The sequence below is a fragment of the Rutidosis leptorrhynchoides genome, chromosome 11 (assembly GCF_046630445.1).
Source record: "Rutidosis leptorrhynchoides isolate AG116_Rl617_1_P2 chromosome 11, CSIRO_AGI_Rlap_v1, whole genome shotgun sequence".
In the NCBI taxonomy this organism is placed as follows: domain Eukaryota; kingdom Viridiplantae; phylum Streptophyta; class Magnoliopsida; order Asterales; family Asteraceae; genus Rutidosis; species Rutidosis leptorrhynchoides.
The window spans coordinates 84,865,375-84,937,463 of NC_092343.1; the positions used below are offsets into that span (position 1 = coordinate 84,865,375).

The 72,089-nt window shown below is 35.2% G+C and overlaps 1 long non-coding RNA gene across 1 annotated transcript in view; it reads left to right on the forward strand.

Moving 5' to 3' along the window:
• The first annotated feature begins 71,619 nt into the window (after positions 1 to 71,619).
• Positions 71,620 to 72,089, forward strand: part of LOC139877753 (uncharacterized) — a 1,651-nt gene continuing 1,181 nt past the window's right edge. Inside the window, exon 1 of the long non-coding RNA XR_011768761.1 lies at positions 71,620 to 71,719. This is a non-coding gene — a long non-coding RNA (uncharacterized lncRNA). The remainder of the gene's footprint in view (positions 71,720 to 72,089) is intronic.

Consider the following 72,089-nt stretch of genomic DNA (forward strand, 5'->3'; position numbering starts at 1 on the left):
TTGACTTGACAATTCTTGAAGTTCAGAAGGCGCAAGACGATAAGGAGCACGTGCTACAGGAGCAGCGCCGGGAACAAGATCAATTTGAAATTCTACCGCGCGTTGCGGCGGAAGGCCAGGTAAGTCATCGGGAAACACCTCGGGAAAATCCCTGACAATATGAACGTCATCAACGTTCTTTACTTCCTTACTAGGATCAACAACATGAGCAAGGATAGCATGACAGCCCTTACGGAGATGTTTACGAACTTTCATACAGCTAATAAGGTTTAACTGTGTGCATTTCTTATCTCCAAAGACCATCAGTGGCTCTCCAATCACATCAGTAATACGAATAGCCTTATCATAACAGACGATCTCGGCACGGTTCGCGGACAACCAATCCATACCAATAACAATATCAAAACTACCAAGTTCAATCGGTATCAAATCTATCTCGAAATCCCTACCACCCAGATTAATGTTACACTTACGATGTACAGTCTTAGCAGTAAGTTCCTTACCATTAGCTACTTCAATAACATAAGTATTGTCTAAGAGAGTTAACGGCGTTTTGATTCTCGGACTTAATTTACTCGACACGAAACTTAAATCAGCCCCTGAATCAAATAGAACATAAACTGATAAATCGTTGACTGAAAACGTACCAGTAACAAGCTTAGGATCTTCCTCCGCATCCTTAGCATTAATGTTGAACGCTCGGCCGCGTGCAGTCTCTGCAGTCTTCTTGTTGGGACAAGCATCTCGGAAATGCCCCGGCTTCCCACACTCATAACAAACCCTTGGATTACCTCCATTATTCGATTTCCCACTACCGTTACCGTTACCACCTCTATTACCAACATTATTATTATTACCACCAGTCGCGGGAGTAGCAGACCCCGGCAAAAGCACTGTACAATCTTTAGCAATGTGCCCTTGCTTAGAGCACCTCTTACAAGTAACTGTGCAGTAACCATCATGAACTTTATAGCAACGAGGACACACACGCTGATTTCTGTTGTTAGCACCTGAGGTATCCTGTTTCTTCTGCTGATTTTGGTTTTGATTGCGGTTGTTATCCCACTTTCGTTTCCCATTATCAGCCTTCTTGACAACCTCCTCACTACTTTCAACAACTGTAGTCTTGCTTCTTCTCAACACCTTGTCATTAAGTTTGTGGGCCATAGACATAGCGGCCTCAATAGTCTGGGGTTCACTGGACTCAACCCCGTGTTCAATCTTCTCGGACAAACCATCAATGTAAGCCTCAATTTTGCGGTCCTCATCCGCATAAACCCTAGGACACAGTAAAGTTAACTCGAAAAACCTTCGTTCATAGGCATCTAACTCGGTGCCATGCATTTTCAAATTCTTGAGCTCAACCTCTAGCTTCTTAAGCTCACCCCGAGGTCTATAGCGGGTGATCAATCTTTCCTTAAAATCATTCCAGGCCAAACCATAAGCTACATCGCTTCCCAAACTACTAACCAGATTGTTCCACCATGTCAAGGCACTATCCTTGAGAGTGCAACTAGCGAAACTAACTTTGTCCTCTTCACGGACCCGACTGACCCTGAAAATAGATTCGATTTTCTCGAACCAACGAGTAAGCCCTATTGGTCCTTCCGTACCACTGAATTCTTGAGGTCGACCAGCCATAAAAGTTTTGTGGGAGCATCCCACGTTGTTGTTCGCATTGGCGTTAACATTAGCATTTGCTGCCATAGCAGCAGCAATTCCTTCATTGATCAGGCGTTGCATACGCGCTTCAGTGGACTCTCTTGGAGGCATGATCTTCAAAATAGAATAACACATCCGTTAGTACCAAGAATAATACTAGTGTCATAAAGGAATAGATCAAAACACGAAAAGACTAACCATTAAGATATTAGTCAACTAACACTATGAGTAATAACATGACAGTTATGATTGTTATAGAAATAACCATCACATGCATACATATTTTATGATAACATCATACAACATACATAGCACCTAACATACATGAACATATATTACGCATAATATAACATGCCAAGAGCCACAACATCAGAAATAAAACATGATAATGATAATAGATGTCATAAAAATAACCATCCATACATAATGAAAAATATACCATAACAAAATCTTAATAAAATCCTCGGCAAAACGCCGTACATAACCCAAAATGTATGTATAAAAAGGACATTAAGTCTGATGAAATAGATAATCAATATGAATAATCACATCACATTCGCTTAGAGCGGGTGTGATAAGCTGGTCCAGCATGAGTCTCAGCAGGATCCTCATACTTACGCAACTTCCCTTTCACAACATCCAACTCTTCCTTCAACACACGAACAGTGCTCTCGAGAGCCTCGAACTTAGCATTAACTTCTCGATCACGCTTGCGGTTCGCATCCTCAACCCTATGCTTGAAAGTGATAAAGTTACGCATGTCGGCACGGATCTCGTCCATAACTTCATTATGTGGCAAGGTGCGCAAACAATCACTAAGGGCGTTAATACGTGTCACCTCATTATAAGCCCGGTTCATATGAGTAATGGTAGAAAAATAGTAATGAACAGGATCATCGATCTCCGGTTGATTAGCACGACGTCTAGCAGGAGACGGTGGAGCAGGAGCAGCAACAGAGTTATCGCTCGAAGTCGACATCTGCAAACAGCAAAACCGCAAACCATATACCAAAAGATATGAAAGCTAATAATCTAACTTATACGAAATGAACTGCATAATAATGCTATAGCAAAATGGTCGGGCTGTAGACTAGACTCTAATGCACCCTAATAACCACGGGTTGACCACATTAAGACCGCCTAGTTCCCTACAACCAGAGCTCTGATACCACATGTGACGACCCCGTCAAAACACTTAACGGATCCGTCAGTTGGTCCCACAGCTTGATCGGACTTAAATGAATTAAATAAACAAAGTTGCATTCTTTTATTTCAAAATGTTCCCCAAAAAGGAAACAAACCAAATTAAGTAGTTTGAAAACCAACCAACCATAATATGAAACCAAAAGTTGACACAAAACATTGCCAACAATCCCACAATTTAAATTATCCAAAATAGAATGCAAACTTAAGTTTCATAAATAGTTTCATAAAATCTGCCCAAATGCATGCAGACTCTTCTAACGACAGCGGAAGCATCAAATAACTCAAGTACCTGTGAAAACATGCAAGTAAACTGTCAACACAAAGGTTGAGTGAATTATAGGTTTAAATAAATAAGTAAACTTTAGACCACAAGATTTAAAAATGTTAGAAAACATTAAACATTATTCCATTATCAATGAGCCACCTGGTAACCACTTAACCCTTTATTTACCCTTGCCAAACACAATAAAAATATACACTTGGACAGTGTATCTACAACAAATTACGAAGTACTAAACATTCCGATTATAAATTGCTAGCGCGACTAGCTCGAAATGGGGTTGTCAAACCCGATAGATCTATCCATAGGATTCGCGTTCACCGGTAGAAACCAATGATTACAGTTACCAGACTAGGGAATATTTTTGTCCAACTCACAATGAATAATTAAATTTAACTGTTACTTGTGTCTAAACGTAAATAAAAATCTGCATGTAATCACATCCCAAAAATATACTTTGAAAAGTATGTAAAAACGGGACTATAACTCACCTTAAATAGCAACTGAAGAAATCTCACAGACAAGCGAACAGCACGTAAAGTAAAGTGATCAAGAAAGATCACAACGCCGACCTATAAATAAAGCAGGTCGAAATAAATAACTAACTTAGGCCAAGTCTTAGTATGATAGCTATTGTACATGTTGCAAGTAGGCATAGAACATTACTCAGCAAGCATCGGTTTGATTGGAACAGCATAAGGACACACACTTTCTATTTTTAGAAAGTTTCTATTTTTAGCAGGTTTCCATTTTTGGAAAGTTTTCTATTTTAGGAAAGTTTCTATTTTTGGAAAGTTTCTATTTTTGGAAAGTTTCTATTTTTGGAAAGTTTCTATTTTTGGAAAGTTTCTATTTTTGGAAAGTTTCTATTTTTGGAAAGTTTCCAAATTTAGAAAGTTCTATTTTTAGAAAGTTTTGAAGTTAGGAAAGTTTCCTTATTTAGAAAGTCAACAGAAGTCAACTGAAAGTCAAAGTCAACCGAAAGTCAACTCAAAAGTCAACCTTGGTCAAACCTAGTCAACATTAATTTTAAAAGTGTAAGTTATAATAATAACATAGGTTATAATGTTATTTAAAGTCAAATGTGTATAATAATGTCTTAACATAAGTTTAATTAAATAAAATGAATTATTAAAGTTAATATAAGTTGAAATGTTATAATTAGTATAACATAAGTATTTAATTAATTAATTAAATATCAATCATAATATAAATGTTATTAATTTATAATAAATTTTAAATCATATCATAAGTATTATTAATTAATAATGAATTATTAATCATATCATAAGTTTCTAATTAAAATTATTAAATCATAAGTATTTAATAATTAAGTCATAATTAAATAATAATTAAGTCTTATAATAATTAAATAATTATTTAATCTTTATTATAAGTCTTATAATAATTTCTCATAATTAAATTTAATACTTATCATAAGTATTTTCCTTTAATAATAAAAGTATTACTAATCATAAGTTTAATTAAAATGTTAATTAAATTATAATTAATAATTAAATGATATAATAAATATTTATATCATAAGTTTTAAATAATAATAATTACTTCTTTTATCTTAAGTAATTAATTAATAATGAATTCCATAAATTTTATCATAAGTTTAATCATTAACCATAAGTTTTAAGTTTAAAAGTTCGCCGGGTCGTATCTTGAGCCCCGGGTGTCGGTTTCGGGCAAGCCACATATGTAACTTCACCTACTCAAACCACCCGACACATTTATGAACTCAAGAACACTCCAAGAACAGTCCCTAAGTCGTGCATATCAGCCATGACTTCAATTGGGAAATCATTTTACTCAAAACAGTAATTCGGGCAAAACGGGTGAACCGTGGCTCGGATTTAGGTGACCCGAACATGAATATTCATCTCACCATCAGTCCTAACCAAATGAGGCACCCTAAAGACACCAAGGATGGTCACAAAGTCGGACCCAACCTTGTTCATGCCAAGAACACCTTTCAATCTTTAACAAAAACCAAATTAAGCGTATCTAGGGCTCCGGGAATCGAAACGACATGAATCCGGAGTCTAAAATTAATGTCTTGATGAGAGGAACTCATTTATGTACTTTATTTTAACATTCATATCAGTTATAAAGTCAGAATATACGTTTCAAACTGCTGTCCAAAATTTACAAACCGAAAACATGAACAAACGAGTAATTCTACGCATCCAAACAACATTACAACAACTTATACATATCATACTAATCATATAACATCAAAATACAGAAAAATAAATAAAAATGGAAAGATCTAGGGTTAGGGTTTATACCCTAATCAAGAATCAAAGTATATAGATGTGTAGAGAACGAAGAGAGGAACACGATTATGCAAACGATTTAATGATCCAAGCTAGCTTTTTGATGAAGATGGTGGTTTATGGTGGTGATGGTGACGGCACAAAGGAGTGGGGAGAGGAGAAAAGAGAGCAAAAATGCAAGTATTAGGTTTAGGTTACAAATTTGTGAAATAAAAATGAAATAAGAAAAATGGAAAAGCAAGGGAGTGCTCCCCCTCCCTAATTCAGCCGAAAATTGCATGGGGGTGGGCCCCATGGGTCCATCTCACTCAAATGCTAAATTACTTGTGGCCCGAAAACCCGAACGAAGCCCGAAACGCGAAAACGCACTTACGCGATTTAAAATCCGGAAAGATAACGAACGCGCGACGAAAAATAAATATAAATACACCTACTAATAATATGACCTTAAAATATCATATTTAAAATATTTAGGATTTAAAAATCCCGAAAGCTCGACCGTTGGTTTAAAAACCGAAAAGATTCGCCGGATGGAAATCCGCGGAACGTAGAAACGTATAAATTAAAATATGAATACATATATTCACATAACACATAATAATTATTATATATATATTATTACAAAAATAATAATATAGGTCATGGAAATGACGTGGCACACTAACAGTTAACGGTCGTTAAATAATTAACGGAAAAAGATAACGGAAAAAGTAGGGTCGTGACAGTCGAGGACATCGCTAGGTGTACCACACGAAGAAGAGTAGTTGACAAGTAGATCAAGATACTTGAAGATGCGTGATGTGCCCCATAGTGAAGTGATTGTGAAGGATCCTGCTTTAGATCATTCATTCGGGAAGCCATTAGAAAAGCAATGTTGACCGGTATTGACTATTTTAGGCACCACATAGGTCCTAGTTCAATTACAGATAGATGATCGTCATCATCTTTGCGAAAGAAGATGTTGTGCCGAATGATTGCCTTCCATGTCTCAAATTCAAGTCGAACATCACTGTCAAGAAGGCCCTCTTGACAAAGTGTACTCAGTTTGAGATTTAAATTGAGAAAGAGAGACGTGAGTGCCCTTCGTGGAATGAAACGAGGTAGGAGTTGTATACGATTGTGGGTGGTATAGAATTCAACTCCTCTAGATGGCACTTTAAGGATTTTCCTGAATTGTTTGAGAGTCAAAAGATGTTCTTGATCAAACATTTTGAATTTCACTATGCGATTAGATGAGAATTCAAAGTTTGAGTAGAATTCTTTGACGAGAGTGGGAAAGACATGAGTCTCAGCCATGAGAAATGACTCCCATCCTACTTTAACAAACTCCTTTTGAGTAGTAGAATAGTCATAGAAGAATACTTCACATTCTTCTTTTATGAGTCTTGAATCATCACAGGATGTTTTCTTCATGTCATTTGAGATTTTATTGGTGACCCTAGAGACTTCAGATTTGAGTGATGCTTAGAGTTAGAGTATAGGAAAGGTTTAGAGGAACTCATTGCTTGCATGAAGTTCTTTGATGACCTTTCTTTAAAAAAAGGTGGAGAGGTAAATGACATTTCACCATTTTAGGAGATTGATTCATCTAAGATTTTCCAAATACAATTAATTATAATTGTATTTGGTCATTGTATGCAGAGAAATAGCATTAATTGAAAGTTATTTCACATTTATTGAGAATACCAAAGAAGTGTCAGTGGGTCTGTGGTTGACATCACGATCGACCGTGGTTCGACCGTGTAGGGTCTGTGGGAAGATTTTAAACAAACGATATCATACATTCACGACAATGTTTAAAATAAATGAAGTACGAATTACAAACCCAAATTAAACATGTTTTTAACACAAATCAATTTTCTCAATCACTTTCATCATCAGCATTTCCACTTGATCCACAAGTAAATGACCAACATCCCCTTCAGTAGCTTCTTCACCTTGGATTGTTTCTTTGTGCACTTGATTTGACTTTTGTAAATGTGATCAAGTTTACCACCAATATCCAAGTTGCTTACGGGATCAGCTGTTTCTTCCTCATCACTTTCTGAGATTACAATTGCCCTTCTACTTGACTCACTCGGACCTACTTCATCATCATTTTTCCTCTTTTTCGTAGATGAAGTTTTTGAGAGTCCCCCCTTAATGAAATCATAAGTGGGTCGATGAGTGTTTGGATGAGTGATTTCAAGGTGCTCGAATATTCTGTTAAGGTGCATTCCATAAGGGAGTCCTCAAGTGGTTTCAGTGATGAGATTGCTCATTCTTGAAGCCATTAGAAAAGCCATGTTAACAGGTCTCTTCTTTTCTAGGCACCATAGCAAGGCGACCTGAGTGGCATGAATGTTGGAATGATTTCCAACTTTGCAATACACATTGTAGCTGATCACACTACTCCACATATCATACTTGGATTTTAGATGTCTTCCCAACACACCTTTTATGGCAATCTCCTCTCGTGGAGCATCTTCCTTACACAAAGATCAAGAACTTCCTCTTCATTTGAAAGAAAGTATGGAAGATTACTTAGGTCTTGATAACGACTGTAGAATTCTTCACCCACTGATGATACTCCCATTATTTCACCAAAGTCCTTGAGGGAGTATGTGTGATTTTTGTTGAGAAGATAAAAGGAGATTATCCCATTCTCGAAGGTAAAGTTTGCGTAGAATTCTCGGATGAGGGTTGGATAGATTGGTCCATCAATAGTAAGAAAAGACTCCCACATGAGTGCGGAGAAAGCGGTCATAAGCTCAGGTAGTTGACCGTAGGCAACTCTTCTTCTTTCAGCAATCTTCCTGTCACTGAGGAATTGTACGTTGTATTTTAGTTTGGCATTCAACGTTTTTGGAGGATCGTATGTTTTCTTTCCTCTTGATTCCGCGTCTTTTGTTCTTGCCATTTCCTATACAAAAACACTTCAATTTAAATCAAAGTGAACGTATAAATGACACAATTGTGTAATCAATGTTTTGAAAACTTTAGCTAACACAAGTATGTTCTAGTGTTAACTTTCTTTACATTCTTATCCTCTTTTGGTAAGAGTGTGTTTGCAAATATATGAAGATGTGTTTTCACGATATCTATATAACAAAATGATTTGCAAACTTAGTTATTATCAATACCTAGTGTTTTGATGTTAACATTCTTCACATTCTCACCCTCTTTTGGTGATAATGCGTTTGCACTTTATATTATTGGTGTTTTTCATAATGTTCACATGGATTCATGTATTGCGAATTTGAGTTTCATCAATACACACTTATAAACTTGATTTTACATCAACACAAATATTTTGATGTTATCAATTTCTACATTATTACTATTCATTAGTGACAATGTGTTTAAATCATGTGAACAATGAACTTAAGAAAACCTAATCTAGTTGTATGATGAACCCTAGAATTCAAAGTCTTAAATTGATGTAATGTTAATCATGATTTCAAAGGTTTTTGAGGTTTTTATGAACACACTTGATTATTAGCATCAATTTGTGTGGGAATTTCGAATTAGGGTTTCTTCAAGCAATGTTTGAAGAATTCATCATACTAACACAACTGAACAATGAGAATTCATAGATTAATCTTAACGAGATTAAAGATTAAGGATGAGAATGAGCAGATTCGTTGGTGTGCGATTGAAGATCTTAAGCCGTGGAGGAGAGGGAAATAAAAAACAATTTTGAATAAATCACGGAATGAGGCTAGAACAAGGATAAAAAGGCCGTCAGAACTAGTGCGGTCGAACTACGATCAACCGTGGGTTGGGCCATGGATAATTATTGCAGTTGATCCTGCAACGGGTTAAATAACAAATATATGCACAAATATACATATATTTACCCTTATATTCATATAATCAGGTCAATGTTCAAATGGGAAAACAAACTAGTAGAAACTTACACGAACGAGTCGGGGTCCAAAGAAACAAACAAACCGACACACGACGCAAAACGGCAGCTACCGCCAACCACTAACAGCCACCGCTCTCCAGCAGCAGTAGTAGCCACCGCCGAAAGCAGCAGAAGCTGCTCAGCAGCAGCAAGAGCTGTGTAGCAGCAGCAGTAACATGTATAAATCATTATTCTGCTCTAAATCAAGCTAACAACATCAAAATATCAAGATTCAAGTCGCAATTGCATTTTTTACATTTCTAGCATAAAGCCTAATTTTTCATGAATCAAAAAACCAATTTAAAAGGACAAACCTGATTACATGAAGATGATGATGCATAAAATCTGATTTAGGTTTTGGAATACTTCAAAATCTTCAACCATTAAAGCTAGGGTTTATATTAGAGAAAAATCTAGAAGAAATGAGGAAGAAAAATGTGGTAGAGGAAAGAAAATAAGGAAATAGGTTGGTCACTACCATTTAAATGGGTATTAGAACCCTTACCCAATAACACATGGGTTTTTACCTATTTTCAGATATAAAACACACATCGCTAGGCGGCCAAACGGGGTCCAAATTTAATAAACAAATAAGTTCTGTGACCCTTGTCACAAAACAAACTCATTGGACTAACAATTAAATATAAACATGTAACAAATAATAATCACATAAAAATATAATTAAAATCACTTAAAGGACAAAAAGGTAAATTTCACCTTGGCCCGATTCCAGGATGTTACACCGGGTCCCCATTTAGTTACTAACTAGCGTGTAAATGGGTATTCGGGGTCCTCATTTACTTACGAACTATCAGGCATATGGTTTTTCCATGGGTATTCAAGTCTTTTTTTTGGGTATACGGGTCGCTAATCGGCTATACGGGCCAAGTAATCGGGTTTACGAGCCGGGTTGTCGGGTTTACGGGCCAGGTATACTGACTTGGGTCTTTTCTCGGGTATACGGGCCGGGTAATCGAATTTGTGTGTAAAATCATTCGTGGACCCGAACCTGCGCAAAAATTAAAAACCATCCTCGAACCCGAACCCGAACCCAAACCTGGGAACAGTTAGAAACCATTCACATACCCGACCCTAGACTCATTTACCAGGCCCGAAGCCGACCAAAAAATAACGGATTTTGGGTTTCCACATCGAATACGAATTTTTCCCATCCGTATGCTAGCTCAACAATTATCTATCATTACATTAAAAATACAAAATTTCATCACAAACATTATCTACCTACATAATGGTTCAAAAATAACAATAACAAGAATACTCAATCTTACGAATATAGTGGATATTCATTTCTCTATCACAAGATAAAAGAGAGTCGTTTCTCTGCCAAAGGATAGAGAAAGACTTTCCTCCCTTTATACGAGGGCATGGATACTACAAATGGCTTGAAGATAAACTTAATATAAAGTAAGATGAACTATCGAGGCATTGTCTGAGTGATATAAGCTCTGAGTTGGATCCCTAGTTGGTGCAGGTTCGAATTCAGGGGGAGGTTTTCTCAAGGATTCTGTTGTAGTAAATAAACGTGTATTTCCTATGCCACTCAGTTTAATTCAAAGCATACCGGCTACCCAATGCGGCGATGGTGTATGAAAAGTTTCCTCCCAACGTGTGTGTGAGTGACAAATGAAAGTATTCGATGTTAAAATAACCGTTAAAAAGTATAAAGTAAAATGAAAGAATGTATTTATTGCCCTTAATTGTGTGATGTTGTCACCCATGTTCTCTACACAACTCAACAATTAAAAAGATGAAAAGAATATAAGTAAACCAAGATAAGTTTTCATACGTAGTAAAGATCATACGTAGAGTTATCATTTTTGTTAGTGAAATTGAAAAGATAAGTTTAATAAGTTGGAGACTTGTTATTGGTGACGTGTTATATTTGTTATGGGTGACGTGTTATGTTTGACTTGGATAAGATATTTAATTTCATTGAATTATACTCCTAATATTTATATATTTATATGTGTCTGTAAAGAAGAATAAAATTAAAGTAGTGATATGATAACTTGTAACTAGGAAAAAAAGCGGGGTATTAAATAGAAACATACCTCTAGAAGCATGAGCTGTTACATAATAAATTCCATTCTATTTTATCACTTTACAAAACATAACCAAATAACGTGTGTTGGTAGAAATGATTATTAATTAATGTAATAAAAAACTTTATTAATTGGATTCAGATTTTTTTTTTTTTTTTTTTTTTTGAAAAGCAAGCAAAACATACATAGTAACAACCAAAGGAGAGTGTACATAACAAACAACAAAATTACACCTTGGGCACACACCTATACAAATGCCCAAAGCACCAACCGAAAATGTTTAAAACTCTATATCTATACATCAACCGTAGCTAATCAAAATAGATGCTTTAACCGACACCTGTTCTATCACTTGAACCGACAACATAGAATCCCGGATTTAAAACCAATTGGTGCCAATCCAAAGAGAGTTTTTTTGTTACGTTTAGAAAACCACCCGAAAGATATAGATTGCACCTCGGTTAAGATGTTTGGAGCAGTCCATTCTTTTTTTTTTTTTGGAAATTTTGTTATTTCTTGACCTCCAAAGCGTGTAGCAACTTACCCATTTGACCACTTCCCAAATAAACCTTCCATATTTTGAGTACGATGTGAAAACCATATCCTCGAAGAAAGGGTCAAGCGAAGGCAGTTTATCTTCCGGAACACTCCACCATCTCAGAAAACATTTCCAGAATTGTGACACCTTTGAACAGTTCGAAAATATGTGATCAACCGATTCGACCTCTTCCTCACAAAGTGGATAAAGTGTGCAATGTAGATCTATAACGCGTTTATCAAGTTCCACCAGCACCGGTAATCTCTTTTGTTTAGCCCTCCATGCAAATATTTCTACTTTTCGGGTTACCAGTTTGTTGCGCGCTGTTTCGATGTGGCTTTGCCCTGGATCCAATCTTTTGTCATCAATCATTGTCGATAGTTGCTTGGTTATGAAGACCCCCTCGCTTCCAAGATTCCATCTCCATTTATCCTGCGAATTAGCTTGAAATCTAAAGTCTTGTACCAACTTGGAGAGATCATCACAGTCGTTTATTGCCCTTCCCCTAAGACTTCTTGCTCCACTGCCAATTTAGCACCACCTCGCTTTCGATATGTTGTAATCTTTCTTGCACACTGATGTCTTTATTTGATTTAAGCGCATATAACCCTTTGAAGGCATCTTTTAATGGTAGGCTTCCAATCCAAATATCCCACCAAAATTTGACCAAGCTGCCATCTCCGATATCCCTTACAAAAGAATTGGTGAAAGCAATTTCATCGAGTCAATCTTGTAACCTGCTTTAACTATGCTAGTCCGCGTTGAACCTCCACAAGGAAAACGAAAATTGTTAGTGTCACCCAACCCCCCATCCGACCCATAGATACTTGAGATGATTTTGGTCCAAAAAGAATTAGGATTCAATTTGAACCTCCACCACCACTTACCAAGTAACGATAAGTTTTTTGCAACTAGAGAACCAATATTTAGACCCCCCCGACCCGTAGGGTAAAAGTACCCTATCCCATTTGACCCAAGAAAGTTTTCTCCCCGATCCCGACCCACCCCAAAAGAAATTGCACCTTATGGATTCGAGTAGCTTGATCAGACTAGCAGGCGTGCAGAACAAAGAAAAGAAATACAATGGCAAACTACTAAGCACCGATTTCACAAGAGTAAGCCATCCACCGAACGAGATAGTCTTTGCTTTCCAATCCGATAACCATTTTTTGAACTTGTCGATAACCGAAACGCATGAGCTGGCTCTATTCATATTTATACCTAAAGGTATTCCAAGGAAGGTAATTGGAAAGGAGCCAGAGGAGCAATTAAACCTAGCTACCATAGAATCAAGTTCTTCCTTAGAAACCCCGATGCCGATTAGTTTACTTTTTGAGAAGTTAACCTTGAGGCCCGACAGTTCTTCAAAACAGCTTAAGAGATTCATAACATTTTCCAGGTTTCTCCTATTCCACTCTCTGAAGAGTAACATGTCATCGGCGTATTGGAGATGGGAAACTGATATTTTATCTCGGCCAACCTAAATCCCTTTCAAAATACCAATATTCGCAGCCCGATGAGCAAGGATATTTAGTCCTTCGGCCGCGAAGATGAAAAGAAACGGTGAGATTGGGTCACCTTGTCTAACTCCTCTTTCCGGGGTGAATTCACACGTAGGGGACCCGTTTACCAATACAGAGACGGATGCCGAAGATAAACACGCTATAATCCACCTAACCCACTTTTTGCCAAAACCCAAGCTTTTCATTGTATCTACTATAAAGTCTCATTTAAGTCGATCAAATGCCTTTTTGAAATCCACTTTGAATAAGAATCCTCTTTTCTTTTCTCTTTTCAACTCGTCTATGATTTCATTTGCAATAAGTACCCCGTCTAGGATGTACCTGTCTTTCATGAAAGCACTTTGCTCGATGACAATCACCTTGTGGATAATCGTAGCTAATCTTTTGAATTGAACTTTGGACAACACCTTATATAGGCTGCTAATGAGACTTATTGGTCTGTACTCACTCAAGCAGATAGGATTGGCATTTTTGGGAACCAGCGTGATAAATGAAGCGTTGCACCCCCTCGATATCTCCATATGTCTCCAAAACCAATCAAATATACTGATTACGTCATCTTTTATTAGCCACCAATACTGTTTGTAAAATTTCATATTAAACCCGTCTGGTCATGGTGCTTTGGAGCTACCGCAACTTTTTACCGCATCCCAAATTTCTCCTTCCGTAAATCTACCCTCCAGCATCAAATTATCCTCGTTTGTAATCCTACCAGCATCTAGATCCACGCGACACTCCTTCGAAGAGGTATTACCCTTAAATATACCGGAGAAGTATCGAAAAACCTCATCCTTGATCCTTTGTGGGTCTTCTCTCCAAGACCCATCTATGGAGATATCTCGGATATAATTTTTTCGACCTCTTCTCTTGGCTGCTGATCGGTGTCGAAGGGCCGGTCAAAAATAGCCTAATTACTCTACTTTAGATAGGGTAAATAGGATTCGTTCCACGGGAAATAGTGGTTAATAGCAAGCAATTTCAGGATTGGTTTGTTTGTGATTAACTAAAATAACGACTAAATTAACAATTACTAAGCAAATGTAAACTTTAATGTTTAAGAGCATAAACAATAACTAAATGAAAATGTTGTGAACAATTGGATTAAAGCCTTTATTCCTTTACAATCCCAATTATGCATGCAGTAGTTCAACAAATCTTTATGCTATCAAATTATCAACTAAACCTCATAGACAAGATTTCTTCAGTTTTATGATATATGGTTATCTTGGGCACAAACAATGTTACCTACTGTGATGAACCGTCCAAATCCATTTAGACGAATACATCATTCATTGATTTCATAGTGAGGTTTTGACCTCTATATGATACGTTTTGTAAACATTGCATTCTTTTGAAAAGGCACACCATAAATGAATATATAAATACAAGGTTTTCGACATCTGATGATTTCTACGTATAGACAATCACCGTATATAATAGTTTTTAACAATACAGATGTTGATAATGCAGTCAAATAAGATACATGGTGATGATTTTGTGAATGCAAAGTTTTCTTGAATAAAGCATGTATGACTCCATGCACATAGCTTGTATAACGTATAAGCAAACAGCGGAAGACTTCTAGGAACCTGAGAATAAACATGCTTAAAAGTGTCAACACAAAGGTTGGTGAGTTCATAGTTTTAATGTTGCGCATAATCTGTATATAAAGGTGGATCACAAGATTTCAGTTGTTTCATCCAGAAACGTTTATCAAAATATTCTACAAGATTGAGCACCCTGGTAACTAAGCTTTAACGTTATAATAAGTATCCATGTTTTAACATACATGCAACCAACATGTATAATACACACAATCCAACGTGTACTAACCTCAAATAGCATACGTCTGTTTTATAGTTCAGGCTAGGGATTCTATACCTGGAATAGACGGGGATGTCAAGCCCTATGGATCCATATACAACTATTCGCGCCCACCAGTTCTTATAACCGGCAGTTACTAGTTACCAAAGCTAAGGGATTTTCGGTTCAAACTCAGTGTAGAATTTAGTATGTACTTGTATCCATTGCGTTTAAAATAAAGTGCATTTATTCTCAGCCCAAAAATATAGATTGCAAAAGCAATTAAAAAGGGAGCATATGAAACTCACCTTAGCAGCACATAAGGTCATTCACCGAAATGTGACCGAAACTCGAAATGCATAATAACCGTAGATCTCAACCTAAAGATCATATGTTGGTCAATACATGTCTAACAAGCTAGGTCGGGTCATAGTGTATCACAATCCTAATGCTCGAGACCGACATGTAAAAGTTAACAAAAGTCATCTCAAAAAGTCAACTTTGATAATTGTTTAACAAAACGAGACATGTCTTATATAAGAATTCATTTACTCGATTAGTAATATCTAAAAATCCAATTTATCAATCTCATAGACAAGTTGTTTAAATATTAATTTAAAGTTTCAAACACAATTTCAATTAACATCAAACATAATTCAGTTGACTATATCTTTTAATTCATTCCTCAAAAACACACGATTCCTAAATGAAAAGTTATTAATTTTTCGACAGCTTTCCAACGACATGCATATCATATACCTTATATCAATAGCATATGTATCAAATTCGTGATTCATCATAAACTATCTAACGACAAAATTAAAGCATACAAGCATGCATAAACATATATACTCGAGCACTAGACATAGATACACTATCAATATATAAAAGATAAGATCTGAATGCTTACGTATCAATATTGTGATTCAATATTGCAGGAAAGTACGTAGACGCAACGGAAATGATAAACGCTAGGTTGACCTTTGACTCATGATCATAACCCCCAAGCAATACCCATAACCTCCATAGCTATAACCCATAATTTCCTTAGCGCTATCCCACTTGAAAAGCTTGTTTTAAAAATAACTTGCTCATGACCTCGTCGTAGTATTTTATGTATAATATTAATAATACTAATAATAATACCAATAATACTAATAATAATAATAAGATTTATAATAATAATAATAATATAATAATATAATAATAATAATAATAATAATAATAATAATAATAATAGTAATAATAAATATAAAGAGAAGAGATTGAGAGATATATGTGTGTGCAGTGTGTGTCGAGCAAACTGGCCAATTTATAGAAGATTTATGGTTCCTGTGTAACATCCCGCCTTTTTCCGGTTACTTTTCATTTAACTATTTTAAAGTTCGTTATATATTTATAACATCTTTCGTTAATACGCGTTTTAAATTATCTCGATTAGGTAATTCACGCACCCGATTCAAACTTGAGGGACTAAAATTGACACGGGGCAAACTAGTTGACTAGGTCACCTAGTCCACCCCAATCACCACCATTCAACCATCTCCATCTCTCTCTTTCTCTCTAGCAAGAACACACACACAATTTCCAAATTCATTCAATCATCATCTAAATTCGATCTAGGAGGCTTACAACAAAATAAATTACATATTCGTGATCCTCTCTTCATCCTCTTCATTTTGGTACCAACTTCATCTCGTTTGGGTAACATTTCTAAAACTCTAGATTTCTCTAAATTCGTGTTTTTGACTTGAAATGGTGTTAGTTAGTGTCTATGGCTCATTGTGATGTCGTGTATGTAATTTGTAGGCTCGATCTTGTTATTTGGTGTAACTAGCATGAACACTTGAAATGGGTTAGTTTAACCTTTGATTTTGAATGATAAAATGTGTTTAGATGTTAATGGTTGTGTGTTCAAAGTGTTAGTTACTTCATTAACTTCGTTTTGGTGTGTTGATTGACATGAAAACCCTACATTAACATGATTATTGGTTTTGAGATTTTGGTTAGGGTTTGATAAGCTTTATATGAACTTTTGATGTATCAAATGCTATGAAATATTGTTGATAAGTGTTTTGTTGCAACGTGTGTTTGATTACCTTCGAAACGGCATATCATACATGTAAATTGGTTACCCGAATCAAGATGAAACAACCCAACCCGTATTAAAACCGGCCCATAAAAATTTTTCCTTTTAATACGCGTTAAATAATACTTTAGGTCCCGTTACACATATTCCAAAACGTATTTGTTATCAAAGTAAGTTCATCGAACTTAAAACATACATTAATGATTTAAACTCCTTAATACAATGGTTCATTAATTACATCGTAAACCGGTTATAATCATTATGACCCGACTAGTTACGTTTACACAAAACCGAGCATGGTGATTTGGGACTACGCTACCCAAATCCTAATCGAGTCCAAAAGCAAGATCTTCTAAAGCAACCTAGCCGAGATCTCTAATTCCCAAGCTTACCCGAGCCGCCAAGCATGCGAACCTATAAAAATATCAACAACGAGAGGGTAAGCTAACGCTTAGTGAGTGAGAATATACTACATACATATATATGCATAAAATGGACACGCCACAAAATAGCAAATACCGCATACCGGAGCATCCAAACATAAAGGCAAGCTAGTCTAAGCATACCGTAAGATCACTAAGCAATGAGCTAAAGATACATCAACAAAATATAAGTTTGCCAACAACGATGTGAACAATGCCAATAAGCTACACCCGGAGGGTTAGCTACAACACGACAATACAACATTATATGTATACAATATATATGTATATATATGTATATATCTCTCGAATAACATAATTTGCTTACGCTTACAACACAATAACCATGGTTAACCAAGTATACAAGAGAACGGTACATGTAAGTCCGTTGGAGTTCATAACATCCACTAGTGTTACTTATACACCGCGTAATCACTAGTCCCCCGGGTGATGTCTTAAACACCGCGACTAACTCACCCTTACAACAATGTGGCATCTTAAACACCGCGACGAACCCACACTTCATTCAATACAATGAGTGGTGTCTTGAACACCGCGACACTTCCACTCTCACGACATTGTGGTGTCTTAAACACTGCGACAATCCCACAAGTCAATTACACAAGGAGTAGTGTCTTAAACACCGCGACAATACTACTCGTTCCCTAGAATGTGGTGTCTTGAACACCGCGACACTTCCACATTCATACCACACAAATAAATACATTATATACGTTCACGCATAATTATTCCACTCACAATATTAACCCTTCGCCATTGGGGTTATATAATCCACATCACACGCCCATGTGATAGAGTACACGCAAGGTGTGCACCTCGTCAAAGATGGTCAACCAAAACGCACAACCGTGCCAATTGGACCTACACACAAGTCCATCAATCCACCTATATGTGAAGTGAGCTCTATAACCGAGAACCACTTCACCCGACCCGCACCCATCCTACACATACATATGCATATAGGATATTAACACTCACCTTAAGCCTTGATGAATGCAACCAAGTAATCCGCAACTCGTCAATGGAAAGTACCTATTCCATTATCACAAATTCAACAACACACTTAGATTGGATTTACAAACCAACCCAATTTGACACTTAGTGCAAATTCGACCCAAATGTAATTCCAAGTACAAACCGCGCCCAAACTAACCAATAATTACTAACACGAGTGAGAATGGTCCTAATATGCCAAGTAAACCCAAACACAAGTGTTAAACACATGTCTCACCCATTTTGACACCAAAACCCTAATTTTGACCTATTAAGTCAAAATCTCACCGTTTACAAGTCTTGACACCAAAACACATTTAACTCGGTTTAATACTTCAACTTAATCCATTTTAAGTTTATAAACCTTAATAAATCAACAATCGGGTCAAAATCATCCCCAAACCCTAATTTTGGCTCTAGTCAAAATTAGTCAACTCCAAGAACCCTAAATGTCCCCAAAACCTCAATAATCACTAATACTAGTGATTATACACCATTTACAAGTCTTACAAGCATGAACTTGCACACCAAACCCAAAACCCGACATTAACAACAAAAAACCCGAATCTTGGTGTTAACCTTCAATTAACAACTAAATGGGTTTCACCTATGAATCATACAATCAAAAGCCCTAAACTTGAATGATGAACACGAAAATGAATTTCGGAGTTAGAGCTTACCACTAGTATCACCGTGTAGCTAAGAACGAGGAGAACACACTTGTCAACTACGCCAAGGATCAACTCCCGATCCTTCCTTTCCAAAAATCCTTTTGAAATCAAATGGGTGTTTGAGTTTGAGAGGAAAAATGAAAAGAAAAGGGAAATTAAAATGAGAAATGAAATGAATGGATGAGGTTAAATCCTCAATTCTGGCTCAAACGCGAAAAGACCAAATTGCCCTTGAACTTCATTTAAATTTACAAGAATCTGGTGCCAGTTCACACCATTCGCCGCGCCGCGGCCTAATTCGTCGTGCCGCGACGATTGCCTCGAACTGGTGACTTTGTTAACAAGCTTTCTGATCTGGATTTATTTGAAACACCGCGCCGCGGCTCCCTTTGTCGCGCCGCGACACCCAACGTGGCCTGACACATTTTCTCGCATACAAGACTTTAACACCCAAACATGTATCGAACCCTTCATATGCCTATCGTACATACACAATACACCTATAAATCATGTACGGGAAAAAACGGGGTGTTACACATGAAATGCGTTTTTAGAACTTGAACCTTTGATTATGAAAGTTTAATGCAGTTTTGGGTTGTTGTAGGTGTTAAATTACTTGTTGAAATGTGTCTAGTCATTTTCTTCGTCAAATTACCTTCCCAACGGTATAAAATACTTGACTTGATTGTTTGCGGATCATAAATTGTGTCTATTTGGTTTTTGGTTCGTGTACTTAGAAGCTTACTGCATCAGACTGAAATACCAATCTGGACGCCGTCCAGAAACTTGGACGCTGTCCCAGCCTTCAAAGCTGGATGCCGTCCAACTATTTGGACGCCGTCCCAGCCTTCAAAGCTGGACGCCATCCAGAAAATCTGGACGCCGTCCAGATACCCTGGCAGGCCACTGTCTTCGTTGGTCATTTTACGGAAAATGTTTGCTATGCTATGGACCTCCGATTCACATGTAACTTGTTCTAACATGCTCATATATGATTAAAAACCTCAGAAAAATAGTTCGGAACCCGACCCGAACGTGTTGACTTTTTCGTTGACTTTGACCCGACCAAGTTGACTTTTAATCAAACTTAACCAATTGTTTGTGCAATCGTTCTAACATGCTTTTATACTTGTACCTTGCATGAAACATGACAATTTGATTCACATACTATTATGATCGAGTCTTAACGAGCCATAGGACTAATTGAACATCTTTGACCTAACGTGTGTACCGTTATTGATACAACCTATTGTTTAGGTCAAGACTAGCATTGTTCTTTGCACACGTTTACTTGTTGAAGTACTTTACTACTCGTGCACTCAAGGTGAGATCATAGTCCCACTTTTAATCATTTTGAACTTATATTTGGGATGAGAAAACATAAACAATTCTTTTACTAATTGAACACAAGTACAGGAAAACAAACATTCTACATACGAGTTTAGAACGAAATCCTCAATTCGATTATCATTAGTTACACTTGCAGGGTGTAAGTGTAGGCGTGAACTTATGTTGTATGGCCATATGGGTTTGACAAACCCTCATCTCGAACGGTTCGCTACCGTCCACAGATGAAATATATTTTCGAGAAACAGTGTTGTTCTAGCACAATGAATGGGGTATCAACGGACGGAATGTTAAGCCTTGATAATTGGGTGCTCGTGAATATTAACTTTTAGAATGTATTACTATTTTATCTTTGATGTAAATCTTGTAGTTCGACTTACTTTTACTCACGTACTTACTTAAACCTATGATTTCACCAACGTTTTCGTTGACAGATTTCTATGTTTTTCTCAGGTCCTTGAACGATACATGATACATGCTTCCGCTCATTATTTTGATACTTGCATTGGATGTCGAGTATATATGCATACATGGAGCGTCTTTTGGCTACTTTTAAATTATGTCGCATAAGTTTCATTTGTACTTATAACTTTGTAACGTAACTTGTGGTGGAACAATTCTTATAAACTTTGAACAATCTTTACATTTGAAATGAATGCGACATATCTTTTGGTCAAACGTTGTTTTAAAGACTTATGACCATGTAACGGGACCTAAGTAGACGGCGCCGTCAATGACAATTTTGTCAGGTCGCTACAGATGGTATCAGAGCTAGTTTAACCTTAGCCGTAAAGGTAGTCACGCGCGCCGGCTGTCAGGCCGGGCACCCGAACGGACTATGCTTTTTGGCAGGTTAATCGTAGAGGGGGTTCTCACAGTGTTACCTGTGACGAAGCATTGGCTCTTACCCCTTGCGATCCCTTGGAATTTGAGGGTTGGCAGTTTGGCAGAAATGCGGGCCGTAAAATCAGTGTCTGAGGTACACTCAGTGGTCACCAAGCGGTTAGCTTGAAAGGCACTGGGTGGGTTTCTACCCCATCTGTCGCTACAGATGGTATCAGAGCGTTGGTTGTAGGGATTTAGAGTTCATTGGTGTCAACCTCGAGTCATAGGGTACATTGGTGAGTCTAGACTTCAACCGGCATATAGACTTGAAGTAGGAATTACTTGACTACTTGTGCATTTATACTCGAACGCTTCTACTCATATCTACTCTTAGTTCATCTTAATCTCACGTTGTTTAATTTGATTGACACGCCACCTTGACTATATGAAATGATGTCGAATGCACATATGAATCAGGGTAATATAATTTCCGGGATTATATTACGGTGACTCATATGAACGTTCCGACATTGTGGCATAAAGAATTTAAGGCGAGTCAAGGAAAATTTTCTCTCTATCTTTATTCCATATCACGGTTAGTATTATTTAGAATACTAACCAACGGTATTCTTTTGTTTTGAAGGAACAATGCCTCTTCGCCGTGCGCCACGCCGTGAAACTCCCGAACAAGCTCTACAACGCATGATAGCCACCGCCGTAGATGCGGCCATGGCCGGTCACTCATCCAACAACAATAATAATAACAACCACAACAACAACAACAACAACAACAATGGAGCCGGTAACTCAAATGAGGGATGCTCCTATAAAGCTTTCATGGGGTGCAAACCTCACACTTTTGATGGAACCGGGGGACCGGTCGTGCTCACCCGATGGTTTGAGCAAACGGAAGCCGTCTTTAGCATAAGCAGTTGTCGGGACCAAGACAAGGTCAAATACTCCACTCACACCTTCGCCGGTGTCGCTCTTACATGGTGGAATACTTATGTACAATCGGTGGGTACCGATGAAGCTCACACCCTCTCTTGGGCCGACTTGAGGGAAAAGATGATTGTCGAATATTTCCCTCGTGAAGAAACCCGAAAGCTCGAACAAGAGCTAAGAACTCTAAAAGCGGTCGGAAACGATCTCAAGGCCTATAATCAACGATTTTCTGAACTAGCCTTGATGTGCCCAAACCTTGTGAACCCCGAGTCTTTAAGGGTTGAACTTTACATGGATGGTCTTCCAAAGAGCATCAAACACGGAGTAATGTCATCCAAACCCCCTAATCATCAAGAAGCTTTGAACATGGCCCGCAAATTGATAGAGACGGTGGACGAAATCGTAGTACCGGCACCTAAAGCCGAGGACAAGTCGGGTAACAACAAAAGAAAATGGGAAGCCACTCCATCAAGCAACTACAACAACAATACCTTCACCAAAAAGCCTTTCAACAACGACGGCAAGAAAGGTTATGCCGGAACTCAACCTTTTTGCAACAAATGTCACAAGCACCACTCGGGTGAATGCGACAAGCTAATTTGCCACCGGTGCCAAGGTGTTGGTCATAAGGCCAAGAATTGCACAAGCGCCGCCCCCATCGCTCGAAAGGGGCCCAATCCTCCAAAAACGGTCACTTGTTACGAATGTGGCCAAACGGGCCATTATAGAAATGCATGCCCGAAGAGGAAAGATAACCCCAATACTCGCGGCCGAGCTTTCAACATCAACACCGAGGAAGCCCGAGATGATAATGAATTGGTCACGGGTACGTTTCTTCTCAACAACACTTATGTTACTTGTTTATTCGATTCGGGTGCCGATAAGAGCTTTGTATCCAAGACTTTGACTCATTCTTTTAATACTCCACCACGTCCACTAGATACCACTTATACCATTGAAGTGGCCAACGGAAAACTATTGAGTGCCAACACATATTACCGGCGGTGTACGTTAAACATTTTGGGTAATGAGTTTGAAATCGACTTGATACCCATGGAACTAGGTAGCTTCGATGTAATAATCGGTATGAATTGGCTAGCCAAAACGAAATCTCACATCCTTTGTGATCTTAACGCAATCCGAATCCCTATCGAGAATGGTGAACCTTTGATCGTCTATGGCGATAAGAGTTGCACCGGACTCAACCTCGTTTCGTGTATTAAAGTTAGAAAACTACTTCGTAAGGGTTATTTTGCGATCCTTGCACACGTTAAGAAAGTCGAGTCCGATGAGAAGCACATCGATGATGTGCCAATTGTTAGTGACTATTCCGATGTATTTCCCGACGAATTGCCGGGTCTTCCACCTCATCGACCGGTTGAATTCCAAATCGATCTTATTCCGGGAGCCGCACCCGTAGCACGTGCACCATATAGACTCGCTCCATCCAAAATGCAAGAATTGCAAAGTCAAATCCAAGAACTACTTGATCGTGGTTTTATCCAACCTAGCCATTCACCTTGGGGCGCTCCGATTTTGTTTGTTAAAAAGAAAGACGGATCCCTACGAATGTGCATTGACTATCGTGAACTAAACAAATTGACGGTTAAGAACTGATATCCTCTTCCTCGCATCGATGACCTCTTTGATCAATTACAAGGGTCTTGTGTATATTCAAAAATCGATCTCCGCTCAGGTTATCATCAATTAACGGTTAAGGGGGAAGATGTCTCCAAAACCGCTTTCCGAACTCGTTATGGTAGTTATGAATTTCTTGTAATGCCATTTGGTCTCACTAACGCACCGGCGGTATTCATGGATCTTATGAACCGCGTGTGCAAACCGTATCTTGACAAATTCGTTATCGTGTTCATCGATGATATTTTAGTCTATTCAAAAAGCGAAGAAGAACACGAGGAACACCTCCGACTTGTGCTTGAACTTTTAAGACAAGAACAACTCTATGCCAAATTCTCCAAGTGTGAATTTTGGTTAGAGGAAGTTCAATTTCTTGGTCATGTTGTAAGTGACCAAGGTATTAAAGTCGATCCCACAAAAATCGAAGCCATTAGTAAATGGGAGACTCCTACTACTCCTACTCACATTCGTCAATTCTTGGGTCTCGCCGGGTACTATCGTAGATTCATCGAAAACTTCTCTTTGGTTGCACGTCCTCTAACCGCATTAACTCACAAGGGAAAGAAATTCATTTGGGCGACCGAGCAAGAATCCGCGTTTCAAATCTTGAAGACAAAGCTAACCACCGCTCCTATCTTGTCACTTCCCGAAGGCAATGATGATTTTGTTGTATATTGCGATGCCTCGAAACATGGTTTTGGGTGTGTATTGATGCAACGGAAGAAAGTCATTGCTTATGCCTCTCGACAACTAAAAATTCATGAACGGAATTACACGACTCATGATCTCGAACTTGGAGCCGTTGTCTTTGCACTTAAAATGTGGAGACACTATCTTTATGGAACCAAGAGTACTATCTTCACCGATCACAAAAGCCTTCAACACATCTTCGATCAAAAGCAACTAAACATGAGACAACGAAGGTGGATTGAAACCTTAAACGATTATGATTGCGAGCTTCGTTACCATCCCGGGAAGGCAAATGTAGTAGCCGATGCCTTAAGTCGAAAAGAAAGAGCGGTGCCTCTTCGTGTCCGAGCCTTAAACATCACCATCCACATAAACCTTAATAGCCAAATTCGGGTAGCCCAAGATGAGGCTCTCAAGGACGAAAACATCTCTCTCGAACACTTGAACGTCCTCACCTCTTGATTCGAAGTTAAAGAAACCGGACCCCGATATTTCGCCGGAAGAATTTGGGTACCTAGTTATGGGGACTTGCGAAGCCTTATTTTAGACGAAGCCCATAAGTCAAGGTATTCGATTCACCCCGGTGCCAATAAGATGTACCACGACCTCAAAGAACAATATTGGTGGCCGAACATTAAAAGGGACGTCGCTACTTATGTTGGAAAGTGCCTAACTTGCTCCAAAGTCAAAGCCGAACATCAAAGACCGTCCGGACTACTTCAACAACCCGAAATCCCGCAATGGAAATGGGAAAGGATAATGATGGATTTTATCACCAAACTACCAACGACGGTTGGCGGTCATGATACTATTTGGGTCATTGTTGACCGACTCACCAAATCCGCGCACTTCCTAGCCATGAAGGAAATCGACAACATGGAGAAACTCGCACAACTCTACATCAAAGAAATCGTAGCCCGACACGGTGTACCCTTATCGATTATCTCCGATCGAGATGGCCGTTTTGTTTCTAGATTTTGGCGTACTTTGCAAGAAACATTGGGAACGCGTTTAGACATGAGCACCGCATATCATCCACAAACCGACTGACAAAGCGAACGCATAATTCAAACCTTGGAAGACATGCTACGAGCTTGCGTGGTTGATTTCGGAAAAGCTTGGGACAAGCACTTACCTCTCGCCGAGTTCTCTTACAATAATAGTTATCACGAGTATTAAAGCCGCACCTTTTGAAGCGCTATATGGCCGAAAATGTCGTTCACCTCTTTGTTGGGCCGAGGTAGGCGACGTGCAAATCACCGGACCTGAACTCATTCACGAAACCACCGAGAAAATCGTTCAAATCCGAAATAGGCTTAGGACGGCCCGAAGTCGTCAAAAGAGCTATACCGACAAACGACGCAACGATCTTGAATTTCAGGTCGGTGACAGAGTAATGTTAAAAGTCGCACCTTGGAAAGGTGTAATCCGCTTTGGGAAACGCGGGAAGCTAAATCCGCGGTATATTGGTCCTTTCGAAATCTTGGAGCGTATTGGAACCGTTGCTTATCGTTTAGATCTTCCGCCTCAACTGAGTTCCGTTCATCCTACTTTCCATATAGCTAACTTGTAAAAGTGTTTAGCCGAACCCGAACTCGTCATCCCTCTCGAGGAGCTTACTATCGATGACAAACTTCATTTTGTGGAGGAACCGGTTGAAATTGTGGACACCTCCGTTAAAACGTTAAAACAAAGCCGAATTCCAATTGTCAAGGTCCGTTGGAATGCCAAAAGGGGACCCGAGTTTACTTGGGAAAGACAAGATCAAATGCAAAGGAAGTATCCTCATCTATTCGTAAATTCGGAAACGCAAGATCTCGAGGAAGGAACAACGACTACTACGCCTACTTAAATTTCGGGACGAAATTTCTTTTAAGGAGTAGGTAATGTAACATCCCGCCTTTTTCCGGTTACTTTCCGTTTAACTATTTTAAAGTCCGTTATATATTTATAACATCTTTCGTTAATACGCGTTTTAAATTATCTCGATTAGGTAATTCACGCACCCGATTCAAACTTGAGGGACTAAAATTGACACGGAGCAAACTAGTTGACTAGGTCACCTAGTCCACCCCAATCACCACCATTCAACCATCTCCATCTCTCTCTTTCTCTCTAGCAAGAACACACACACAATTTCTAAATTCATTCAATCATCATCTAAATTCGATCTAGGAGGCTTACAACAAAATAAATTACATATTCGTGATCCTCTCTTCATCCTCTTCATTTTGGTACCAACTTCATCTCGTTTGGGTAACATTTCTGAAACTCTAGATTTCTCTAAATTCGTGTTTTTGACTTGAAATGGTGTTAGTTAGTGTCTATGGCTCATTGTGGTGTCGTGTATGTAATTTGTAGGCTCGATCTTGTTATTTGGTGTAACTAGCATGAACACTTGAAATGAGTTAGTTTAACCTTTGATTTTGAATGATAAAATGTGTTTAGATGTTAATGGTTGTGTGTTCAAAGTGTTAGTTACTTCATTAACTTCGTTTTGGTGTGTTGATTGACATGAAAACCCTACATTAACATGATTATTGGTTTTGAGATTTTGGTTAGAGTTTGATAAGCTTTATATGAACTTTTGATGTATCAAATGCTATGAAATATTGTTGATAAGTGTTTTGTTGCAACGTGTGTTTGATTACCTTCGAAACGGCATATCATACATGTAAATTGGTTACCCGAATCATGAAATGCGTTTTTAGAACTTGAACCTTTGATTATGAAAGTTTAATGCGGTTTTGGGTTGTTGTAGGTGTTAAATTACTTGTTGAAATGTGTCTAGTCGTTTTCTTCGTCAAATTACCTTCCCAACGGTATAAAATACTTGACTTGATTGTTTGCGGATCATAAATTGTGTCTATTTGGTTTTTGGTTCGTGTACTTAGAAGCTTACTGCATCAGACTGAAATACCAATCTGGACGCCGTCCAGAAACTTAGACGCCATCTTAGCCTTCAAAGCTGGACGCCGTCCAGATACCCTGGCAGGCCACTATCTTCGTTGGTCATTTTACGAAAAATGTTTGCTATGCTATGGACCTCCGATTCACATGTAACTTGTTCTAACATGCTCATATATGATTAAAAACCTCAGAAAAATAGTTCGGGACCCGACCCGAACGTGTTAACTTTTTCGTTGACTTTGACCCGACCAAGTTGACTTTTAATCAAACTTAACCAATTGTTTGTGCAATCGTTCTAACATGCTTTTATACTTGTACCTTGCATGAAACATGACAATTTGATTCACATACTATTATGATCGAGTCTTAACGAGCCATAGGACTAATTGAACATCTTTGACCTATCGTGTGTACCGTTATTGATACAACCTATTGTTTAGGTCAAGACTAGCATTGTTCTTTGCACACGTTTACTTGTTGAAGTACTTTACTACTCGTGCACTCAAGGTGAGATCATAGTCCCACTTTTAATCTTTTTGAACTTATATTTGGGATGAGAAAACATAAACAATTCTTTTACTAAGTGAACACAAGTACAGGAAAACAAACATTCTACATACGAGTTTAGAACGAAATCCTCAATTCGATTATCATTAGTTACACTTGCAGGGTGTAAGTGTAGGCGTGAACTTATGTTGTATGGCCATATGGGTTTGACAAACCCTCATCTCGGACGGTTCGCTACCGTCCACAGATGAAATATATTTTCGAGAAACAGTGTTGTTCTAGCACTATGGATGGGGTATCAACGGACGGAATGTTAAGCCTTGATAATTGGGTGCTCGTGAATATTAACTTTTAGAATGTATTACTATTTTATCTTTGATGTAAATCTTGTGGTTCGACTTACTTTTACTCACGTACTTACTTAAACCTATGATTTCACCAACGTTTTCGTTGACAGATTTCTATGTTTTTCTCAGGTCCTTGAACGATACATGATACATGCTTCCGCTCATTATTTTGATACTTGCATTGGATGTGAGTATATATGCATACATGGAGCGTCTTTTGGCTACTTTTAAATTATGTCGCATAAGTTTCATTTGTACTTATAACTTTGTAACGTAACTTGTGGTGGAACAATTCTTATAAACTTTGAACAATTTTTACATTTGAAATGAATGCGACATATCTTTTGGTCAAACGTTGTTTTAAAGACTTATGACCACGTAACGGGACCTAAGTAGACGGCGCTGTCAATGACGATTTTGTCGGGTCGCTACATCCTGGTGGTCATGCGATCACAAGGCTGTGACGCCCAAATCCCATGCGATCGCATGGTGTGCTGATCCAGCTCATTTTGCCTTGTCTTTTTGTTTGTCGACATAATATTTAAATATATATATAATATATATATAATTTATATTAATTATATATATTATATTATATTCTCGTTTATAGGTGACTTGTAATTTTAGTTCCGATTACTTGTACATCGTCACTTGACTTATGTCCCGGTTCTGGATTTTCGAACGTTACTTCGTATGCTTTAATAACTTGTACTTTACGTTTCGCGACGTGTACCTTTGTCAAAATATAGACTTACATTACCAATAACTGTATTACCCGAAGTGTATCTTGTACGTTCGAGTGTTTTGGTCATTTGCGTCTATAAATTAACGTCTTAATATATAATAATATTATTTTAAATCAAAACATTTTATATCTAAGTTAATATTATATTTTATAACATTTGTAAAATATACATACATTTTCATTTTGAAATAGTGTTTTACTGTAGCAAAATGAATTTTACTGTAGCAAATAATGGTTTTCGAAAACACTGTAGCTTTTCGGGTACTGTAGCAATTCGAAAATACTGTAGCAAATTAGTGTTTTACTTGTTCATCTTAAACGTTTTAGTTAACTTATCTAAATATCAATTGAATCAATAAATGAATGTTACTATCGTTTACTAAATAACTTGAAATTATATATATGTATATATCTTTATTTAATATACATAAATCAGTTTTTAAATACACATTGCAAGTTATTTATAAATAAATTTTAATAATTAATATTTCAACTTATTGTGTGTGTATATATATATATATATATATATATATATATATATATATATATATATATATATATATATATATATATATATATATATATATATATATATATATACAAATAGATGTTCGTGAATCGTCGGTCAACAGTCAAAGGTTAACTGAATATATAACATTAGTTCAAAAATTTTGAGAATTAATGTTATAAACATTGCTTATCTTGTCGAAATCATATAAAGATTAAGTTTAAATTTGGTCGGAAATTTCCGGGTCGTCACACCTACACACATTGTCTTTATCCCTATACTAAGTTATCACTAGGTTGGATTAAGCACAATATATTAAATAACAATCACTTGTCTTGCAACAATCAATAAACTCAAACTTGCCTTAATTGATAATTCAAAAGATTCAATGAAGTCCTAAACCGAAAGACATAAGGATTACAAAATCAAGAATCACATAAATATATGAAGAACTAAGCATACAATAATTGTTCATGCAAGGAATAAAGTAAAAGAGACTAGTCACTCATGTTGGTGATGATGAACATGATGATTTGATGAAGAATCTTGAATAGCTTGGCTTGAATCCTTGATCTTGGAGTGATTATGATGATGTTTTTGGTGTTTTTGGCTCTCAAAACTGATGGAAAAGATATTCAATTCGTAGCCTAGGGTTTTCCTTATATAGGGATGAAGTAGGGTATTCTCCAAGCATGAAATCCCTCAAATCCGGCTCTAAATTCTATCCAAAAATACGTTCAGCCGAAATTTATGCTCACCAGCCGCAATTTACGCCCAGCCGCAAAAACCCAAGCACCTCCTTATGCCCGTTTCTGACCTGAACAAACTTTTTAATTCATGCCAGCCGCAATTTATGCTCACCAGCCGCAATTTGCGGCTGGGCACTTTTTTCGCGCATTTTTCTCGTTTTAATCCCCGTTTTCGCGTTTCGTCTTGAACTTGTTACCCATTATGAAAACCTTATAAAATAGGCTTTTAAACCTCGAATGCATACGTAAAATTCATCTCTTAATATCAAACACGATCGGCATTTATGAACCAATCAGCTGCGTTATGGAAATATTTTGTATTTTCGTCCCCTTCTGGCGTCCATTTGATACGTGACTTTTGTTTCCACATATTAGTCTGAATCCTCTCTTTCTCAATCCATTTCTTTTTTTTCTTGAGCCGCTCAAGTCTCTCGTGATCTGATAATGCTCTTGTTTCAGCTATGGATTCTCATTCTGAAACTTTCTTTGAATGCTTGAGGATTTGATCTTCCAATTCATTTAACGAAGAACTATGTTTTTTGAGCTCAAGTTTCACGTTCTTTAGTTTAATTGGATTTAGATATCATTTTTATTTATATTTTTTTATTAATATTTATATTAGTGATAATATACTGTAAACCACATATATATATATATATATATATATATATATATATATATATATATATATATATATATATAGGGAGAGAATCCAGTGAGAACTTTTTTAGTATGAGAACTCTAGGAACTCCAAAAACACTCCAAATATACTGAAATTCGAGCAAAAAAGGTGCACGAGCGAGCAAAAAAAAATTCGAGCAAAAATTAAAAACACGGTCGAACAAAAAATTCATAGTCGAGCAATTTTTTTGTTCGAATTTCACAATGTAGAACACATTTTTGTTCGAATATCAGCATTTTTGTTCGACTACCCGTGAGTTCTACATTTTTTTGTTCGACTATCAAAAATGTAGAACACAAATTTGTTCGCCCGCCTTTTTTTTGTTCGAATATCACTTTTTTTGTTCGAATTGCTCGTTTTTTGTTCGCCCTTGTCCCATTTTTTGCTCGAATTGCTTTTTTTTTGTTCGCCCGTATCCCATTTTTGCTCGAATTTCCCTTTTTTTTGCTCGAATTTCCTTTTTTTGCTCTAATTTCAGTGTATTTTTGAGTTCTCAGGATCTCACACAAAAAAAGTTCTCATTTGATCTCTCTGCTATATATATATATATATATATATATATATATATATATATATATATATATATATATATATATATATATATATATAATATAATGTATATGTATACCAAATTCGTGAAAAAAGAAAACAGAAATATATGATGATGATGGCGATTATATATATATATATATATATATATATATATATATATATATATATATATATATATATATATATATATATATGGTGAGGATCCACAAAGAACCAAGGATGTGAGAGAACCCATGGAACCAAAACACACACACACACACACACACACACACACACACACACACACACACACACACACACACACACACACACATATATATATATATAGGGTGAGGATCCACAAAGAACCAAGGATGGGAGAGAACCCATGGAACCAACACCCATTAGCTTTCGATCTGCGTCCAGACCTTCAACCTGCGTCTCCATACCTTCAATCTGTATGCAGATTGAAACTCAAACTGTCTACAAATTGAAATTTTTTTTATAAAAAAAAAATTCAGTCAATCTGCGTGCAGATTGAGCTTATTTTGGGAGCAGACACAGACACGCTCTGTTTTTTTGAAGATGAACACCACAAATCAAATTCGTAAACAACATGGATTGAGATCAGTTTCTCATTCCTAATACGATTCCTAACATTCTCAAATCATCAACAAGCTTCAACAACAATAGATTCAAGCTAATCGATCTCAAGTTCTTCGTTTTTAACCGTAAAGTGGAGATCGATTAATTGTGCAAAATCTACTCCACCAAAATTTGATCCGAGAGCTGTTTTGGAGTCATCATGATATATTTTAGCTTCATAATGCTTCAAATCAGCTGGAGATTCATCAATTAATTCGCAGATTTGAAGTCAAACTTTTGTGTTTTTCGGTCAGTAATTTGATTGGAAGAATCTGTGATGTTTCTGATCAATATAATGATCAACGAAGGTTCTATGGATAATTTGAAACAAATTTGCAGAAGGAATCGAGGCATGAAATCAGTTTAATTGTGAAATCAATTTCAATCTGGAAGTACAAAAAGTCGCTGCTGCTATTCTTCATGAAATAACATGGTGCTATAGGTTCTCTCCCTAGTCAAGTTTTCTCAGGATCCTTTCACTATATATATATAATATATAATATATAATATAATGTATATGTATACCAAATTCGTGGAAAAAGAAAACAGAAATATATGATGATGATGGCGATTATATATATATATATATATATATATATATATATATATATATATATATATATATGTATATATATATATATGTATATAAAATGTATATGTATACCAAATTCGTGAAAAAAGAAAACAGAAATATATGATGATGATGGCGATTGTATAATTAAGAAAATAGAAGTATAACCAAGAATCATATACACCGGTGATTTTGCTTTAATAAAAACATGTTATATAAAATAAATCTCGTTGGTCGACGTGTGTTTATTAATCAGAGCCACTAATTCCATCAAATGAAAATTTGACACCTAGATTAAATTTTAGGCAACAACCTATTTTTTTTTTTTGAAAGGCATAGGCAACAACCTATGCTTCGTACATACGGAGTAACTAAATATCTTACTCCGTTTATCTTATGTCGATGAGACACTTTATTAAAAAGCAATTAACCAAATGGAGATAAGACTGCCACGTGTGTTGTAATAAATTAATCCAACGGTTGTATGACTTCCATCTCAAAGATTCGATTTTTTCATGTTCTATAAAACTAGATCCATTCATATGCATATTCCATCATCACATATATCTCAAAATTTGTCTCAAAAGTTCTTTCAAAATTTAGCAACAAATATGAGTAAAATTGAGCATCAAGTGAAGGCAAAAGGCTATGGTATTAAGAGGTTTTTTGGAAGGGGTACAAATCAGATTAAATATACCTTAAAGAAAGGGTGGTACAAGATCAAATATTTCAGGAAAAAATAATTTATAGTTATTTTAACATGGGTACTTGATTTTATTTTCTGTTTTCAGTTCTGATTATAGTAATAGTAATAGTTATAGTTATAATTATTGTATTATAGTGGAAAGATAAACTAGTTTTTGAGAGAACTTTTATTACCTCCCTTTTAACTGTATAAGTTTAAAGTTTATGGGGTGATATGAGTTTCAGGATAAATATCTTACTTGTTCTTTTAGTTCGTTCTCTCTCAAGATTAGTTTTCATTCACTGTCATATGTGATTATAATAACGTAATTATAACTATAATTATAATTGTATGTCAAGTGTTATCATTTAATTTATAAGTTTGTTACATAAGTTTGTTATGTAATAGTTGAATGTTTTAATTAAAGTAAAAAAACATATTCGCGATGAAATCTTTTGCCTGCTACTTGAAATAATGTTTATTGTATATATTTAAATATTTAATATTTATATTTATTAGAATTAAATTAGGTTGTTATGTGCTTAATGGTCCAAGCCCAATTTCGAAGGGCAAAGCCGACAAAAAACGCAACTAATGACAACCAACAAATTGTCGATCTACATCAATGATGATGCTAATCGAGGCATTGTCAGAGTGGTACAACTCTTATGTTGACCCCGGGTCTACATCCTTGAAAATAGTAGGCGAGAGTTCGATTCCGGGATGGGGTTTTCTCAAGGATTCTATTGGGGTGACACGGCGCATTTCTTAAGCCTCATAGTTTAGTCCAAAACACACCCTGTATCTAACGCGGCGATGGTGTGCGAAGAGTTTCCTCTTAACGCGGATGTGAGTGACAAATGAGAGCATTCGATATCAATATCGCCGTTAAAAAAAGAGTAACTCGTGATATTTGGAGCATTAAGAGGTGGGTCTGACCGTGCACATCTCAGTAATAATAATCACTCATATCGAGTAGTATAAAAAAGAAAAACTTTATCGTTTGCTGCCAATTACAACGATTTCTAGATTTGACACTATTTCTTTCGGTCCAGAGGTGAGTAAGCATATGGGTCATCATCAAATTGTACCTTCCTTTTCATATTTTCAGTTGATACAAGAGAAAATCTCGTTTTTTTCCGGTCAAGTTAGTCAAGTAGTTTATTACCTAACTAGCCTTGAGTGTTTTCAAATAAGTTTTCTTTAAAAAAAAAAAAAAAAAAAGCAAGCAAATATTACTAACAACAACGACTGTACAAAACAAACTATCATAAGTACGGAGCGACCTAAACTAATAAGCATCAACGACAAATTATACTAAACTAAACTAGATGAATTTATGTACATGTGTATAAGAAAAAACATAAGTAAATCAGCCAATCCCTGAAATGTCCCGTTCATATCGATTATAAACGTTTCATATTAATTGGTTTCGTGCGAGATTTTGACCTCTATATGAGACGTTTTTCAAAGACTGCATTCGTTTTTAAAGCAAACTATAACTTTTATTTTATCGACAAAGATTTAAAGGACATAACCTAGATTATCAAGTAATGATAATCTAAAATATCACGCTTACACACGATCATTACATAATGGTTTACAATAATAATATGTTACAACAAAGTAAGTTCTCGAATGCAGTTTTTAAACAATATTATACAAGCATGCTGACTCCAAATCTTGTCCTTAATTTAGCATGCAACAGCAGTATCAGAGCCACTCATGTGCCGTTGAGGGTGGTGGGGCAAACCTCATCGAGGACGATGAGTCCCTAAGGGGGGGGGGGTGAATGTAACACCCTAGGCAAATCCCACATCGCCCACGAACATGAGTGATCATGGGATTATAAGGTAATACTCACGCTTAAATGACACAACTCGTTTTGGGATCACAGGCAGAGCAGATGTGTGAGTACGCCGCAGTTAAGCGTGCTCAGGCGAGAGCACTACCAGGATGGGTGACCTCCTGGGAAAGTGCTTCTCGTGTGTGGTCGCCAAGAAAAAGCCGTGCGCCTGCGGGCAAAGCGGACAATATTGTGGTCATGTTAAGCTGGGGTGTTACAAGCGGAAGCTCTTAATAATAACCTGAGAATAAACATGATTTAAACGTCAACAAAAATGTTGGTGAGTTATAGGTTTAACCTATATATTTATCAAATCGTAATAATAGGCCACAAGATTTCCTTTCTCATAAATAGCCATCGGTATAAAAATCATTCATATGTTTGAACACCTGGTAACCGACACTAACAAAATGCATCTAGAATATCCCCAAAACATAACCACTCGTCTGTAGAGAAAAAATTGAAGTACTAAAGCAGTTTAAATCCTCTGACTGGGGCGTGTTAAAGCTCGTAGATCTACCTTTAGGATTCGCGTCAATTAGTGGAAATTATAATAAACACTAATTCATGGGCTACCAAGTTCAACAAGGGCGATATCCGGTATAGCAATTCAACATAGAATGTTGTTTCAATTACTTGTGCCTATTTTGTAAAACATTTATAAAAATGCATGTATTCTCATCCCAAAAAGATATTAGATAATAAAAGTGGGACTATAGCTCACTTTCACAGATTTTTAATTCGTCGAGAATTAGACTTGGCCACGGGTCGATTCACGAACCTATAACAAATATATACATATATCAAAGTATGATAGAAATATATTCATATCATATTTTATTACGTTTTAACGTTTTAAGATGTTAAGTTAGCAGTCCAACTTTAGTAGTCCACAGTTAGTAGTACATAAATCAATATATTTTCTCGAATCAATCCACGACTCATTGTATACATGTCTCAGACTCGATCACAACTCAAGGTATATATATTATTTTAGAATCAACCTCGACCCTTTATATGCTAACTCGAGCATTACCGCATATAGAGTGACTTACGGTTATTCCAAATAATATATATAGATGACGTCGATATGATATGTCAAAACATTGTATACGTGTCTATGGTCTATCAAGACATGTATAATACAAGAAAGTTAGTTAAGATATAGTTAGTATAGAATTGTTACAAAATTTCACGTAGCTAAAACAAGCAAAATTATCCAATTTTGTTCTACCCATAATTTCTTCGTTTTAAATCCGTTTTGAGTGAATCAAAGTGCTATGGTTTCGTATCGAACTTAAGTTTATGAAAATAAACATAAAAAGTGATGGTTTATAGTCGAAGTTACAGATTACAAGTCGTTTTTGTAAGAGGTGGTCATTTCAGTCGAAAGAACGACATCTTGATGACCATTTTGAAAATCATACTTCCACTTTGAGTTTAACCATGATTTTTGGATATAGTTTCATGCTCATAAGAAATATCATTTTTCCAGAAGAACAACTTTTAAATCAAAGATTAAGATAGTTTTTATTTTTCCAACCCAAAACAGCCCCCGGTTTTACTATGACGGCGTATGTCCGATTTTACGGTGTTCTTCGTGTTTTCAAGTTTTAAATCATTAAGTTAGCATATCATATAGATATGAAACATGTGTTAGGTTGTTTTTAAAAGTCAAGTTAGAAGGATTAACTTTGTTTGCGAACAAGTTTAGAATTAACTAAACTATGTTCTAGTAATTACAATTTATAATCTTCGAATAAGATGATTCTATAAGTATGAATCGAACGATGTTATGAACATCATTACTACCTCAAGTATAGTAGGTAAATCTACTGGAAATGATACAAAAATAACTTGAGCTTCAAAGGATCTTTGATGGCTTGGAAGTTCTTGAAGTAGAATCATGACACAAAAACAAGTTCAAGTAAAATTATTACTCGAATTAAGATAGTTATAGTTATAGAAATCGAATCAAAGCTTGAATATGAATATTACCTTGAACAAAAAAGATAACCTACTGTAAATAACAAAGGTTTCTTGATCTTGGATGATTACTTAGAATGGATTTACAAGATTGAGAGTAATCTAGCAAACTTGAAAGGGTTTTCGAAATGTTCTTGAGTGGTTGTTTTTATGATGATTATAGATAATAACCAAAGCTTATATTTGATGATTTCTTGCTGGAAAAATGGTAGTTTAGACGTTCATGGAAGAGTGTGTGTGTTTTGAGAGAGAATTGGAAAGAAAATTGGAATGAAATGGAGTGAATGATGAGTGGTAAGTGGTGAGTGGGGTTAAAAGGAGTTCTAGTTGGTTGACTAGTTCATGGTAAAAGTTAAACTTGATTAGTCATGCATGACATAATCAAGAGTGGAATCCCATTCTAGTTCCTATTGGTATATACCCATAGTAAGTACGTATAGAAGTTGTGTATAATACGGGTATGAATACTGTATGACTAGAATTGTTGATGAAAATGAATGGGAATGCAATTGTATGCATTTTTGTTAAGTAGAAATATTTTGACATATGTCTTGAAGTCTTTCAAACGTGTATTAATACATCTTAATACACTACATATATATACATTCTAATTGTGTCAATAAATCATCGTTAGTTGTTAGATACATGCGTTATTTTGAAACCTTAAGTTAACGATCACGTTAAATGTAATTAATCCCATTGTTAATGTACTTAATGAGATGCTAAATTGTTATGTTATCATAATAACATAGTGTATTAATATATCTTAATATGATATATAAATATTAAGACATTATTACAACAATAATCGTTACATATAGATATCGTTTTGAATTCCTTAAGTTAGCAGTCTTGTTTATGTATATAGTTTATTGTTAATATACATAACTAGATACTTAAATATCATTTCATCATGTTACACACATATATATGTTCATATATATTATCATGTCATATACAAGTTATAACGTTCGTGAATCATCGAACAAACTGGGTGGTCAAACGTTAACACAAAATCCGTTTCAATTAATCAAGTCTTAACAAGTTTGATTGCTTAACATGTTGGAAATATTTATTCATGTAAATATAGCTATCATATAATATATAAACATGAAAAAGTTCTGGTCACTACAGTACCTACCCGTTAAATAAATTTCGTCCCAAAATTTTAAGCAGTTGGAGGCAAGGTTGCAAAATTCGCTATTCCGGGATTAATCGGTCGGCACTTGAGAAGGATTAATCGGTAATTCAGGGATTAATCGGAGATTAATCGGACTGTACTGTGTACATTTAAATATTAAATTTCAAAAATTATATGTGTAAATACAGAAAAAACCATAAATATAAAAATAAACTTTAACATAATTGTCTAAAGACATAATTTCATTCCTCGTCCCTGAACTTTACATCATTTTTGACTCCCTGTCCTTTTTCTTTTTTTTGTGCACTCCTCGTCCCTTAAGAATCATACCACTACATCCCTCGTCCTCCCATCTACTTTCTGTCTATTTCAGTCGTTAAGTCAAGCATGTGTAAAGCATGTGAGGATATTTTTGTCATTGTTCCCTTTACCCCTTCCTTTATCTCTCTGACTTCTCCCTATCTGCTACAGTACACAACATATACGCGTATTCATCTTCATGAATTTAACATATCAATTTCTTCATTGATATGTCTAATTTCAAATTGATATCAGATAATTGATTCTTAACAAAATCCACAACCTCGACTTCGTTCACAGTGCTTTAACATCATGAAAATTGGTTCAGATCTGGAGATTCATACTCGCCGAGTACAACTTTTCATTGTTTCGGTCTTCAGCATTCATCAGCAAGTTATAGATCGAATTGAGCGGAATTTTTGCATCCTCATACATCGATGAAGCTTCGCGACTCAACAATTTACCACGAAAATCATCATACGATTCTAGAACTAAAGGTCAAAGTTTATGTGTTTTCGGTCAAGGATTTAATTGAAATGAATATGTGGTTTTCAGAAGTTAAAAACAGATTTCGAGAGTTAGAATGAAGATTTTGAACAAGTTTCATGAAGATTTCGTGACCTGAAAACAACTAATTCATAGATTTTGATTTTCATGCTCAAACGACTTTGCTGCTACTGTTCATCTTCGATTTCATTAGTTGCAGTTGTTTTTTTTTTCTAAGTTCATTACAAAGGATGCTAATCGCTGCTCAAGGAGTGTTTTTCAATCATTTTTGTGATTGAATTTCGTCGAATTGAAGGTTGTTGATTTTTGCTCTTCGTGTTCATGGAGGTTTGAAGCAAATTTTATTACGAGTATTTGTAGTAAGCTATTCAACAAATTCAAGATAAGATCCTGTGAGAAAGGAAAAAAAACATGTGATCGGTAAGAATGTTGCTAAACTAATTAATACGAGTATTTATAGTAAATTCGATTTACCTGTTGAATCCATGTTTGTTGAAAGAGGTTTTGAAGGTGGGGCATAAGCATTGATGCAGGTAAATTGTTATTTACAGAACTGGTATTAATCTCCCTTGGTATTAATTATTCTCCATTGATGTTGGTAAATTGTTATTTATAGAACTGGTATTATGCACATATCAATTTCTTCATTGATAATTGATAAATACGTATATGTCGTGCATTGTAGCAGAAATTAGGGTTTATATTTTTTTTTAAGGATGAATTAGGGAGAAGTCAAGTAGATAAGGAAGGGGTAAAAGGAACAAAGATGAAGAAAGACTAAAATACCCTCACATGCTTTGCACATGCTTGACTTAACGGTTGAAATAGACAGAAAGTAGACGGGAGGACGAGGGATGCAGTGATATGATTCTTAAGGGACGAGGAGTGCACAAAAAAAAGAAAAAGGACAGGGAGTCAAAAATGATGTAAAGTTCAGGGACGAGGAATGAAATTATGTCTTGTCTAAAAGTATTCATTTTGCTCAAAAACTATAAAGTTCTAGTGTAAATTCATGTTAAAATGTTAATCATTTTTTACTTTGACCAACTTTGATTACCAAATTCGATTTTGACCCATCAATTGACGTTGACCGTTTAATTAAACGGATTTTTAAAAATCGGAACGGATTAGTTTTAAAAATGATTAATCGGAGATTAATCGGCGAGTAATCGGGTTTTTTACAACACTGGTTGGAGGTGTTGGCGCATCATCTGGAAATAAGTGCGGGTATTTCTGCGTCATCTAATCTTCTCGTTCCCAGGTGAAATCAGGTCCTCTACGATCATTCCATCGAACTTTAACGATTGGTATCTTGTTTTGTTTAAGTCCTTTAATCTCACGATCCATTACCTCGACAGGTTCTTCAACGAATTGTAGTTTTTTGTTGATTTTAATTTCGTCTAAAGGAATCGTGAGATCTTCTTTAGCTAAGCATTTCTTCATATCCGAGACGTGAAAGGTATTATGTACGCCAGCTAACTGTTGCGGTAATTCAAGTTGATAAGCTACCGGTCCGACACGATCAATAATCTTGAATGGACCAATATATCTCGGGTTTAGTTTTCCCCATTTTCCAAAACGAAAAACGCCCTTCCAAGGTGATACCTTAAGCATGACCATGTCGCCAATTTCAAATTCTATATCTTTTCTTTTACTCTTTGCATAGCTCTTTTGTCGACTCTGGGCGGTTTTCAACTGTTGTTGAATTTGAATGATTTTCTCGGTAGTTTCTTGGATTATCTCCAGACCTGTAATTTGTCTATCCCCCACCTCGCTCCAACAAATCAGAGACCTGCACTTTCTACCATAAAGTGCCTCGAACGGTGCCGCCTCAATACTCGAGTGGTAACTATTGTTGTAGAAAAATTCTGCTAACGGTAGATGTCGATCCCAACCATTTCCAAAATCAATAACACATGCTCGTAGCATGTCTTCAAGTGTCTGTATAGTCCTTTCACTTTGCCCATCAGTTTATGGATGATAGGCAGTACTCATGTCTAGACGAGTTCCCAATGCTTGTTGTAACGTTTACCAAAACCTTGAAACAAATCTAGAGATAATAGAGATTGGTATTCTGAAATGTCCCGTTCTTATTGATTAAAAACGTTCCATATTAATTGATTTCGTTGCGAGGTTTTGACCTCTATATGAGACGTTTTTCAAAGACTGCATTCATTTTAAAACAAATCATAACCTTTATTTCATCAATAAAGGTTTAAAAAGCTTTACGTAGATTATCAAATAATGATAATCTAAAATATCCTGTTTACACACGACCATTACATAATGGTTTACAATACAAATATGTTACAACAAAATAAGTTTCTTGAATGCAGTTTTTACACAATATCATACAAGCATGGACTCCAAATCTCGTCCTTATTTAAGTATGCGACAGCGGTAGCTCTTAATATTCACCTGAGAATAAACATGCTTTAAACGTCAACAAAAATGTTGGTAAGTTATAGGTTTAACCTATATATATCAAATCGTAATAATAGACCACAAGATTTCATATTTCAATACACATCCCATACATAGAGATAAAAATCATTCATATGGTGAACACCTGGTAACCGACATTAACAAGATGCATATATAAGAATATCCCCATCATTCCGGGACACCCTTCGGATATGATATAAATTTCGAAGTACTAAAGCATCCGGTACTTTGGATGGGGTTTGTTAGGCCCAATAGATCTATCTTTAGGATTAGCGTCAATTAGGGTGTCTGTTCCCTAATTCTTAGATTACCAGACTTAATAAAAAGGGGCATATTCGATTTCGATAATTCAACCATAGAATGTAGTTTCACGTACTTGTGTCTATTTTGTAAATCATTTATAAAACCTGCATGTATTCTCATCCCAAAAATATTAGATTTTAAAAGTGGGACTATAACTCACTTTCACAGATTTTTACTTCGTCGGGAAGTAAGACTTGGCCACTGGTTGATTCACGAACCTATAACAATATATACATATATATCAAAGTATGTTCAAAATATATTTACAACACTTTTAATATATTTTGATGTTTTAAGTTTATTAAGTCAGCTGTCCTCGTTAGTAACCTACAACTAGTTGTCCACAGTTAGATGTACAGAAATAAATCGATAAATATTATCTTGAATCAATCCACGACCCAGTGTATACGTATCTCAGTATTGATCACAACTCAAACTATATATATTTTGGAATCAACCTCAACCCTGTATAGCTAACTCCAACATTCACATATAGAGTGTCTATGGTTGTTCCGAAATATATATAGATGTGTCGACATGATAGGTCGAAACATTGTATACGTGTCTATGGTATCTCAAGATTACATAATATACAATACAAGTTGATTGGAATAGATTTGTTACCAATTTTCACGTAGCTAAAATGAGAAAAATTATCCAATCTTGTTTTACCCATAACTTTTTCATTTTAAATCCGTTTTGAGTGAATCAAATTGCTATGGTTTCATATTGAACTCTATTTTATGAATCTAAACAGAAAAATTATAGGTTTATAGTCGGAAAAATAAGTTACAAGTCGTTTTTGTAAAGGTAGTCATTTCAGTCGAAAGAACGACGTCTAGATGACCATTTTAGAAAACATACTTCCACTTTGAGTTTAACCATAATTTTTGGATATAGTTTCATGTTCATAATAAAAATCATTTTCTCAGAATAACAACTTTTAAATCAAAGTTTATCATAGTTTTTAATTAACTAACCCAAAACAGCCCGCGGTGTTACTACGACGGCGTAAATCCGGTTTTACGGTGTTTTTCGTGTTTCCAGGTTTTAAATCATTAAGTTAGCATATCATATAGATATAGAACATGTGTTTAGTTAATTTTAAAAGTCAAGTTAGAAGGATTAACTTTTGTTTGCGAACAAGTTTAGAATTAACTAAACTATGTTCTAGTGATTACGAGTTTAAACCTTCGAATAAGATAGTTTTATATATATGAATCGAATGATGTTATGAACATCATTACTACCTCAAGTTTAGTAGGTAAACCTACTGGAAGTGACAAGAAATGATCTAGCTTTAAAAGATCTTGGATGGCTTGAAAGTTCTTGAAGTAGGATCATGACACAAAAACAAGTTCAAGTAAGATTTTTACTCGAATTAAGATAGTTTATAGTTATAGAAATTGAATCAAAGTTTGAATATGAATATTACCTTGAATAAGAAAGATAACCTACTATATATAACAAAGGTTTCTTGATCTTAGATGATTACTTGGAATGGATTAGAAAGCTTGGAAGTAAATTAGTAAACTTGAAGGGATTTTTGAAGTGTTCTTGAAGTGTTCTTCCTATGATGATTATAGCTTGATTCTTGAAGTGATTTTTAATGAAGATGATGATTAACTACTGGAAAAATACGTTCATAATAGTGTGTGTGTGTGTTGAGATAGAATTAGAAAGAGAATTGGAAGTGAAATGGAGTGAATGATGAGTGGTAATTGGTGAGTGGGGTTAAAAGGATTTCTAGTTAGTTGACTTGCTCATGGTAGAAGTTAAAATTAATTAGTAATACATGACATAATCAAGAGTGGAATCCCATGCTAGTTCCTATTGGTATATACCCATAGTAAGTACGTTTTGAAGCTGTGTATAATACGGGTAAGAATACAACTAGAATTCTTGATGAAAGAAAAGAATGGGAAAGTAACTGTAACCATTTTCGTTAATTATGAGTGTTTTGATATATGTCTTGAAGTCTTCCAAAAGTATTTTAATACATCTAAATACACTACATGTATATACATTTTAACTGAGTCGTTAAGTCATCGTTAGTCGTTACATGTAAGTGTTGTTTTGAAACCTTTAAGTTAACGATCTCAATTAATGTTGTTAACCCATTGTTTATTATATCTAATGAGATGTTAAATTATTATATTATCATGATATTATGATATATTAATATATCTTAATATGATATATATACATTTAAATGTCGTTACAACGATAATCGTTACATATATGTCTCGTTTCGAAATCCTTAAGTTAGTAGTCTTGTTTATATGTATATAACTCATTGTTAATATACTTATGGAGATACTTACTTATCATAATCTCATGTTAACCATATGTATATCCATATATATATCGTCATGTCGTTTTTACAAGTTTTAACGTTCGTGAATCGCCGGTCAACTTGGGTGGTCAATTGTCTATATGAAACATATTTCAATTAATCAAGTCTTAACAAGTTTGATTGCTTAACATGTTGGAAACATTTAATCATGTAAATATCAATCTCAATTAATATATATAAACATGGAAAAGTTCGGGTCACTACAGTACCTACCCGTTAAATAAATTTCGTCCCGAAATTTTAAGCTGTTGAAGGTGTTGACGAATCTTCTGGAAATAGATGCGGGTATTTCTTCTTCATCTAATCTTCATGCTCCCAGGTGAACTCGAGTCCTCTACGAGCATTCCATCGAACCTTAACAATTGGTATCTTGTTTTGCTTAAGTCTTTTAACCTCACGATCCATTATTTCGACGGGTTCTTCGATGAATTGGAGTTTTTCGTTGATTTGGATTTCATATAACGGAATAGTGAGATCTTCTTTAGCAAAACATTTCTTCAAATTCGAGACGTGGAAAGTGTTATGTACAGCCACGAGTTGTTGAGGTAACTCAAGTCGGTAAGCTACTGGTCCGACACGATCAATAATCTTGAATGGTCCAATATACCTTGGATTTAATTTCCCTCGTTTACCAAATCGAACAACGCCTTTCCAAGGTGCAACTTTGAGCATGACCATCTCTCCAATTTCAAATTCTATATCTTTTCTTTTAATGTCAGCGTAGCTCTTTTGTCGACTTTGGGCGGTTTTCAACCATTGTTGAATTTGGATGATCTTCTCGGTAGTTTCTTGTATAATCTCCGGACCCGTAATCTGTCTATCCCCCACTTCACTCCAACAAATCGGAGACCTGCACTTTCTACCATAAAGTGCTTCAAACGGCGCCATCTCAATGCTTGAATGGTAGCTGTTGTTGTAGGAAAATTCTGCTAACGGTAGATGTCGATCCCAACTGTTTCCGAAATCAATAACACATGCTCGTAGCATGTCTTCAAGCATTTGTATCGTCCTTTCACTCTGCCCATCAGTTTGTGGATGATAGGCAGTACTCATGTCTAGACGAGTTCCTAATGCTTGCTGTAATGTCTGCCAGAATCTTGAAATAAATCTGCCATCCCTATCAGAGATAATAGAGATTGGTATTCCATGTCTGGAGACGACTTCCTTCAAATACAGTCGTGCTAACTTCTCCATCTTGTCATCTTCTCTTATTGGCAGGAAGTGTGCTGATTTGGTGAGACGATCAACTATTACCCAAATAGTATCAAAACCACTTGCAGTCCTTGGCAATTTAGTGATGAAATCCATGGTAATGTTTTCCCATTTCCATTCTGGGATTTCGGGTTGTTGAAGTAGACCTGATGGTTTCTGATGCTCAGCTTTGACCTTTGAACACGTCAAACATTCTCCTACATATTTAGCAACATCGGCTTTCATACCCGGCCACCAAAAATGTTTCTTGAGATCCTTGTACATCTTCTCCGTTCCAGGATGTATTGAGTATCTGGTTTTATGAGCTTCTCTAAGTACCATTTCTCTCATATCTCCAAATTTTGGTACCCAAATCCTTTCAGCCCTATACCGGGTTCCGTCTTCCCGAATATTAAGATGCTGCTCCGATCCTTTGGGTATTTCATCCTTTAAATTTCCTTCTTTTAAAACTCCTTGTTGCGCCTCCTTTATTTGAGTAGTAAGGTTATTATGAATCATTATATTCATAGATTTTACTCGAATGGGTTCTCTGTCCTTCCTGCTCAAGGCATCGGCTACCACATTTGCCTTCCCCGGGTGGTAACGAATCTCAAAGTCGTAATCATTCAATAATTCAATCCACCTACGCTGCCTCATATTCAGTTGTTTCTGATTAAATATGTGTTGAAGACTTTTGTGGTCGGTATTTATAATACTTTTGACCCCATATAAGTAGTGCCTCCAAGTCTTTAATGCAAAAACAACCGCGCCTAATTCCAAATCATGCGTCGTATAATTTTGCTCGTGAATCTTCAATTGTCTAGACGCATAAGCAATCACCTTCGTTCGTTGCATTAATACACAACCGAGACCTTGCTTTGATGCGTCACAATAAATCACAAAATCATCATTCCCTTCAGGCAATGACAATATAGGTGCCGTAGTTAGCTTTTTCTTCAATAACTGAAACACTTTCTCTTGTTCATCATTCCATTCAAATTTCTTCCCTTTATGCGTTAATGCAGTCAAGGGTTTTGCTATTTTGGAGAAATCTTGGATGAATCTTCTGTAGTAACCAGCCAATCCTAAAAATTGACGTATATGCTTCGGAGTTTTTGGGGTTTCCCACTTTTCAACGGTTTTGATCTTTACCGGGTCCACCTGGATACCTTCTTTGTTCACTATGTGACCGAGGAATTGAACTTCTTCCAACCAAAATGCACACTTTGAAAACTTAGCGTACAGTTTTTCTTTCCTCAATACTTCTAACACCTTTCTCAAATGTTCACCGTGTTCTTGGTCATTCTTTGAGTAAATAAGTATGTCATCAATGAAAATAATGACAAACTTGTCAAGGTATGGTCCACACACTCGGTTCATAAGGTCCATGAACACAGCTGGTGCATTAGTTAAACCAAACGGCATGACCATAAACTCGTAATGACCGTAACGTGTTCTGAAAGCAGTCTTTGGAATATCATCTTCTTTTACCCGCATTAGATGATACCCGGAACGTAAGTCAATCTTTGAATAAACAGACGAGCCTTGTAGTTGATCAAATAATTCGTCGATTCTCGGTAGTGGGTAGCGGTTCTTGATGGTAAGTTTGTTCAACTCTCGGTAGTCGATACACAACCTGAATGTACCATCTTTCTTCTTGACAAACAAAACAGGAGCTCCCCACGGTGATGTGCTTGGTCGAATGAAACCACGCTCTAAAAGTTCTTGTAATTGGCTTTGCAGTTCTTTCATCTCGCTGGGTGCGAGTCTGTAAGGAGCACGAGCTATTGGTGCAGCTCCTGGTACAAGATCTATTTGAAATTCAACGGATCAATGTGGGGGTAATCCCGGTAATTCTTTCGGAAATACATCGGGAAATTCTTTTGCAATGGGAACATCATTGATGCTCTTTTCTTCAGTTTGTACTTTCTCGACGTGTGCTAGAACAGCATAGCAACCTTTTCTTATTAGTTTTTGTGCCTTCAAATTACTAATAAGATGTAGCTTCGTGTTGCCCTTTTCTCCGTACACCATTAAGGGTTTTCCTTTTTCTCGTATAATGCGAATTGCATTTTTGTAACAAACGATCTCTGCTTTCACTTTTTTCAACCAGTCCATACCGATTATCACATCAAAACTCCCTAACTCTACTGGTATCAAATCAATCTTAAATGTTTCGCTAACCAGTTTAATTTCTCGATTCCGACATATATTATCTGCTGAAATTAATTTACCATTTACTAATTCGAGTAAAAATTTACTATCCAAAGGCGTCAATGGACAACTTAATTTAGCACAAAAATCTCTACTCATATAGCTTCTATCCGCACCCGAATCAAATAAAACGTAAGCAGATTTATTGTGAATAAGAAACGTACCCATAACAAGCTCCGGGTCTTTCTGTGCCTCTACTGCATTAATATTGAAAACTCTTCCACGGCCTTGTCCATTCGTGTTCTCCTGGTTCGGGCAATTTCTAATAATGTGGCCCGGTTTTCCACATTTATAACAAACTACATTGGCATAACTTGCTCCGACACTACTTGCTCCGCCATTACTCGTTCCGACACCATTTGTTCCTTTCGTTCTATTAACCCCTGGTCCGTAGACCTCACACTTCACCGCGCTATGACCATTTCTTTTACACTTGTTGCAAAATTTGGTGCAGAACCCCGAGTGATACTTTTCACACCTTTGGCATAGCCGCTTCTGATTGTTGTTGTTGTTGCGGTTATTATTGTTGTTGGGATGATTGTTGTAGTTGCTATTGTTGTTGTTGTTGTTGTTGTTGTTGTTGTTGTTGTTGTTGTTGTTGGGCCGTTTGTTGTAGTTGTGATGTTGCGATTGTTGGGATAATTGTTGCGATTATTGTTGTAATTGCTGTTGTTGTATTGGTGATTCTTATCACCGTTTTCCTCCCACTTTCTTTTGACTTGCTTCACATTGGCCTCTTCAGCAGTCTGTTCTTTAATTCTTTCTTCAATCTGGTTCACTAGTTTGTGAACCATTCTACATGCCTGTTGTATGGAGGCGGGCTCGTGTGAACTTATATCTTCTTGGATTCTTTCCGGTAATCCTTTCACAAACGCGTCGATCTTCTCTTCCTCATCTTCGAATGCTCCCGGACACAATAGGCACAATTCTGTGAATCGTCTTTCGTACGTGGTAATATCAAATCCTTGGGTTCGTAACCCTCTAAGTTCTGTCTTGAGCTTATTGACCTCGGTTCTGGGACGGTACTTCTCGTTCATCAAGTGCTTGAATGCTGACCACGGTAGTGCGTACGCATCGTCTTGTCCCACTTGCTCTAGATAGGTATTCCACCATGTTAACGCAGAACCTGTGAAGGTATGCGTAGCGTACTTTACTTTATCCTCTTCAGTACACTTACTTATGGCAAACACCGATTTGACCTTCTCGGTCCACCGTTTCAATCCGATCGGTCCTTCGGTTCCATCAAATTCCAAAGGTTTGCAGGCAGTGAATTCTTTGTAGGTGCATCCTACACGATTTCCTGTACTGCTAGATCCAAGGTTATTGTTGGTATGTAGCGTAGCCTGTACTGCGGCTATGTTTGAAGCTAGAAAAGTACGGAATTCCTCTTCATTCATATTCACGGTGTGTCGAGTAGTCGGTGCCATTTCCTTCAAAATAGTCAAATGGAACAAGTTAATCATACAGAATATTAAGAGTAGTTAATAGTATTTCATAGCATAATATGAACTCATTTATAAAAGCTTTTTCTTCATATTAGCGTTTTATAAGTTTAAATTCGGGTAGTAACTACCCGTTAAGTTCATACTTAGTAGCTAATATACAATTCAACTACTACAATTCTATATGAAAAACTGATTATAATAATATTTCGCGTTCAAACTTTTATACAATATTTTACAAACTTACAATACCGCTTATTTTACATAAAACATGAAATATAGCACACAATAACTTTGATACAAGATAGTTGTGAAGATAATTCTAGCTAGTACACAAGTCGTTCAGCAAATGCAATAAAGACACGTAATTCATACGTCCAGAAACAAGTCATGCATTCTGGTTTTACTAGGATTACTTCCCATCCTTGGTCTTGTGGAACATAACCGTTATGGCCGTTGATAAGACATCGTGTTGTAACATCGTCAAAGGGACAAGGGTTACGTAATGTCCAACAGTCCCGTAACAATCTAAAAACCTCATTTCTTACCCCAATTACCGACTCCGTCACTTGTGGGAACGTTTTGTTTAATAGTTGTAGCCCGATGTTCTTGTTCTCACTTTGGTGAGAAGCGAACATTACTAATCCGTAAGCATAACATGCTTCTTTATGTTGCATGTTAGCCGCTTTTTCTAAATCACGAAGTCCAATATTCGGATATATTGAGTCAAAATAATTTCTTAACCCATTGCGTAAAATAGCATTTGGGTTCCCCGCAATATATGCGTCAAAGTAAACACATTATAACTTATGGATTTCCCAATGTGATATCCCCCATCTTTCGAACGAAAGCCTTTTATAAACTAAGGCATTCTTAGAACGTTCTTTGAATGTCTTACAAACTGATCTCGCCTTAAATAGTTGTGCCGAAGAATTCTGACCGACTCTAGACAAGATTTCATCAATCATGTCTCCGTGTAGGTCTCTTAAAATATTGGGTTGTCTATCCATTTTGTGTTTTTATACTGTAAAATAGACAAGAGTTAGATTCATAAAAAAAATACTTATTAATACAAGCAATTTTTACATATATCATAAAGCATAAGCACACTATATTACATATATTACACCACACGAATACAACTATCTTATTCCGACTCGCTTGTTTCTTCTTCTTCAGTTTTGGTTCGTTTTGCCAAGTTTCTAGGGATATATGATGTTCCCCTAATACGAGCCGTCGTTTTCCACATTGGTTTAGAAAAAACCTGGTGGTTTAGAGGTTCCCGGGTCATTGTTACAACTTAAGGACTTCGGGGGTTGACGATACATATAAAGTTCATCGGGGTTGGAATTAGATTTCTCTATTTTTATGCCCTTTCCCTTATTATTTTCTTTTGCCTTTTTAAATTCAGTTGGGGTAATTTCTATAACATCATCGGAATTCTCGTCGGAATCCGATTCATCGGAGAATTGGTAATCCTCCCAATATTTTGCTTCCTTGGCGGAAACACCATTGACCTTAATTAACCTTGGTCGGTTGGTTGAGGATTTTCTTTTACTTAACCGTTTTATTATTTCCCCCCACCGGTTCTATTTCTTCATCCGGTTCCGATTCTTCTTCCGGTTCCGATTCTTCTTCCGGTTCCGATTCTTCTTCCGGTTCCGACTCTTCTTCCGGTTCCTCTTCGGGAACTTGTGAATCAGTCCACGAATCATTCCAATTTACATTTGAATCTTCATTATTATTAGGTGAGTCAATGGGACTTGTTCTAGAGGTAGACATCTATCACATAATATCAAACGCGTTAAGAGATTAATATATCACATAATATTCACATGTTAAAAATATATAGTTTCCAACAAAATTTGTTAAGCAATCATTTTTCAAGTAAACACGGTCGAAGTCCAGACTCACTAATGCATCCTAACAAACTCGATAAGACACACTAATGCAAAATTCTGGTTCTCTAAGACCAACGCTCGGATACCAACTGAAATGTCCCGTTCTTATTGATTAAAAACGTTCCATATTAATTGATTTCGTTGCGAGGTTTTGACCTCTATATGAGACGTTTTTCAAAGACTGCATTCATTTTAAAACAAACCATAACCTTTATTTCATCAATAAAGGTTTAAAAAGCTTTACGTAGATTATCAAATAATGATAATCTAAAATATCCTGTTTACACACGACCATTACATAATGGTTTACAATACAAATATGTTACAACAAAATAAGTTTCTTGAATGCAGTTTTTACACAATATCATACAAGCATGGACTCCAAATCTCGTCCTTATTTAAGTATGCGACAGCGAAAGCTATTAATATTCACCTGAGAATAAACATGCTTTAAACGTCAACAAAAATGTTGGTGAGTTATAGGTTTAACCTATATATATCAAATCGTAACAATAGACCACAAGATTTCATATTTCAATACACATCCCATACATAGAGATAAAAATCATTCATATGGTGAACACCTGGTAACCGACATTAACAAGATGCATATATAAGAATATCCCCATCATTCCGGGACACCCTTCGGATATGATATAAATTTCGAAGTACTAAAGCATCCGGTACTTTGGATGGGGTTTGTTAGGCCCAATAGATCTATCTTTAGGATTCGCGTCAATTAGGGTGTCTGTTCCCTAATTCTTAGATTACCAGACTTAATAAAAAGGGGCATATTCGATTTCGATAATTCAATCATAGAATGTAGTTTCACGTACTTGTGTCTATTTTGTAAATCATTTATAAAACCTGCATGTATTCTCATCCCAAAAATATTAGATTTTAAAAGTAGGACTATAACTCACTTTCACAGATTTTTACTTCGTCGGGAAGTAAGACTTGGCCACTGGTTGATTCACGAACATATAACAATATATACATATATATCAAAGTATGTTCAAAATATATTTACAACACTTTTAATATATTTTGATGTTTTAAGTTTATTAAGTCAGCTGTCCTCGTTAGTAACCTACAACTAGTTGTCCACAGTTAGATGTACAGAAATAAATCAATAAATATTATCTTGAATCAATCCACGACCCAGTGTATACGTATCTCAGTATTGATCACAACTCAAACTATATATATTTTGGAATCAACCTCAACCCTGTATAGCTAACTCCAACATTCACATATAGAGTGTCTATGGTTGTTCCGAAATATATATAGATGTGTCGACATGATAGGTCGAAACATTGTATACGTGTCTATGGTATCTCAAGATTACATAATATACAATACAAGTTGATTAAGTTATAGTTGGAATAGGTTTGTTACCAATTTTCACGTAGCTAAAATGAGAAAAATTATCCAATCTTGTTTTACCCATAACTTTTTCATTTTAAATCCGTTTTGAGTGAATCAAATTGCTATGGTTTCATATTGAACTCTATTTTATGAATCTAAACAGAAAAATTATAGGTTTATAGTCGGAAAAATAAGTTACAAGTCATTTTTGTAAAGGTAGTCATTTCAGTCGAAAGAACGACGTCTAGATGACCATTTTAGAAAACATACTTCCACTTTGAGTTTAACCATAATTTTTGGATATAGTTTCATGTTCATAATAAAAATAATTTTCTCAGAATAACAACTTTTAAATCAAAGTTTATCATAGTTTTTAATTAACTAACCCAAAACAGCCCGCGGTGTTACTACGACGGCGTAAATCCGGTTTTACGGTGTTTTTCGTGTTTCCAGGTTTTAAATAATTAAGTTAGCATATCATATAGATATAGAACATGTGTTTAGTTAATTTTAAAAGTCAAGTTAGAAGGATTAACTTTTGTTTGCGAACAAGTTTAGAATTAACTAAACTATGTTCTAGTGATTACGAGTTTAAACCTTCGAATAAGATAGTTTTATATATATGAATCGAATGATGTTATGAACATCATTACTACCTCAAGCTTAGTAGGTAAACCTACTGGAAGTGACAAGAAATGATCTAGCTTCAAAGGATCTTGGATGGCTTGAAAGTTCTTGAAGTAGGATCATGACACAAAAACAAGTTCAAGTAAGATTTTTACTCGAATTAAGATAGTTTATAGTTATAGAAATTGAATCAAAGTTTGAATATGAATATTACCTTGAATAAGAAAGATAACCTACTGTATATAACAAAGGTTTCTTGATCTTAGATGATTACTTGGAATGGATTAGAAAGCTTGGAAGTAAATTAGTAAACTTGAAGGGATTTTTGAAGTGTTCTTGAAGTGTTCTTCCTATGATGATTATAGCTTGATTCTTGAAGTGATTTTTAATGAAGATGATGATTAACTACTGGAAAAATACGTTCATAATAGTGTGTGTGTGTTGAGAGAGAATTAGAAAGAGAATTGGAAGTGAAATGGAGTGAATGATGAGTGGTAATTGGTGAGTGGTGAGTGGGGTTAAAAGGATTTCTAGTTAGTTGACTAGCTCATGGTAGAAGTTAAAATTGATTAGTCATACATGACATAATCAAGAGTGGAATCCCATGCTAGTTCCTATTGGTATATACCCATAGTAAGTACGTTTTGAAGCTGTGTATAATACGGGTAAGAATACGAATAGAATTCTTGATGAAAGAAAAGAATGGGAAAGTAACTGTAACCATTTTCGTTAAGTATGAGTGTTTTGATATATGTCTTGAAGTCTTCCAAAAGTATTTTAATACATCTAAATACACTACATGTATATACATTTTAACTGAGTCATTAAGTCATCGTTAGTCGTTACATGTAAGTGTTGTTTTGAAACCTTTAAGTTAACGATCTCAATTAATGTTGTTAACCCATTGTTTATTATATCTAATGAGATGTTAAATTATTATATTATCATGATATTATGATATATTAATATATCTTAATATGATATATATACATTTAAATGTCGTTACAACGATAATCGTTACATATATGTCTCGTTTCGAAATCCTTAAGTTAGTAGTCTTGTTTATATGTATATAACTCATTGTTAATATACTTATGGAGATACTTACTTATCATAATCTCATGTTAACCATATGTATATCCATATATATATCGTCATGTCATTTTTACAAGTTTTAACGTTCGTGAATCGCCGGTCAACTTGGGTGGTCAATTATCTATATGAAACATATTTCAATTAATCAAGTCTTAACAAGTTTGATTGCTTAACATGTTGGAAACATTTAATCATGTAAATATAAATCTCAATTAATATATATAAACATGGAAAAGTTCGGGTCACTACATATTCCATGTCTGGAGACGATTTCCATCAAGTACAGTCGTGCTTGCTTCTCCATTTTTTCATCTTCTCTCATTGGCAGAAAGTGTGCTGACTTGGTAAGACGATCAACTATTACCCAAATTGTATCATAACCACTTGGAGTCCTTGGTAATTTAGTAATGAAATCCATGGTAATGTTTTCCCATTTCCATTCTGGGATTTCAGGTTGTTGAAGTAGACCTAATGGTTTCTGATGTTCAGCCTTGACTTTAGAACAAGTTAAACATTCTCCTACGCATGTAGCAATATCGGCTTTCATACCCGGCCACCAAAAGTGTTTCTTGAGATCTTGGTACATCTTTCCCGCTCCGGGATGTATTGAGTATCTGATTTTATGTGCTTTCATAAGTACCATTTCTCTCGCATCTCCAAACTTTGGTAATCAAATTCTTTCCGCCCTATACCGGGTTCCATCTTCCCGAATATTAAGATGTTTCTCCGATCATTTGGGTATTTCATTCTTCAAATTCCCTTCTTTCAAAACTCCTTGTTGCGCCTCCTTTATTCGAGTAGTAAGGTCAGTATGAATAATTATATTCATAGCTTTTACTCGAATAGGTTCCCTGTCCTTTCTACTCAAGGCGTCGGCTACCACATTTGCCTTTTCCGGGTGGTAACGAATCTCAAAATCGTAATCATTTAACAGCTCAATCCACCTACGTTGTCTCATGTTAAGTTTTTTTGATCAAATATGTGTTGGAGACTTTTGTGGTCGGTATATATGGTACATTTGACCCCATATAAATAGTGCCTCCATATCTTTAATGCAAAAACAACAGTGCCCAATTCTAAATCATGAGTCGTATAATTTTGCTCATGAATCTTCAATTGTCTAGACGCATAAGCAATTACCTTCTTTCATTGCATTAATAAACAACCGAGACCTTGCTTCAAAGCGTCACAATCAATCACAAAATCATCATTCCCTTCAGGTAATGACAATATAGGTGCTGTAGTTAACTTTTTCTTCAACACTTGAAATGCTTTCTCTTGCTCATCCTTCCATTCAAATTTCTTCCCTTTATACGTTAATGCAGTCAAGGGTTTTCTATTTTGGAAAAATCTTGGATGAATCTTCTGTAGTAACCAGTCAAACCTAAGAATTGGCGTATATGCTTCAGAGTTTTCGGGGTTTCCCAGTTTTCAATGGTTTCAATCTTTGATGGATCAACCTTAATACCTTCTTTGTTCACTACGTGTCCGAGGAATTGAACTTCTTTCAACCAAAATGCACACTTTAAAAACTTAGCGTACAGTTTTTCCTTCCTCAACAATTCTAGCACTTTTCTCAAATGTTCTTCGTGCTCTTGATCATTCTTTGAGTAAATAAGTATGTCATCGATGAAAAAATGACAAACTTGTCAAGATATGGTCCACACACTCGGTTCATGAGATACATGAACACAACTAGTGCGTTAGTCAATTCAAACGACATAACCATAAACTCATAATGCCCGTAACGCGTTCTAAATGCAGTCTTCGGAATATCAGCCTCCTTCATCCGCATTTGATGATATCCGAAACGTAAATTGATCTTCGAATATATCGACGAGCCTTGTAGTTGATCAAATAAGTCGTCGATTCTCGGTAGTGGATAATGGTTCTTGATGATAAGTTTGTTCAACTCTCGGTAGTCGATACACAACCTGAATGTACCATCCTTCTTTTTGACAAACAAAACAGGAGCTCCCCATGGTGATGTGCTTGGTCGAATGAAACTACACTCTAAAAGTTCTTGTAATTGGCTCTGGAGTTCCTTCATTTCGCTGGGTGCGAGTCTGTATGGAGCACGATCTATTGGTGCAGCTCCTGGTACAAGGTCTATTTGAAATTCAACGGATCGGTGTAGAGGTAGTCCTGGTAATTCTTTCGGAAATACATCGGGAAATTCTTTTGCGACGGGAACATCACTGATGTTCTTTTCTTCAGGTTTGACTTCTTCGATGTCTGCTAGAATGACATAGCAACCTTTTCTTATTAGCTTTTGCGCCTTCAAGCTACTAATAAGGTTTAATTTCGCGTTGCTCTTTTCTCCATACACCATTAAGGGTTTTCTCTTCTCGCGTATAATGTGAATCTTATTTTTGTAACAAACGATCTCTGCTTTCACCTCTTTCAACCAGTCCATGTTAATTATCACATCAAAACTCCCTAACTCTACTGGTATCAAATAAATCTTAAATGTTTCGCTAACCAGTTTAATTTCTCGGTTCTGACATATTTTATCTGCTGTAATTAATTTACCGTTTGCTAATTCGAGTAAAAATTTATTATCCAAAGGCGTTAATGGACATCTTAATTTGGCAGAAAAATCTATACTCATATAGCTTCTATCCGCACCCGAATCAAATAAAACATAAGCAGGTTTATCATCAATAAGAAATGTACCCGTAACAAGCTCCGGGTCTTCCTGCGCTTCTACCGTATTAATGTTGAAGACTCTTCCACGGCCTTGCCCATTATTATTCCCTTTGGTTTGGGCATACCCTGCTGAAATGGTCAGGCTTTCCGCATCCGTAACAAATAATAGGATTATTTTTTTTATTATTTTTATAGGCCGTCAGTCCATAGATGTCACATTTTGTTGCACCATGACCGCTTCTGTTACACTTGGTACACACTACAGCACAGAACTTCTCCGGATGGTATCCCTCACATCTTTTCATTGAATCTTCTGATTTTGGTTGCCATTTTTGTTATTGTGATAGTTGTTGGGATTGTTGTTGTTGCGGTTGTTATTGTTGTTGGGATGTTTGTTGTTGCGTTTGTTGGTGCGAAAAATGGTGCGATTGTAGTTGTGATTGTTGTGTTGATTGTTAAAGCGATAGTTACTGTTGTTGTGTTGGTGACGCTTGTCACTGTTTTCTTCCCATTTTCTCTTGACTTGTTTCATGTTGGCCCCTTCAGCCGTCTGCTCTTTAATTCTTCCCTCAATCTGGTTTATGAGTTTGTGAGTCATTCGACTTGCCTTTTGTATGGAGGTGGGCTCGTTTGAACTCACATCCTCCTGAATCCTTTCTGGCAACCCTTTTATAAACACGTCGATCTGCTCTTCTTCATCTTCGAACACTCTTGGACACAATAGGCACAACTCTGTGAATCGTCGTTTGTATGTGGTAATATCAAATCCTTGTGTTCGTAATTCTCTAAGCTCTGCCTTGAGCTTATTGACCTCGTTTCTGGGACGGTACTGCTCATTCATCATGTGTTTAAATGCTGACCACGGTAATGCGTAAGCAGCATCTTGTCCCACCTGCTCGAGATAGGTGTTCCACCATGCTAACGCAGTACCTGTGAAGGTATGCGTAGCGTACTTTACCTTGTCTTCTTCAGTACATTTACTTATGGCAAATGCCGATTCGACCTTCTTGGTCCACCGTTTTAATCCGATGGTCCTTCGGTTCCATCGAATTTCAGAGGTTTACAGGCAGTGAATTCCTTGTAGGAGCATCCTACACGATTTCTTGTGGAATTGGTTCCATTGCTAGATTCAGAGTTATTGTTGTTTTGCATTGCAGCCTGTACTGCCGCTATGTTTGCTGCAAGTAAAACACGGAAGTCTTCCTCGCTCATGTTCATGTTGTGTCGAGTAGTTGATATTACTCCAATTAGTCATATCTTTAGTCATAATATCACGTCCTATTGTTGTTTATTTCATATGAAAACATAGTAAATCCGTTTGTATTTCATAGTATTGTAATACAGTCTAGAATCATTGTAAACTTGAAGAAATATGAAGATATTGTATGGTAACAGCTCAGAGATCAAAAACGAGACCAGAAACCCAAAGACAGAAGAGTGCGCTTAGCGCACCCCAAAATGTGCGCTCAGCACACATTGCATAAATTTGATCAGAGGATTTCTTGGCCAAAACCAAAGTGCGCCAAGCGCACATTTTGATGGTGCGCGCCGCGCACTGCGGTGGGCTCAGCGCACCCATACGCGCACTTTTGACAGAAAAGCAGATTTGAACGTGCGTAGTCGAGCTGTAAAGTATAAAGTGAAGTAGGTAAGGGTGCGCTCGGCGCACCCTTACTGTGCGCGCCGCGCACAGTGCTTTTCACCAACCTTTCAGCTTATTTAATTCCATTTCCAGTTTCATTTGAGAGAGACCAGTTTCCTTTCTGCTCAGAGACGAAAACATACGATTCAAAGCAGTTCCTAGGCTTATCAAAGTGCATCTAAGCCCTCAAATCATTGAAGAATCCAAGATCATTCAAGAGCTTCATCCAAGATTACTCCTAAAAGGTTAATCTTGTATTTACAATGAATTCTATCTTTGTTACAGTTATGTTTAAGTTTTCAAGCATGATTGTTGGCTAGTCCATTTTATGTTCATCTAGATAAATAACCGAGATGTTGAATGTTTACTATTGATTGTTTGTAATTATGCACGATAGTTTGATGTTTGAATACAAGAACCATTCTTGTTAAGTTTAATCCTTTCGATTCAATTAGTTGATATGTTCATTTGATTAAGAAACATCATCTTATTAAGTTAATGTATTGATTTACACCTAGTGACATGTGTTTATCCGTCTTTTACCAAAAGGGATAAGTTGAGTTCAAATGGTTAATTTACATAAGAATGTAAGAACGACTCTTGTAGATACTTTGGAATAGCTTAATTAGTATGTGTAATTGTCTAGGAGAATGACCAATTCCTTAGAATCTATTATACACACTTTCAACTACCTGGTTACATCAATTAACATGTGTTAGTGATTTGCCTTATCTAGTGACGTTTATAGGGATCTTATTATAACACTTAGTTAATTGTTTGGGTTGGGTGAATTGAGCATTTTACCTGACCAAGGGAATGAACTAAGTTAAACCTTTAGTTGATATAGGAGTGGATCATGTACAACACACCATTGACTTGATCATTCTTCAAGTCTTCAAACTAGTTGAATTAGTTGATTACAAATAGGAGGTCTTAGATGTCAAGAACATCACTTGCGTCGTGTAATCTCGTTGGAGTGTTCGCGCAAGACTATTCTTGGTGAACCAATCAATTAGTTCTCGTGCATAACCAATCAATCCGATCTTAATCCTAAATAACATTCAACATTAAGGGTAAAAAGTCTAGATGAGCATATTTCTTTAATTTGAATTAAAACTATATTTCTGTTTTCATAAGCTAAAAATACCAAAAATATTGTCTTTTTAATCTCATTCATCACTTGATTCGCCTATTGTAAAAGGGCAAACCAAAATATATCTTGTACTTGTAATTTTCTTAGATAATCACAATTTAGTCTATAATCCTAATTTGATTTAGATACTGTCCTTGGAACGATACACGGATTTTACCATTTATTATACTACTACACGATCGGGTACACTTCCCGTTAGTGTGTAGCAATCTCTAATCGGTATTTTTCCATACTATTTCATACGATAATTCATATACCACGTTTTGCACATCAGTAGTCGGTGCCATTTCCTTCAAAAATAGCCAAAAGAGTCCAGTTAATCATATAGAATATCAGGAGTAGTCAATAGTATTTCATAGCATAATATGAACTTATTTATAAAAGCTTTTTCTTCATATTAGCGTTTTATAATTCAAATTCGGGTAGTACCTACCCGTTAAGTTCATACTTAGTAGCTAATATACAAATCAACTACTACAATTCTATCATGAAAAACTGATAATAATATTCCGCGTTCAAATTTTAATACCATATTTTACAAACGTACAATACCGCTATTTTACATACAGCTTGAAATATAGCACATAATAACTTTGATACAAAGCAGCTGTGAAGACAATTTTAGTGAAGCTCAAATTGTTCAGTGAAGGCAATAAAGACACGTAATTCATAAGACCATAAACAAGTCATGCATTCGGGTTTTACTAATACTATTTCCCATCCTTGATCAAGTGGGGAATAACCGTTGTGGCCATTGGCAAGGCAGCATGTTGTAACGTCGTGAAAAGGACGGGGGTTACGAAATTTCCAACAGCCCCGTAAAAAGTTAAAAACCTTATTTCTCACCCCAACTACTGAATCCGTCACCTGTGGGAATATTTTATTAAGAAGTTGCAATCCGATGTTCTTTTTCTCAATTTGGTGAGAAACGAACATCACTAACCCGTAAACATAACATGCTTCTTTAAGTTGCACGTTTAAAGCTCTTTCTAAAGAATGAAGTCCTATGTTGGGATATGTGGAGTCAAAATAGGCTCTCAACCTGTAGCGGAAAATTGCATTTGGGTTTCCTGCACACAATGCCTTAAAGAAAACATGGCGTAACTTAAGGTCTCCCCAATGTAATATACACCATCTATCGAAGGAAAGCCTTTTATAAACCAATGCATGCCTAGAACGTCTGTCAAATTTCCTACAAACTAATCTCGCCATAAACAATTGAGCCAATGAATTCTGACCAACTCTAGACAAGATTTCATCAATCATATCCCTGGTAGGTCTTCTAAAATATTCGGTTGTCTATCCTTAACGTCCATTTTTTGTTTTTATACTATAAAATAGACGAAGATTAGATTTGTAAAAGATAATTAACAAACAATACAAGCAATTTTTACATATAACATAAAAGTACAAGCACACTATAATACATATATTACACAGCATGATTACAACTTCTTCATTCCGACTCACTTGTTTCTTCCTCCTCGGACTTGGTTCGTTTTGCTAATTTCGTAGGGATAAATGGTGCTCCCTTAATACGAGCCGTCCTTTTCACAAATGGTCTAGAAAAACCTGGTGGCTTTGATGTTCCCGGGTTATAGTTAAAATTTAAGAAATATGGGTGTTTACGGTATATCCCATCAGGGTATTTCATGTTAACATAAAGTTCATCGATTTTGGGATCAGGTTTTTCTATTTTTATGGCTTTTCCCTTATTGTTTTCTTTTGCTTCATTAAATTGAGCCAGGGTAATTTCTATAACGTCATCGAAATCCTCGTCGGGATCCGATTCATCATAAAATTGGTAATCTTCCCAATATTTTTCCTCCTCAGCGGAGACACCACAAACCAATTTTAACTTTGGTCCATTTGTTGATGATTTTCTTTTATTTAATTTTTTTTCTGTGGTTCTTAATATTTCCTCCCCCGGATCTTCTTCTTCTTCCGGTTCCTCTTCTTCCGGTTCCTCTTCTTTCGGAATTTGTGAATCTTCCCAAAATATATTCGACTCTTCATTGTTATTAGGTGAGTCGATGGGATTGGTACTGGAAGTAGACATCTATCACACATTAACTAACACATTAGTAATATACCACATAATATTTACATGTAAAAAATATATAGTTTCCAACAAAGTGTTAAGCAATCGTTTTTTTTTTTAAGTAAACACGTTCGAAGTCCAGACTCACTAATGCATCCTAACAAACTCGGTTAGACACACTAATGTAAATTCCTGGTTCTCTAAGACCAACGCTTGGATACCAACTGAAATGTCCCGTTCATATCGATTATAAACGTTTCATATTAATTGGTTTCGTTGCGAGGTTTTGACCTCTATATGAGACGTTTTTCAAAGACTGCATTCGTTTTTAAAGCAAACCATAACATTTATTTTATCGACAAAGATTTAAAGGACATAACTTAGATTATCAAGTAATGATAATCTAAAATATCACGCTTACACACGACCATTACATAATGGTTTACAATAATAATATGTTACAACAAAGTAAGTTCTCGAATACAGTTTTTAAACAATATTATACAAGCATGCTGACTCCAAATCTTGTCCTTAATTTAGCATGCAACAACGGAAGCTCTTAATAATCACCTGAGAATAAACATGCTTTAAATGTCAACAAAAATGTTGGTGAGTTATAGGTTTAACCTATATATTTATCAAATCGTAATAATAGGCTACAAGATTTCCTTTCTCATAAATAGCCATCGGTATAAAAATCATTCATATGTTTGAACACCTGGTAACCGACACTAACAAAATGCATCTAGAATATCCCTAAAACATAACCACTCGTCTGTAGAGAAAAAATCAAAGTACTAAAGCAGTTCAAATTCTCTGACTGGGGCGTGTTAAAGCTCGTAGATCTACCTTTAGGATTCGCGTCAATTAGTGGCAATTATAATAAACACTAATTCATGGGCTACCAAGTTCAACAAGGGCGATATCCGATATAGCAATTCAACATAGAATGTAGTTTCAATTACTTGTGCCTATTTTGTAAAACATTTATAAAAATGCATGTATTCTCATCCCAAAAAGATATTAGATAATAAAAGTGGGACTATAACTCACTTTCACAGATTTTTAATTCATCGAGAATTAGACTTGGCCATGGGTCGATTCACGAAATAACAAATATATACATATATCAAAGTATGATAAAAATATGTTCATATCATATTTTATTACATTTTAACGATTTAAGTTGTTAACTTAGCAGTTCAACGTTAGTAGTCCACAATTAGTATTCCAAAGTTAGTAGTACATAAATCAATATATTTTCGTGAATCAATCCATGACTCATTGTATACATGTCTCAGACTCGATCACAACTCAAGGTATATATATTATTTTAGAATCAACCTCGACCCTTTATATGCTAACTCGAGCATTACCGCATATAGAGTGACTTACGGTTATTCCAAATAATATATATAGATGACGTCGATATGATATGTCAAAACATTGTATACGTGTCTATGGTCTATCAAGACATATATAATACAAGAAAGTTAGTTAAGATATAGTTAGTATAGATTTGTTACAAAATTTCACGTAGCTAAAACAAGCAAATTTATCCAATTTTGTTTTACCCATAATTTCTTCGTTTTAAATCCGTTTTGAGTGAATCAAAGTGCTATGGTTTCGTATCAAACATAAGTTTATGAAAATAAATAGAAAAAGTGATGGTTTATAGTTGGAGTTACAGGTTACAAGTCATTTTTGTAAGAGGTAGTCATTTCAGTCGAAAGAACGACATCTTGATGACCATTTTGAAAATCATACTTCCACTTTGAGTTTAACCATGATTTTTGAATATAGTTTCATGTTCATAAGAAATATCATTTTCTAATATGAACAACTTTTAAATCAAAGATTAAGATAGTTTTTATTTTTCCAACCCAAAACAGCCCCGGTTTTACTACGACGGCGTATGTCCGATTTTACGGTGTTCTTCGTGTTTCCAAGTTTTAAATCATTAAGTTAGCATATCATATAGATATAAAACATGTGTTAGGTTGTTTTTAAAAGTCAAGTTAGAAGGATTAACTTTGTTTGCGAACAAGTTTAGAATTAACTAAACTATGTTCTAGTAATTACAATTTATAATCTTCGAATAAGATGATTCTATAAGTATGAATCGAATGATGTTATGAACATCATTACTACCTAAAGTATAGTAGGTAAACCTACTGGAAATGATAAAAAAATAACTTGAGCTTCAAAGGATCTTTGATGGCTTGGAAGTTCTTGAAGTAGAATCATGACACAAAAACAAGTTCAAGTATGATTATTACTCGAATTAAGATAGTTATAGTTATAGAAATCGAATCAAAACTTGAATATGAATATTACCTTGAACAAGAAAGATAACCTACTGTAAATAACAAAGGTTTCTTGATCTTGGATGATTACTTGGAATGGATTTACAAGATTGAGAGTAATCTAGCAAACTTGAAAGGGTTTTCGAAGTGTTCTTGAGTGGTTGTTTTTATGATGATTATAGATAATAACCAAAGCTTGTATTTGATGATTTATTGCTGGAAAAATAGTAGTTTAGACGTTCATGGAAGAGTGTGTGTGTTTTGAGAGAGAATTGGAAAGAAAATTGGAATGAAATGGAGTGAATGATGAGTGGTAAGTGGTGAGTGGGGTTAAAAGGAGTTCTAGTTGGTTGACTAGTTCATGGTAGAAGTTAAACTTGATTAGTCATGCATGACATAATCAAGAGTGGAATCCCATGCTAGTTCCTATTGGTATATACCCATAGTAAGTACGTCTAGAAGCTGTGTATAATACAGGTATGAATACTGTATGACTAGAATTGTTGATGAAAATGAATGAGAATGCAATTGTATGCATTTTTGTTAAGTAGAAGTATTTTGATATATGTCTCGAAGTCTTTCAAAAGTGTATTAATACATCTTAATACACTACATATATATACATTTTAATTGTGTCAATAAATCATCGTTAGTCGTTACATGCATGCGTTGTTTTGAAACCTTAAGTTAACGATCACGTTAAATGTAATTAATCCCATTGTTAATGTACTTAATGAGATGCTAAATTGTTATGTTATCATAATAACATAGTGTATTAATATAACTTAATATGATATATAAATATTAAGACGTTATTACAACGATAATCGTTACATATAGATATCGTTTTGAATTCCTTAAATTAGTAGTCTTGTTTATGTATATAGTTTGTTGTTAATATATATAACGAGATACTTAAATATCATTTCATCATGCTACACACACACACACACACACACACACACACATACACACACACACACACACACACACACACATATATATATATATATATATATATATATATATATATATATATATATATATATATATATATATATGTGTGTGTGTGTGTGTATGTGTGTGTGTGTGTTCATATATATTATCATGTCATATACAAGTTATAACGTTCGTGAATCATCGAACAAACTGAGTGGTCAAACGTTAGCACAAAATCCGTTTCAATTAATCAAGTCTTAACAAGTTTGATTGCTTAACATGTTGGAAACATTTATTCATGTAAATATAGCTATCATATAATATATAAACATGGAAAAGTTCGGCCACTACAATCCTCGTCCGATTAGTTAGTGGAGCCACATACGAACTTGGGTTAATTAACCATTGATGTCACTCCAAGTCAACCTTCTTGTTGCGATTCGAGATCCATCCAAAACTTGCTAATTGAACCTTGGCTAAAATCTTTGTCGGTATCCAATCTTTATTTTTAAAAACCTTAGGGTGTGCTTGGTTCGAAAGTGGGAATGAGAATGGAAATGGGAAATGAATGGTAATAGGAATACAATGATCAGTCCCATTGTATTGTTATTGTTATTGTTTGGTTTCTACTTTTTAAAAAAATCAATCTAATGACCACATTTTCTTCGTATTTGTAGATAGTAATTGATATTGATATATTGTCTTTTATCTATTATTATTATTATATATTATATATATAAATCCCATACATAATTCAGACACGTGGCGGCTCCAGAATCCTCCTCACAAATCCTAATTTTCTCATAATTTTAAATTAAATTATCACTAATTACCTACTGCTTAATGCTGACATGTGTCCTTCACAACCACGGATTAGAGGCGGGTAGTTACGTTCAAAATTAGGGTTAACAAAATATTCACTCCAGATCTCTCTCTAATTTTCTCCCAAAATCGCCACCACGAAATCGATGAAGAATTTTTTTCCAATGTTTTCAACCTATAATCCTTAATTCAAATCGCATCACGACATAATCTGTTTAGGTATCCATCCATTTTTTTATAAGGGTTTCAATTCAATTCAAAACGCACGTACATTCGTCATCTTCGTTTGCTGATTTATTTCATATCAATGCAGATATCATCATAACGAACTCAAAATTTAAATCCAATACACCATAAACCGTCTATTAGAGAACTTGCTAGTCATCAAAACCAATTTATTCAAAAAGGTTCCAACTTTATGTTTCTAGGTTAAATCCAATCGATGGTTATTCATTATTATGTATATAAATTAGCCATCAATCAGGTTATTAATTGATTGTTTGAGTACTTTTTTGTTCTTTAAATCGTTTATTATAGGAGTTGTAATTTTTTTTTTTCAAATTGATTTAATCACTTTTTGGTCTGTATTTTATAACGTGATGATGATGATACTGTTTTTGAGGTATAAGTATATACTTACCATCGTTATGCTTGAAGTATAATTTGTGAATAAGTTATACCTAATTTTTGGGAGTTTTATTCAGGTGATGAAACTGTTGCTGCTGCTGATGCACCTATTATGATCCATGGAGGTACTTGCACTAAATATTTTAATGATTGTTGTAGATGCATGAATTATAACAATATATTCATCTACTTCTATCTTACATTGCAAATTATATTTCAAACATGTTATAAGTTTTCGTATCTCCTCTGATATAGTCTCTATATGATATAGTTAACCTCTTTTATTTATGTTATTAGAAATAGCAAATGATGATGTATGTGTGACGACCCGGAAATTTCCGACCAAATTTAAACTTTATTCTTATATGATTTCGACACGATAAGTAAAGTCTATTATGTTGAGTTTCAAAATTTTTGAACTATTTCATATATTCATTTAACCTTTGACTGTTCCTGACGATTCACGAACGACTATTTGTAAATAGATTCATATATATTTAAAAATATAAATATAAATATATATATATATATATATATATATATATATATATATATATATTAATTCAAAATATAATTTGAAATATTATATTATTAAAATTAATTTTGTAAAATAAAATAATATAAGATATAATAAAATTTATTATTAAAATGAACCTATATATAGATATAAAAGTTTATTAAATACATTTATTAATCAAATGTGATACTCGGTTGACGTATCGTTAGTGTTCATATAGATCTAATACGAAATTATGAAGATTTAAAATGAAAGTTGAATCGTAAATTGATTACGAAAATTTTAGGTTTGAAATAAATATTTTTATCTTTTTAGTTTAAATTATAATACTCCAGACATATTATTTGGAACTAAAAATAGATATTAGATGCACCCTTTTGATTAGGTTTCAAACATTTAATGACCAAAATAAATAAATATATTTAAACTAAAAATTTGAGATTTTTAGGAACACTTTTGTATATTAACTGTTTAGCAATGGACCACGAAATAATACTCCTAATATTTGGTGTCGGTAAGAAGAGTCCAAACCTCTGGCTGCTGAACTATGTTAAATGATTTGGCACGTTTCTTTGCATTTGATTAATTTAATATTTATTTTTATTATTATATATTCAAAAGGCAAATGCAATTCACTTTCACGCATAATTATTGTTGATTGAAAGGTTAGTGATTGATTTTATGATTGATTAATATTTTCTATTATTATCTATCTATTCTATATATATATATATATATATATATATATATATATATATATATATATATATATATATATATATATATATATATATATATATATATATGCATACAAGTTTATGAAACAAGAAAACTTGCTTCTGTTTTGTTCGAATGGTTCATGAAACCCACCACCATTTCACCTTCATCCCTAACCACCTCAACCCTTCTCCTTTCAAACTACACCGCCATCATCCTTGATCACGTACAACCATCGAGCTTCCACCACTGGTCACCACCGTTACCACCGCTCCTTCATACTCACCAAGGTTAGTCACCAATGAAACCTTCTTAACCACCATCTAACCTACTTCTATTATCGTTACCGTAACCTGCATCATTTCCTATCAATGTTTCAAATGAGTATGTGTTATACAAAGATCAAGAACACCAAAGCATTACATGTTGAACTTTAACTTCACTACCCAAAACCCTTCTTGATTGTGAAGATACCAAACCCAAACAACACCTCTTGTCTTACTCTAGTTTCGGCCCAAATCATCATCAACTGAAACCCGTACCACCATCACCTTCTCGAACCACCTTCTCACTACCGGTTTATGTTTATGTCCTGTCCGAGAACCCCCTTCGATCACCATCACCATTACGTGCTCGATATAAACCCAACTGTCACTATCACCTTTAATCACCCTAAACCATCACAACCGCCAGTCATCTTCTTCTTCGTAAACCTGCAAGACCACCTTGTGTTCCTTTTCTGTTTCTGTCCCGATCGAACCCCCGCCATTTCATCGACCCTCCACCACCGATCACTACCACCTTTCCTCTCTCTCTCTCTCTCTCTCTCTCTCTCTCTCTCTCTCTCTCTCTCTCTCTCTCTCTCTCTCTTTCCCCCCCTCCCTCTCTCTCTCTCTCTCTCCTATTGCTGCAACCTTACGCTGTTTACTTATGATCAACTTGCAACAAACCGAACCCATCTTGCTATTTACGGCTGCTGCTATATTCTATAGCTACTTCGATAATGAACCCTCGTGACCTGCTCAATACTTTGTTTCATTTTTCTGTTTCTACTATCAAATAATCATGCTCAATATATTACTAATATTACGCCAGCTACTACCTACTGTACTTTTCTGTTTTTAATCACAAAATTAATGGTAAACAATGATGGAGATTGAATATGATAAAGGGGAACAAATTATGGTGATAGTGGTGTAAGGTGGACGAAATTGCTAAAGTAATATTAATGACTTCTTAAATTATAGAAGTTAGTGGACAGAAAAACAATTTTATTAAATTGTCGCCAATTAGGACTACATAAGCTTTAGTAATTTGATAATGGACCAAGGTTGTGGAAGAATTATTTAAATACGTTTAATGCCAGAGGAATGCACTTTGGAAACCCAAAACGCGTATGATCAACTTGATACATTATTTTTTCAAGTATAAATACTTTATTTGGTGATGACACTAAAACAAGAGGTAACATCTTTGAGGGTTATAATCGTTATATGTTGTTGACGAACGAAGAAGAAGATGGTGAGTGACGATTAAGTTATTGATGATGCATGATAATGTTAAACCCATGATGATTAGATTAAGATAAGTTATTTAGATAGATAAATGATAATCATGATAAGATTTAAGGATGATTAGGAATTAAAAGAAGAATGGAGGGATCATGTTGGGGTGACATAAACGAATGAAGATTATGACATGATCAAATGAAAATAAATTTGCGGTTATGATATTAAGTAAAGGTGGTGCTTTATTAATGATGATGAGGTTACGAAATGAAGGGTAAATAAATTTAACTTGCTAGTTAATTGAGTAACTAACGAACGGCTCATTGGTTTGGGAATGGAGTTGGGGAACGAGAGGTCTTGGGTTCGAGCCTGGGCTCGGGCATTTTTTTTAGAAAAAGAAGAAGAAGGATACAGAAGTAATGGTTAAAAACAATTTAAGTTGGGTGTTATTTCAGAATTGAAAAACATAGCATAACGGTTAAGGATGTTATCGGGACGTCGCGGGTTCAAACCCGGACTTGGGTATTTTTTTTTAAGGATTACTTCTTTGAGGTAGAATTCCTATTTACTTATTATCAGTATTACTTTTATTATTATTATTATTATTATTATTATTATTATTATTATTATTATTATTATTATTATTATTATTATTATTATTATTATTATTATTATTATTATTATTGATATTATTATTATTATTGATATTATTATTATTACATCATTATTATGATTAAAGATAAATATTATTATCACCATTAATATTATTATCATTATTAACATTATTATTATTATTATTATTATTATTATTATTATTATTATTATTATTATTATTATTATTATTATTATTATTATTATTATTAATATCATTATCATGATTTATAAATATACATGATTATTATCATTATTTTGATTATCATCATCATCATTATTATTATTATTATTATTATTATTATTATTATTATTATTATTATTATTATTATTATTATTATTATTATTATTATTATTATTATTATTATTATTATTATTATTATTATTATTATTATTATTATTATTACTATAATTATTTTTATTAATAAGTATTATTACTATTATTATTATTATTATTATTATTATTATTATTATTATTATTATTATTATTATTATTATTATTATTATTATTATTATAAGATAATACAACTTTTATTTATTATTATTATTTTACCAAATAACAATTAGTTACATAAAACTATAATTAATACATATAACATATAATTTAACAAGTATATCATTAATAATATATATATTCGTTCGATTACAATTATATGTGTTAATATATATATAAATGATATAGGTTCGTGAATCCGAGGCCAACCCTGCGTTGTTCAGTATCGTCGGATGAATATTTTTACTACAAAATATTGGATTGTGAGTTTCATTTGCTCCCTTTTTAAATGTTTTTGCAATATATATTTTTGGGACTGAGAATACATGCGCTGCTTTTATAAATGTTTTACGAAATAGACACAAGTAATCGAAACTACATTCTATGGTTGGATTATCGAATCGAATATCACCCTTTTTAGTCTGGTAATCTAAGAATTAGGGAACAGAAACCCTAATTGACGCGAATCCTAAATATAGATCTATTGGGCCTAACAAACCTCATCCGGGTTACGGATGCTTTAGTACTTCAATTTTATCATGTCCGATGAGAGTCCCGGAATGATGGGAATATTCTAGACGCTTTTTGTTAATGTCGATTACCAGGTGTTCACCATATGAATGAATTTTAATTCGCGGGTTACGCGTGTTATTATGTACTCGGGTTACGTGTACAATTAAATATCTGAAATCTTGTGGTCTATTAAAATGATGAAAATGAATGATTATGATAAACTAATGAACTCACCAACCTTTTGGTTGACATTTTAAAGCATGTTTATTCTCATGTATGAAAGAAATCTTCCGCTGTGCATTTGCTCATTTTAGAGATATTACTTGGAGTCATTCATGACATATTTCAAAAGACGTTGCATTCGAGTCGTTGAGTTCATCAAGATTAATATTAAGTCATTCATAGTTTGGATATATTATGAAAGGATATGCATATCTGTCAACTTTCGATGTAATGGAAGTTTGTCTTTTAAAAACGAATGCAATGTTTGTAAAATGTAATCATATGTTATTGTATTCATCCTTATGGATTAGGACGGGTCGTCTCAGTATGTTTCTGATTTGTAGGATCTTTTGGTTGGTGAAATCATGTTTGAGCTGGTAGAGACCAAACATTCGGACTCTTACAAATTCTAAACAACCAGTCCAAGGTGAACCGTAGCCTTCCTTGTGATGAACAATGTATTCTCACCAAGTGAATTTGTTTAAGAACAGTTTTGTTTGCATAAGTTTTGTTTTTCAATCCAATGTCTGATGTATGGGAATAAGCATATGGTTAACTCTGGGTTGTGCTTCATTAACAAAATCAAAATACCACCACACGGAAGTATTTATATTGCTCAAATTGCCCCTTGCCACTACTTATGTTACCATACATGAATATAGGATTTTAAACTAATTACATTATAAGTTGTTAATGTGTACATTTATTGATGTTTATGTGTTATGTATATAAGGTCTTATTTGAGTAAAAAAAGTATTAAGAATAAACTCCTACAAAGAACCTGTTGATTACTATGA